The 72,089-nt window shown below is 33.8% G+C and overlaps 1 protein-coding gene across 1 annotated transcript; it reads left to right on the top strand.

Moving 5' to 3' along the window:
• The first annotated feature begins 24,610 nt into the window (after positions 1-24,610).
• On the top strand, positions 24,611-27,181 carry LOC132803350 (7-deoxyloganetin glucosyltransferase-like). The gene is made up of 2 exons (XM_060816072.1): positions 24,611-25,333; positions 26,098-27,181. Exons 1-2 carry the CDS (start codon positions 24,814-24,816, stop codon positions 26,991-26,993), a joined length of 1,416 nt encoding a protein of 471 aa, XP_060672055.1. The 5' UTR covers positions 24,611-24,813; the 3' UTR covers positions 26,994-27,181.
• Positions 27,182-72,089: the final 44,908 nt, after the last annotated feature.

Consider the following 72,089-nt stretch of genomic DNA (forward strand, 5'->3'; position numbering starts at 1 on the left):
TAAATAACAGCAACTCAGTGCATAAATAATAACTACACGTCCAATACAGTATACAGAGCATTATACAATAAATGTGGAATTAATACCATGACAGATAAGAAGCAATACAAGATAGGGAGGAAAAAGGGAAGAAATACTTCTTGAACTTTCGGCAACGAACTGAGACGTTGGGCTCGCCCGGACAATCAACGTCTCCAACCTGGACCTAGGGGAACGGAATTTAAAAACGTGAGATGCTAATCATCTCAGTGAGTGACCCTATCTACTGAACACCTTTAATATTAATAATATACCAAATAAAGAATTTTAATTAATACCAACAACTAAATAGATAAATAAATAATAAACAATTGAAGTAATATTTTCTCTCAAACCCTCACTAATCACTCCGTTGGAAATGTTCCCCTTTTAAAACATTTTCGCAAAACCCGATACTCGTACTTCCCAAAAACCAAGGGATCAAATAATTTAATAAACAACAAATAAATACCGCAAATATAAATAAAATGTAATAAATTATAATAAATAATTTTTGTACTCTTTTGGGTTTGAAATTTCTATCCGAAAAATTTGTACTTGACGCACCACACCATATATCAGTGATGCCCTCCGATACCCAGCGTCCTGAGCACCGACTGGCGGGGAGATTAAAGAGAGAAACTTGCAAACGGCACTTCGGCGTCCCGACAGTACCGCTGCTGAAACCGTCAGGGGTGGCTGTGGCCAATATCAAACTTGCCTACCCACGGTCCAATGGCAACCACGGGAGACATAATACTTGCGCGCTAACCATATACACATACACCAGAACACCAATACTGTATGAATGCGTCTGAAATAATTATTAAATCAACCGTACCGTTTTTCCAAATTTACCGTGGGAGATATACCAAATTTTCACAAATACCATCCCACATATTTTCATTTAACAACCCGGTACGAAAACATCGATAACCAATAAACAATAATTTTTCACGAAATACGAAGTTCAACAAACAAAATACCGTGGGCATAATTATAAAATTAAACCACCAATTTAAACAAATATTTTCATAAAATATTTAAACCAATTATGCCCGAAAAATAATACTTAAAACCACGTACGATTATTACTGAAATATACTTTGCTCATGCATAATAAATAAATTAAATCACAATAAAATTCATAATTAAATCGCACCACATGAGCATAATTCAAATACCAATTAAACATCAATTAAATATAATTAATTGCCCAAAATATTTTTAAAGGTGGGTCACTCACCTGGAGCACGCAATTAACCTAAGATCCTCTATGGGATCAATTCCACGACTCACCCGTGCTCCTAGAACACAATTCACACACAGTCAAATAAATTAATATTTTATTCGGATAAATAATACTCGGTACCCGGGGGGTTAAACACAAACGTTAACCAAAATTGTCGAATAATATACCAAATCGAAGCTTGTGGAACGAGGATCGCATTACCGGTCTCCATCGACCCCAATTCCGCCAGAGGTGGCCGGAATTTGGCCGGAAAGCTTCGACCGGTCTTGATTCCTTGGCATCTCACAAACCGCTTCGAATTTTGGAAATTGGAGGCCATATTTGAACTCAGAGGACCCAAAATAGGGGGAGAGGGGTGGAAATTTGGACTGGGCTGGCCGGAAAGGGCGAGAATCGCCGGCCACCACGACTTTACCGGCCTGATCTGGGCGCGTCGCCGGCCGGCCGGTTGCCAAATTTGGCTGGTGAGCTCGCCAGCATGTGGTCTTGGACGGTGGCCGGCACGTGTGGGCAATGGGTGGCCGGAAAAGATAAACACAGGAGATAGAGAGACGGCCGGTGGGAGAAAATGAAGGAGAAGGAAGAAGAAGGAGGAAGAAGAAGAGAAACGGCCCCGTGGCCTTTTTTCCCATGTGGGGAGAAGAAACGAAAAAGAAAAAAGGAAAATAAAATAAAATAAAAATAATTAAATAATATTAAAAATAATATTATTATATAAAATAACAATAATAAAATAATAGGGTATTAAGCATGGTTGACATGTGGCATCTCCACATGGTGACACATGGTCACATTTATTAAGTCACACGTGGCACATCGTTACACGTTTAAAAAAAATAATATTAAAATAATACAGTATTTGAAAAACTCTACAGGTCCATAACTTTCAAACCACATGTCCAAATCGGACGTGCCGCTAGTCTACGATCTCGTATCGACGAGCACTTTACAACCATGCATGAGTCAAAGCTCAACTTTACATGAATAAAATGTCAACTCCGACACCCCTTGGACAGTTTGGACCTCAACTTGTTTTGCTCATAACTTTCAAACCGTAGCTCCGTTTCAACGTGTTACTAGTCTACGAACTCGTGCCAACATGTACTTCGCAAAGGTACCTTAATCAATCTAGAATTCCAACCGGAACAAAAAGTCAACTTTTGATTCCTTGGTCAACGATCAAAGTGAAAGTCAACGGTCAAACGGTCAAAGTCAACGATCAACGGTCAAAGTTGAAAAATTTCCATTGTACTTTGGGACGGGGTGTTACAAAAAGGATTTTTGTTTTCAGCTTTTATTTATTTAATTGGGATAAGATAATAAGGAGTATATATATATTATTTTCTTTTAATTATCTTTTCCTAATATTAATTAATTTAGATTTTCTAAAAGCCTTAAACAGTATTTAAGATTTATGATAGTGTTTTCTTTTTTTTTTTAATCACGACACAACCTAGAGAGGAAGAGAGAGAGACTTCATAGAAAAGGAAAGAAAGAAAATAACTATAGTTGCTCTAGGGTTTCCAAATGAAAGTTAGAGAAGCTTTAAGACTTTTGAAGGACCAAGGTAAAATCTTCTCTTAGTTTGATTCTAGATATTTTAATCTGGTATAGAAACTAAGTTAAATTTTGTTTTTAGTTTCTTTTAGTTGGGAATCAAGACTTGGATGGATTTTTTATTAGTGAGCGAAATCAAGGTAATTTTCTGTGCTATAGAGGATATTAGAATATGTTATTATGTTTATTTTTATGTGATGTATCGATTTAGATATTTAATAATCTGTATGTGCTATCAACGATATTTTTGTTGGTTTGATTCTTTTCAAAATATGGTTTTAAAGTTTAAGTTGAACAAACAGTTTTCCATCTCACCTGAGTAGAGCCCATTACAACCACTTTTTTATTGTTAATAGAAATGTTTATCAAAACTAAATGTAACTTAGAAACTAGACTCATCAATAAACATTTTCTAATTTGAACCACTCCCAAAAGTTTTTTCTATAATTAGTTATAAATTTTCTAAAATGATATTTTTGTGTTGTCAACAAATCTATACCAAGTCTGTAAACTTGAGTTTCGATTTAATTAACTTGTTACTTGACCTCTAGGTATATTATATTTCAAAATTAAACTTAAAATCCTTTCTTTTGAGTTAAGAACCACTGAATTTGGATTTTTATAGAATTATTTATGATTTTTTAAACTTGACTGACTTTTAGGAAAATCAGAAAACACTACTTTTACTTGAGTAACTAATATGCATATACATTTATTTTTTATCTGAAATTTAACTGCATAATCTGGACATTCCAAGGAAAATTTATAAATTTATTTTATGTATTTTGGACTTATATTCAATTTTTGATGAATTTTACAATCTCGGTGAATCTGCTGGAAAATTTATAATGGTGTTAGTAGCCCAATTTTGATTATTATTTTTATTGGGTCAAATAAACTCCTAAGTTCCTAAAATTTTACATGTTACCTCTCTGATATCTCTATTAATTTGTCATATCATTTATTATTTGCGAGTAATTGATGTTTAATTTCCCATGTTCTATGTTAAAACATTTTTTGCAGATTCTGTTTTGTGCTTCTAAAATATAATTGAGTATGTTTTTGTGCTTATATAGGTCTGAATATTTTTGTATAGAACCTCAACTATATTTATTTTAATTTTGTGAAGTTCCATTCAACAATGTTAAGTTTTACCTAATGATTTTATTTATAAATGTGGATATGAAAGTTATGTAATTAATTGTGACATTCCAGACCACCAGCATGCGATATTGTCCTCTTTGGGTCTGGAAAATCCTCTTACAACCTAGTCCTCAAGGTTTTAAAAGGCCTCACAAAGGAAAGGTATCCACAAGCTTATAAGCCCTGCTTCATTCCCCTTTCCAACCGATGTGGGACTTCACAATCCTTCCCTTTTGGGGCCCAACATTCTCGCTGGCACACCGATCCGGGTCCGGCTCTGTTACCATCTGTGGCAGCCTAGACCAGCCGCATGCGATATTGTCATCTTTGGGCCTGGGAAATCCTCTTACAACCCAGCCCTTGAGGTTTTAAAAAGCCTCGCAAGGGAAAGGTATCCATATGCTTATAAGCCATAATAGTGAGATGTATTACTAACATTGAATTTAGCACAAGGCATAAAATTCAAGTATCATATCTAAATTGGTTATGAACAGTTGTGGTGCTCTACATCTAAGTATATAAGTCACTCTCACTATGTTATGATTAAGTTAAGTTAAGTTAAGTGGGTGTTTACACCTTATGAAAATCCAACTTTGATTTTCATGCGGTCTATGTTAAGACATTCTATTAAGTATTATTGACATTATTTTGTTAGACGAAATATATGTTATAAGCTATGTGGATATTATCTATATTGTCATGTTTCAAGCATAAGGTATTGATTTACGTTGTAAATCAAAATGCAAGCCTACTATAACTTACGTTTAATGACTTATGCACTATAAGATATGGATTATGATATATGTACGAGTGTGCATTGTGTATAGGTTTTTGCATATTTCTTCTTTATAATGTAGAAAATTATGGAGTTTACTTGTAAACTTACCCTTTATATGTTAGATCTTTTAGGTGATAATAATAAGTAAGCTTTATTGGTTCGTGTGGTGGATCATCAAACCATCTTGGTGACACTTGGGAACTTATAAATAATAAATTTTATGTTAGGAAATAAGTTGCTTAAGGATGAACTCCAATTAGTTTATCTAGGTTTTTAAATGGATTTACTATTTTATAAGTATTGTTTTAAATTTGTTTAAGTTATTTGTTGGAATTTACTTATAGTATATTTTTAAATATTAGTTTCTATTCAAAATATGGGTTTTTGAATAATATTTATTTCTAATTAATGAAGTTTTTAAAATTTCCATTTTTCTTTTATGTTACTAATTGATGGCCATTTTAATTATATTCAACTTGAAGGACATGATTAGAATGTATTACAATCATCACCTTCAGTATTATCCTATCATCAACTATCAAGACCCGTCAAAAATTTTTCACCGGAACCCTAGACAAGTCCTGATCCCAAAGAAATACCACTGAACTTTCTAGAGGAAAATCTGGCAGCATTTTCCCTGAGGGTTAGACTTACCACAAAATTTTCTGCACAGAAAACACGCTTCTAAATACACCACATTATTCCTCCCACCTTACTATAATTTATTTATATAAGTTTGCAGCATTTCAAAAAAAATAAATAAATAAATAACAGGGAATCAGTGTAATATTATAAATAAATGTCCAAAGCAGTACACAGAGCATTCTAAAGGTACAAATAAGTATGAAATTTAATACAACAAAAGATAAAAGAAATAATACAAAGTAGAGAGGAAAAGAAAGAAAAGCTTTTTGGACTTTCAACAATGAATCAAGACGTCAAGCTCACCTCCGGACGATCAATGTCTACTAACCTGGGCCTAAAGGAACGGAATTTAACAACATGAGATGCTAATCATCTCAGTGAGCGACCCTATCTACTTTAATAAGAATAGTTATAAAATATTGTAATAAATTTGGCTAATTAATAATATTAGGAAATAACATTTTCCCTCAAAATCCTTACGATTCACTCAGTTGAAAATGTTCCCCCTTTAAAATATTTTGCAAAACCTCATAATTTGTATAACCCAAAAACCAATAAAGTAATTAACCAATAAAACAATTAGAATACAGATAATTTTAGAATCTAAAATTTAACACTTCGAGATTAATATAATAACAATTAATTGAATTTATAATAATTATCATAAGATAAAATACAATCACAAATAAATTAACCAACCCAATATTTAATTCAACATATAATTATGACATTTATTAATCAAGCCATGGGAAAAATCAAGGAATATTAATAAATAATATGCAACAAATCAATTCAGTAATAAAGGGATTTAACGTAAAACAAAATTGATTTCAATAATTAATTTATAAAAATTAGGCTCAATAATTTAATAAAATAATGAGAGACACCGTAGAAAATCTTTTTGATAAATCTTAAATTTATGTAAGCTTTAAAAACATGGTAAAATATATTTTTGGACACAATTTAAATAAATAATAAAATCAATATAAATAAAATTCATGTTAAAACTTCAATTTAAATGAAAAATAAAAACATGAGTAAAATACATTTAATTTCAATATCACTTTGAAAAAAAAAACATTTAATTTTTGATAATCGATCGGGAAAATATCTTGACGCACACAATATATACCAGTGATGCCCGACGGTGCCTAGCGTCTCAAACCATCGCCTGACGGGGAGGTTATAGAGAGAAACCTGCATCCAGGCTGCCCTGGCGTGTCAGCAGCGCCGATGCAATAAACCTCAATCCCGGCCATGGAAGGGGGCGGCTATGGCCAATATCAAACTTGCCTACCCTCGGTTCGATGGCAACCACGGGAGAGTATAAACCTGCGCGCTCATCACATGCCACCACTGCACTAATTACATCCACAACTACAGAACACTGATAATGCATAGTGTGCCTTGAAAACCATATATATATATATATATATCATTTTCAAATACCAAAATCTTATCATTACCACTGGATTTAATATTTTTTTCCACATCCATAAATTTACGTTAAAATCCATTATAATTTCATTGATGCAAATATTTCAAAATTCAAGTGGGCATAAAAATCAATCCATAATATTAATTCCAACGGTGTGTGTATATATATATATATATATGTATCCAAAATGTTTCAATACCATAAATTAATTTCCAAAATTCGCCTCAATGTATAATAAATTTATTTATTTAATTTTTCTTCAAATCCGTGAAATCAATCCGCTCAAAAATAATATTTAAGCCCAATGAAATTTATATATTCTTAGAACCATGCAAACAAATTTACTATGCATCAAATTCCCAAAATTTTCTCAACTATAGTTTAATAACAATTAATTTCAAATTTCCTCAAAAATCAAATATAGTTAAATTCCATAATTTATCAATATATAATAAATTTAATATAAATAATTTCATTCAAGTCCATACAATCAATCCATACCAAAAATAGTATTAAATCACATAAATTCATATATTATTAAAATCACACAATTATGCCCAATAGATCTAATAATAAACATAACAAAAATGAAAAGAAATTAAAACCACAATTTCTTTAAACTCCCAAATATATTATTGGCACCAAAACATATATTAAAAATATCATAAATTGGCAATATAATTTAGATAGAAATTCCCTTAATAAATTAAATCCCAAATTCATAAAATTCTTAAAACCAAAATATTTCTTAATGCCCAAATATTTCTTAATTCAATCAATTTTGGCATCAAATTTCCATATAGAAATTTATTAAATATGTAAGACATGAAATATAATTTTCAAATATTCAATTATTACAAAAAATTATATAATTTAACACCTGAAAATATATTTAAAAGTGGATCACTCACCTCGAGCATGCAATTCAATCAGGATCCTCCATAGGATCGATTCCACAACTCACACGTGCTCCTCCATTGAGCTCAAAGCTGCTCGGATTGGCCAGAAAATGAACGGGAAGTTCTGACCAAACACTCCCCTCGATGTATCTCATAAACGACTTGGAATTTGGACAAATGGAGGTCATTTTTGGAAGCAGGGGATCGAAAATTAGGAGGAATGACCAGAAAATGGGATAACCAGAGGGCCGCAGGTCACCAACCTTGGATGGCAGATCCCCGCACTTCCACCGGAAAATGGCCAGAAATTTTGCTACCAGTGTCGCCTAGCCGTGAGATCTCAAGTCCACCGACACGTCGTCTTCCAGCCACCGAAACATGGCTAAATGGCCGGTCAAAGGAGAGAGGGGGAGAGAGTCAAAGGAGAGAGAGAGAGAGAGAGAAGTAACTGTGTGTGTGTGTCTTTTTTTTTTTTTTCCCTTGTCGGGCTCGGGGAAGAAGAAGAAGGAGAAGAAAAAAAAGCAAATAAAAGAAAAAAGAAAAAGTGTTTCCCCATGTGGGGGAGAAAAAAAAAGAAAAAGAAAAAGAAAATAAATATATATATAAAATAATATTAAAATAATAAAATTTTTTATTTATGGCTTACATGGAGCATTTTATTATCGTGACACATGGCATCCACTGTTCATAAATTTAAAAATAATATTAAAACAATACGGTACTCGAAAAATTTTACAGGCCTATAACTTGCAAACCACATGTCCAAATCGGGCATGCCACTAGTCGATGAACTCGTATCGATAAGTACTTCATAATCATGCATGAGTCAAAACTCAATTTTTACAAGAACAAAAAGTCAACTCCAACACTCTTGACAATTTGGACCTCAACTTGTTGTGCTTATAACTTTTAACTCCGATTTCAACGTGCTACAAGTCTACAAACTCGTGTCAATGTGTACTTTGTAGTGCTGCCTCAGTCAATCTAGAATTCCATCCGAGTCAAAAAGTCAACATTTGACCCGTCTTGGTCAACGATGGTCAAACCAGGTCAACTTCGGTTAACTTGAAAAAATTCTGATGTACTTCAAGACGGGATGTTACATCAACTCCAACGTCGTCCAATCCATCATCGTTAAACCTAACATCATCCAAGTCATCATCATTAAACCCCGCATCTTCCAATCCAACCCTATCATCGATAAGATTATCTAATTCTAGATCTATAGTTACAGGGTCCATGGGGATAGTTATTCAATCCTTTGCATAAATATATAATAAATTGCAAACATTAGACCCTGTAATAAAGTCTAATACATCATCATTCTTCCTTAACCCATGCCAAGCATTGTTCCAGGAGATAAGAACTGCAAAGCTTTACATGAAGTGTATCTTATTTTTACCACTGCATCAAATTCAATATGCTTAGTCTATATGTATCAAAGTTGTCAAAGCAAGCAATCTTCCCACCAACATATTCCCAAAATGGATTACTCACAAATTGACAATTATAATACATTTATGTTGTAATGCAAGGCATTTTTTTCTTAAATAATAATAATAATAATAATAATAAGCACATTCAACAAAGAATATATATATATATATATATATATATATATATATATATATATATTTCTTGAGCAAGCATATTGAAATCAAATTATTTACTAAGTCCAACACATGACAAGATAAATTGTACAAAAACACATTATGAAAGTATAATGTCTTGACAAACCCGTCATTAGGTTAAGGTTAATAGATTGTGTTTCATTAGTTGGCTTAATGTACACATATTATCAACAAATACTTGTTAATAATAGAGGTAATAGCATTTAAATAACCCAAAATTGAATTCCAGTGGGAATTCTTTTAGTGCATATTATCAACATCTTGCTTCAATTGGTGACAAATAGTTCCACATTAAGACATTTTAATAACAAAACTTGAAACATACAAATAAAAACAAGAGTAAGCAATAAAATAACAAATATTTAGTAACATACTTTGGTACCATGACCGTGCTTGGTCTAACTTGTTAAAACAAATTATTTTTCAAATTCTAAACTTGACATTTTGTTTTTTATTAATTGAAATCCTACACATGACACATACTACTAAACATTAAAAATTTTTAATGTTATATCCCAATTTATATCTAATTTATGCGTTTTTCTTTGTAACGCTTCATATACGCTTCGTAATTTTTTTTTTCTTTCGGTAATTGCCCATTTACACTTTGCTGTCGCATTTCTACTTTTCTATAGACCCCATTGAAATGCTTTATTAAACACTTTAACCTCGTCCTAAATTTATATCTCACTACCCAGACCCCATTAAGATCAAATATACAAACCCAACATAATTAAAATATTTGTCTCATACAATACAATCAATTGCAATTAAAAAAAAACTAATCAACAAATTACTATATAAGAGAGCAATCAGCTTCAAACAATCAACTTTAAAATATAAACACTCAATAATCAAGCAGCCAACTTAGTCACACTAATCAAAACGGATATTAGAATAAAATCAATAATAGGGACCACAAACAATATAACAAAACATTAAGAAAATGACCCCATAATCCAAAAACTTAATAACAACTCCACATGGAATCAATAATTTTTTTTTTTTCAGAATCCTAATGTATCAACATAAGAGAAAACAATAAGCCATTTTACGGACATTCCCAGGTTGAAATTTGTACCTTTAGGGTTTTAAAGTTGACCAAAACCAAATTGACATTCGATTCTTATTTTTCACCTCTTTTTCCTCTAGATTCTTGCCAAAACTAGCTTAGAAGTAACTTCACATAACTCTTTTTTTCCTTCTGTGAGAACCCACATCGGTTGGAAAGGGGAACAAAACATGCCTTATAAGAGTGTAGATATCTTTCCCTCGTGACGCATTTTAAACCCGTCCGGACGAGGACCAAAACGGACAATATCACATGCGGGTGGACTAGGCTGTTACAGTTGGTATCAGAGCCATCATCCGGATCAGTGTGCCAGCGAGGACGCTGGACCCCAGGGGGATGGATTGTGAGATCCCACATCGGTTGGAAAGGGGAACAAAGCATGCCTTATAAGAGTATGGATACCTTTCCCTTGTAATACGTTTTAAACCCGTGCGAGCAGAGCCTAAAGCGGACAATATCACATACGGGTGGACTAGGCTGTTACACCTTCAAATTGAGAAAATTCTTTCTCAAATTTTTTCAGAATCCCCTTTTCCAAAAATGTTGTTTCTTCTTTAGATGTGAGTCCCCATAATCGCCTTTGAAATTTCATTTGCAACATCGTGAAAATCCTTCATTTTAAATGCTAAGTGGATAAATCCTTTGAGTTCAATTCCATTTGTTGATCAATGGTTGTTTGATAAGGATGAACACCACTTTTAGAGCACTACTTCTAAAGCTTTGGTTTTAACTATCAAAAATTGCTTCTTCTTCTTCTTTTTTCCTTTTTTTTTTTTTAATTTTCCCTTTTTCACCTTATTTTAAACTTTCATATTTTAACCCAAAAATGGATGACATAATATTAAACATTATTTTAAATTAAGATAAAACTAATTATCCTATTAGTATCATCATTTGGCATAATTAATTAGAAAAGTGGGTCACATGACTTGCACATGCATGGCCACTACCGGCTCCATAAGGCTTGGTTAGGGATTGAATCAAATTACAATAAATTGGAAACTTGAAGGCCTAATTTGCATAAATCAAAAGTTGAATGCCCAAATTGCACAACTCAAAAATTTAGAATATCAAAGTACAATTTACCCTATATACCATATTTAATATATATAATACACAAATATAAATAATATTTACCATTTTGAATAATAATTTTTTCTATATATTTAATGTTTATCAAGTTTTATGATAAGTGAGGGTGACTTAATTGCTATGCCTCTCACATCCACATCTACGGGTTGGAAATTATTAAAAAAATGATTTTAACATTTTCAAAATATTTTTCAATATATAGTTTTAATTTATAAAATATTTTTAAATATATTATCTTATATATCTTTAAATTCTAAATGTATAAAATTTAATTTGCTATTTTTATTTTACAAAATTGATTTATAAAAAGTTGTTTACAAAATGCTACCAAACAGGCTCTTATATTTTGCTGATATTATTTGTGCAACCAAATGCTCATAAATAATATGGTTTTTATTTAATAGCAAACAAACAATAAAACAACAACAACAACAACAACAATAACAACAACAACAAGAGACGAGTGCGATAGCTCAGATGGTATGAGCACCACCACCTATGCTTACTACACTGGGTTTGAATCTACAGGGGGCAACAGGTGCCTGAGGCATATATAAAAATAAAAAAATAAAAACAACAACAACAACCCAAAAAAAAAAGTCATTACGTCAACAATACGACATAATTTTGGGTGGATTCCTGTTTCGTATAAACTTGATTGCCCCAAGTCACTCTCACCATTGTTTTCTCTCTTTTAATCCTGTCTCCTCTTTCAATAATTTGAATGTTGTTACTGGGGGTCTCTGAAACCTGATCAGTTGATTCTTTCTTTATCTTCTCTTGTATTTGTTTATTTGTAAAATAGTTTTTACTTTTCGTTTGGGTATTTCATTCTGTAACACTTGTGCTTGTTGGATTTGGTTTTTCAATTTCATTGAAAGAGTTGTTTGTGCTCTACAAATTTCTTAAAACCCATTTCGTATTTTTCTACTAGAACACAGTTCATCTTTCCATTTCTTTTTCCTTTTTCATGTTATCCTTTTTCTTTTTTCTTTTGTTTTCCCATATTCCTCACCCATTACAACCAATAACACTTTTTACCCCTCTACAAAATGCAATGTGAAACTATATGTCTAAACCAAAATATAAAATCCCTGTATTAGTTTAAAATGACCAATAATGTTGTGTCTATATATATGTGTATGTAGACTTCATTATGAAAATCTCGTCCAGTTTCAAGAAGAATGGGGGATTTTGCAAAATGTTTTGGGAGTTGAGTAGTGCTTTACTGCTTTTCATATATTTTCCTTTCACTAGCTTTGCATTACTTTCAGTTAGTCATAATGATCTTCTATTTTTCTTAGGATATGTTTTGAATTGAATTTCTATCAAATTTCAAGGGGGTTTCTTTCTGGTCATTTTATAATAACAAGTTTAATTGATACACTTAGTGTTACATGGTAGGGTGCTATATATGTACACATTCTAATAAAGATGTGAACAATCATCTCAGGATTTTATAACCATGGCAACTGAAAAAGTAAAGGGAGACTGTGGAGAAATGGTAGACAAAGAGTGCCATACCATGTTGGAAGACCGAATATCACAATTACCTGATCCGCTAATACATCATATTTTTTCATCCCTTCCCACCATTTATCTATTCTGAATGAGTCTTCTTTCCAAGCGTTGGAGACATACATGGGTTTCGACTCCCTTTTTATATTTTGACGATTTCCAGAGTTAACTTACAAGAAGAATGTGAGGAATCGAGATATGGTCTTAAAGTTTATGACCAATTATTTGCGACATCGCAAGGAGAGTATGAAGATTCCGAATATGTTCATATTGAGTTTTAGGTGTTGCCTAGATTATAATTTTGCAAGCAGCAGCAGTGCTAGACAAATAGATGATTGTTTAAAGTTTGTTGTTAAAGGTAATGTGAAGGAGTTAGATCTTGATGTCAAATAGTATTGTTTACCTCAGTTTGTTCATAATGCAAGTTCGCTAACGGTCCTGAAGTTGAGTTCATTGAAGTTGGTTGCCCCTTCTCTTTCAACCTTTCCCTCTTTGAAAGTTCTCATTTTGATTTGTGGTGCTTATGATGTTAAATCACTTCAAAATATTATTTCTGGATGCCCTATTATTGAGGAATTGCATTTATCATTTAGAATTGAACCTATAAGTTTTATGTCAGTAGAACACTTAAAAATATGTCCTTATCTATGGAATATCTTAATGATAAGTGGCTGGATGGCCTAATTTGTGGACTTCCTCTCCTTGAGAGATTAGCTTTTGAATCCCATTCAATGACAATTATCAGCATCCGTAGTCAAAGCCTGAATTTGTTTCTATTGATCTGTCATCCAATATTGTTGAGGAGGTTGCACTTACAATTACGACACCAAATTTAGTTTTCTTCCACCTGAGAAGTTATGCTTGGAATATCATTTGTTCCGTTGAAGCTCCTAATCTGTTGGAAGCCAAGTTGAGTCTTGAAGATCATGGCCGCAATATGCATAAAGCTCCACATATGGAACTTTTACATCTTCTTTCAAATATGAATTTCTTGAAGAAAATGATGCTGAATATTTGGGTTGAAGAGGTAATGTCTAATATGGTTGTTTTGTTCATTGAGTTTATTCTTTTAATTTTCAAGGTAGTAATCAATGATTCCAGTTACCCACTCATATTTTCGTCTATTGTTGTTGTTGACTTGTGTAGGTTCTCATCTTTCTGGGAGAAAAAAGTGTCCTCCTCCCTTGCCTAATCTAGAGCATCTCAAAGTGTGCATTTTTTCCATACGGTCATACAGAACCGCGAAATTGTGGGATTCTTTGCTTTGGTGTGCGCCTTCTCTGAAGACTCTTTAAATAGTATGAAACAAAGAATGGTTCTAATAAGTTATTAGGACATTGTAATGGGAAAGATAATGAGATGGTAGGGATACAACCAACAAATGGTTCTCATTTTTGTTCTCTCTTCTTTTCTTATTTCATAATACCAACTCCTGTGCTTGCTGGATTTCTCTATTACTGTCAGGTATACACTTAAAAGAAAAGAACAACAAATTTCGCAATGGTGCCTCGGTCAACCTAGAATTCTTACCAAGTCAGAAAGTCAATTTGATTCTTCTCGATCAATGACAATCAACTTGAGAAATTTTCGATGTACTTCGAGACGGGGTGTACACATAAATTAATGTTACGCTTAATTTGGACCTATGGTTAAAAAAATATGAATATGTAAAGTTGCACATATTTTGGTGAGATTGAATTTACAGGATAGTTTTACTAAAAGTGTGCGAAGGGATTTTGAAAAGTATCCTAAGGGGTGTCATATGTTACCAATCTATATGTGCCATATTGTCAGGACCCGTCCAGAATTCCTTCCCCGGAACCCTAGACAAGCCCTGATCCCAAGGAAACCCTACTGGACCCTCCAATGGAAAATCCGGCAGAACCTCCCCTAAGGGATTTACTTACCACAAAATTCCCTGCACTGAAAACGCACTTCTAAAAACATCCCCTTATTCCTCCCACAAACTACAAATTGGTTCCACAAATTTCAGCACTCCAAAATAAAAATACAATAATCCAGTGCAATTTAAATACATAAGTGTCCCATACAGTATACAGAGCTTTATGACATACTACAACGTATAGAATACAGGAAGAGTGAAAGAAATATTACAACTGCAGTAAAAGAATAACAAGGTACTGCACGAACTAATACAGCGAGGAAGATCAAGTCCGCTCCGAGTGAACACCGACAACCTGGTACCTAGAGGAACGGAATTTAAGAGTGTGAGATGCTAATCATCTCAGTGAGCGACCCTACTACTATACAATAATACCACGGTAATAGGTATATAAATAATAATTATTTGAAAATAATATTTTCTCTCAAAACCCTTACAATTCTCTCAGTTGGAAAAGTTCCCCTTTTAAAACATTTTCACAAAATCCTTTATTCATATTCCCCAAAAACCAAGACATCAAATAATTAAATACCGGAAACAGTAATAATTAATTTTAATTCCAATACAGTTTTAAAACATTTTATTTTTAAAACACAGTTCCAAAAATCAGTTGATGCACCCACTATATACCAGTGGCGCCAACAGTACCCAACGTCCCGAGGTACCGCCAGACAGGAGGTTATAGAAAGAAACCGGCATACGGCCGCGTGGCGTCCCACTGCGCCGCTGCTAACCTGGTGTCCCGGCCAAAGGGGGGTGGCCACCCTCTCCGATGGCATCCACAGGACACCCTCATAATATCACCTGCGCGCTACTCACACCCACCTGCGCGCTAATCATATCCGTGTGCACAATATCCATATCACATATACCATATCACATAATCAGAACACCAGTACGTGCACGGTGCATCCAAAAATCATAAAATCCATAAATTTAATTTATAAAACAAATTTCACATTTTTCATAAGCATAGCGGGCATAATCCATCTGCTTGAACCGGGAAATTCTCCACAATTTCTTTATAATCAATACCATAAATTCCATGATTTTCAAATCCACCAACTCCCAAATCCATCAATTCAAATATCCACATTTTTTCCAAGCATAAATAATTTCTCGAAATATCATAATCAAATCTCATAATATTCCATGGGCATATTTTATAAAAATTGAAATCACCAACATAACCAAATATTTTCTTTGAAATATTTGAAAATCAAATCATGCCCAATTTAATATTAAAACCACAAGAATTTCAAAATTCGCAAAACCATAAAATAATTTCACATGGCATAAATTTGTAAAATGCACATTTTCTTAAATCCAATAAATTCATAAATAATTCCACAATAAATTCAATAAATATTTGGCACATAGAAATTAAATTCCAAATATTTAAATCACACACATATTATTTTCACAAATTAAATTCCCCAAAATTAATTTGAAGGTGGGTCACTCACATGGAGCACGCAATTAACCCATGATCCACCACGGGATCAATTCTACGACTCACCGGTGCTCCTAGAACAAAATTCACAGACAGTCAAATAAATTAATATTTTATTCATATAAATAATACCCGGTACCGGGGGGTCAAACACAAACTTTAACCAAAATAGGCGAATGATATACCGAATCGAAGCTCGTGGAACAAGGATCACAAATCCGGTCTCCATCGACCCCAATTCCGCCGGAGGTGGCCGGAATTTGGTCGGGAAGTTTTGGCCGGTTTTAATCCCCTCGTATCTTGCAAACCGCTTCGAATTTTTGAGATTGGAGGCCATTTTTGAACTCAGAGGACCCAAAATAGGGGGAGAGGAGGCTTAATTGGGACTGGGCTGGCCGGAAAACACAAGAAAAGAGGAGAGAGAAATTCCGGCGGCCGGCGGCTTCTCCGGCCCGATCGGCGCGCGTCCTGAGGCGGCTGGCCGTGAAAATTGGCTGCCGAGCTCGCCTCCTCCTTCCGCACGTCACTGGCCGGCGCGTGTACTGTATGGGTGGCCGAAATTTGAAAAAATACTGTGAGAGAGAGGACGGTCGGGAGAGAAAGAAAAGCTGTGTGTGTGTGTTTTGATGCTCGGGGAAGAAGAAGGAAAAAAGGAAAAAAGAAAAGAAAAAGAAAAAAGAAAGAAATGGTGTTTTCCCACGTGGGGAAAAGAAAAGAAAAAGAAAAAGAAAAAGGAAAAGAAAAAGAAAAATAAATAAAATAAAAATGATTAAATAATATTAATAATAATATTATTATTTAAAATAATAATAAAACAATTTGATTTTTACACATGGTTGACATGTGACATTTCACCATGGTGACACATGGTCACCTTCATTAAGTCACACGTGGCACATCGTTATGCGTGTAAAAAAAATAATATTAAAATAATAAAGTATTTGAAAAACTTTACAGGTCCATAACTTTCAAACCACATGTCCAAATCGGACGTGCCGCTAGTCTACGGACTCGTATCGACGAGCACTTCACAACCATGCATGAGTCAACGCTCAACCTTACATGAATAAAAAGTCAACTCCGACACCCCTTGGACAATTTGGACCGCAACTTGTTTTGCTCAAAACTTTCAAACCGTAGCTCCGTTTTCAACGTGCTACCAGTCTACGAACTCGTGCCAACGTGTACTTCGTAATGGTACCTCAGTCAACCTAGAATTCCAACCGGGTCAAAAAGTCAACTTTTGACCCCTTCGGTCAACGGTCAACGGTCAACCTCGGTCAACATGCAAAAATTCCGACATGGTTCGGGACGGGGTGTTACACATATGGTATTTCTTTTTTTTTTTTTCTTTTTTTCATTTTCCTCTCTCTTTCTCTCTCTCTAAACTCTAGCCAATTTGGCCGTTGTTCCGGCCAACTTGCACCGGCCCTGAGGAAGGCCCCCTTCACGATGATATTGATGGTTAAAATGCACGGCCAGCCACCACTGGATGCACCTTAAAATGATTTTACCATAGTATATTTTCTTAAAATTATATTTTTGGGTTTTATAAATATCTTTTTATTTGTTAAAAACATTTAATTATGACTTTAAATGTAATTATGAGAGTTTATATTTTCGTAATTATAAACTTTTGTGTGACCATTTAGTCTGTAAATGCACCATACAGTACTGATATTCTATACCATTATGTGTATTGATTAGCTTGCAGGTATTATTTAATCTTCCTTTATGAGCTGTGGTAAGCAAGGATGGGTAAGTAATATAAGGTGGTGGCATTAGCTAGCCTTCTCATAGCCAAAGGATAATAGATTTAGCCATTCCTATGGACATTAAAGTCAACGAAGGTAGACGAGGATTTTGATTGTGATGACATTAGCCACCCCCTTGGTCATATAATGTCAGATTATTTAGCACTAGCACTATTGGGACACTAATAGGGCTGCGCGCAAGTTCTCTTGTCCCCCATCTATCAAATGATATTTGGGATGCCAAGCATTACTTCGTAGCACTAGTATATCATATGGTACATCAAATGTATTTTCGATGTATATATATATTATGTTATATGTTAGGTGTACCATAACATACAGGGTCAGTAATCAGGTTAAACTCATAAATGGTAGTATCATATTTCTGTTGCTTACGAGATCAGCAGGTTGGATGGTCCTCATTGGTAACCACCCCTAGCCATATTGGTAGTAGTATATCTATGATCGGCAAACATCATAGGACTGTGCCTTGGTATGTCATATGGTACATCAGGTGTCTTAGCCTTCAGGCAGGTATTGTAGCTTTCTGATAGGTATTGTAACATTTGGGCATTTATATTAGCTTTCAAGTAGGTATATTAACCTTCAGACAGATTTATTAGCTTTAGGCAAGTATTGTAGCCTTTGAACATGTCTATTAACCTTCGAATAGGTATTACAGCCTTTGGATAGGATTACTAGCCTTCGGATACGTATATTAGCTTTTGGACAAGTATCGTAGCCTTCAAATAGGTATTCAGGTAGGTATCATAGCTCTCAAGTAGGTGTCATAGCCTTCGAGCATTTATCGTAACCTTTAGACAAGTGTAATAATTTCATATAGGTATCATAGCCTTCGGGTAAGTACATTAACTTTCGAGTAGGTATTGTAGTCTTTAGGTAAGTACTTTAACCTTTCGGTAGGTATAGCCTTCGAACAAGTGTATTAGCCATTAGGCAGGTATCATAGTCTTTGGACAGATATCGTAGCCTTCAAGCAAGTGTATTAGCCTTCGGACATGTGTATTAGTCTTTGGGCAGGTGTTATTGCCTTCAGGGAGATACTTAAGCTTTCAGACAAGTATTGTAGCATTCAGGTAGGTACTTTAGCCTTCAGATAAGTATTGTAGCTTTTGGGTGGATGTATTAGTATTCGAGCAAGTATTATAGCCTTCTGACAGGTGTATTAGCCTTCGGATAGGTATTCAGCTTTCGGACAGGAGTATCAGCCTTTAGGCATATGCTTTAGCTTTCAGAAAAGTATCATAGCCTTCAGATAGGTATTACAGCTTTCAGGCAAGAGTACTAACCTTCAAGTGAATACTTCAGTCTTTGGACAAATATAGTAGCCTTTGAGCAGGTATGTTAGCCTTTGAGTATATGCATGTTATTCAAAACCTTCAAGGGACTATATACATATTTATATTTATGTAGAAAAAAAAAATATATATATATATATATATATAGTTACGTTAGTTTTGGATAGTAGAGATGTTATCAAAGTTACCATTGAAATCTCAACTGTTTAATTTAAAATATTGTTTCTTTATGTGCATTACAAAAGTAATTTATTTTATTAAAAGTTGTCTTAAAATTTATCAATTATTAGCGGCACGTATAAATTGTATTTGTATATTTTCTGTATGTAAAAAATTAGACTGTATCATTTAGGGTATAGAATCCAGTTTTTTGTTTTTAATCTATTATTATTATTATTATTATTTTATTTTTGTATTTAGTATATTTATGAGGTGTTGTAAAAATGTGAAATTATAATAAAGTGGGAGGTGTGGATGACTATGAGCTGTAGAAGTACATATTTCCAATGCTAAATAAAAATTTGGGGAGAGACGAGGCCATCCCGGTACTTACGATTTATCATTTATTATTCATATTTATATTCCTATGCCACTGTTATCCAAGTCCCGTAAAATTATGAAAACTTATAGCAAGGTAGAAAGAAATAATGCAAATGTACACTTTTGGAATGAGTTTTCTGTGCATGAAATATTCGAAAGAGTCTAGCTTAAAGAGGAAATGTTGTCGGATTTTCTATATAATTTACGATGGGGTTTCTCTTAGTTGATATCATCCTAGGTTATGATAAATAATCTTGGGAGAGTCCTAACACGTTTAATATGTATAATAAATGTAGGAGTAAAATAATGATTCCATATAATTAACTATTACTATATTTGATAAATTTTAAATTTCAAATGAAATATTTGTTCTCTCATTTTAAGAAATATATTTTTATTTTAAAAAGTTTAGAATTATTGTTCCTTTTTGGATAAATAAATATTGTTATCATATTTAAAACATATTCAAATATTATCCTAAACTAAAAATATATAAATAATTATAAAATTTGACTTTTAATTCATTTTCATCAAATTTGATATTTTGGAAAGACAAATTTTATAAAAACTAAACATTACACCTAATTCAATATAATAATCAAATATATGAATAGAAATATCTATTATTTTTCTCCTTTTTGATTCTTATAAATAAGTATTCTTATTTTATCAAGAAATGGCCATTATATATGCCAAATGTGATCTCAATCTTGTCCACAAGAGGAGGTACTTAATTATCCATCAACTGGCGGGTTTTTTAAACACATAATGATTAAAATTTAACCACTGAAAACTTGTCTTCAGGAGCAACCCACAAACTGTCGACTTTCTTGCAAGGAATGAGTGATTGGAATGAAATTAAACAGAGAAGTAGTGATGAAGAGAGAGGGAGAGGAGGCTGAGAAGCTTGTAAGAGAGTTAATGGAGGGAAAGAAGCTTGTAAGAGAGTTGATGGAGGGAAAGAAGGGTAAGAAAATGAAAAAGAATGTGATGGAGTGGAAGAGACTGCCCAAAAGGCTACTGAACCTAATGGTTCTTCATCCATCAACTTGGATAATTTGGTTAGCCACTTGATTTCTTGAATTGGGTTGGAACCGGAGACAGAAGAATATCAGAGTATTGGTTTTTTCAGTATACATGTACACGCGGGCGATTATTTTAGTTAATTTCTTTTATTTATTTATTTTTTGGATTTGTTTTTTCAATTTTTCTTTCTTTTTTTTTTTTTTTTGGCTTTTGCTCCTAAACATGTTGAAGATGGGTAAGAAATATGAAGATATGCTCTCATATTGCACACTTTCCCTTATAGTACTAACAGTTATATATGGTTATAGGAACTACTAATTATTTTTCTCCGGTACAAAATGTGTCAAAATTAATACCAATACCAAATTATATTTTACTACATATGTCACTATTATGTTGAATCTTAAACATAAATGAATAAATGATATTAAATAAAGAATAAGGCTAGAAGTACGTATCAAGAAATCTATTAAAATATTTATCAAATTGTCATTAAGTGGTTAGCTTATATTTAATTAAATTTATCCGTTTATTTTGGTAGATTTTATGGCACCTATAGTATTACTCCTTAGTAAAAGCTAATTACATCTAATTTGGCCGCATCACTTGATAGTAAGTTAGTATCTATAACATTATGGTATTTAAAATATATAAAGTACTGGTTAAATTACACAAGACCTCATAAATTATTTGACACTTATAAATGACCCTTGATATTATAAAATATTATTTTTAATTTTTTATCAAGAAAATATTATTTTTAATAATTTAAAAAAAAACTATTATTCTTAATATATTTTTTGAAGAAAATGTTATTTTTAATATTTAAATAATAAAATAATTTGTACCAAATTATTTGGAAAATGGTATCTGGTTAAGTTAGAAGGTTACTTTTGTCAAATTAAAATATATTTTAGTATTTAATTAGTTTAAAAGGGACAATGTGATATATAGTTGAGGGTCTATTTGTTATTTTAATAGTTTAAAGAAGTTATTTGTAAATAATGTTTAAAATTTCGACATCGATGGAAATATTGAGAATTCAATATATGGAAATATTTATGAAAATATGAGAAATTATCAAATATCGATAAAACTCATAACAAATGATAAAAATTGATGGAATTTTTTTTTAAATTTATTGAAATTTTACGATTAGTTTATTTAATTAATTAATTATCAAATTGCATATTAAAATTGCAAAAATATTGAATGAATATTATAGTTCTTAAGAGTCAATCAATTTATAATAAGCGATAATAGTTAAAAATATACTATTATTAATAAAAAAATATATAAAAAAAATACATATTTAATAAAATTATTTAATAATTAAAATATATAGAACAATTATTACAATTATATTATATTTTATAAATGTAATTTTAATATTATAAATACCTAGATGGTTGAGAATTGCTTGTATTTTCTTTATTTTCATTTTAAAATATAAAATGTAAAAAGTAATTAAAATGTATATTCTTGATAATTTTGTATGTAATTGCTAATATACCATTGATATCGAAATTTTAAACATTGGTTGAAGAAAATATATTTTCTGCATATCTTTCAATTTTATCTATGCTTTGAATTTTATTTACTTTATAATATTTATATAAATATTAAATTTATTATCATAAAAAAAAATAATATTACATAGATAAATTTGTAACTTGTGATACTTATTTCCTCTAAAAGTATAATATAATTTTGGACATTATTTGTTAAATATGAATTTTTTTATTTTTATTTACCTAAATGTTGGAAGACAATTAAAAGGTTAAGAAAAAACTATCAATAATATTAATTTGATAAAAAGTTTTACTAAACATCAATAATAATTATAAAATATTTTTATAAAAATTTAACAAAAAATTTCATAGATATTTTCAAAATTTCCATGAAAATTTAATGAAAATTTTAGAAATTTTCATAAAAATTATGAATTTTTTTATTCAAATTGTAAAGAATTTAACGTGAATATTATGATAAAAATTATGGAGAAATATTAGAAATTTCAACACATATTATAGAAATTACACCCCTTTCCACTTGGATGTTAAATTTCTTTTTGATGTGTTTAAAAAATAAAAACTTCATGAAAATTTTGCAAAAAAGTTCAATATTTAAACTATGTTTATAAGTATCAAACAATTCAAAAAAGAAAAGAAGTATCAAATAGTTTAAGAGAGGTTTTTGTAATTTACCCTTAAATAATTTTGCAGCACCCAAATCAACTTTTATTTATTTATTTTTTTGAAATAAAGCACCCAATCAACTTGAAAATTTATTTCACACTTTCATGATATTTATTAAAATTTATTTACCAAATGACTTGATAAAAAGATGTGTAAATATATTATTGTTTCAAAAATTAATATTGCTATGTTTTGTTGTAAATGATTTTGATATTTCTTGAATTATTAATATTGGTTTTCTGTGTATATAGCTGCTTTTTAAAGTCTAGTCTCCGTAATATGCCAACCCACTCTTGGACCGCATGTATATCTAGTGTCCTTTACACTGCCATAATTTTTTCCAATAATAGTTTATCAAATTTTGTAGATATATAATATCGTTTTAATTGTATATAGGATTTTATATATATATATATATATATAGTTGTACATATATTAAATTATTTATCATCATTGATATATTTATATAATTTAAATATAAAAAATAAATTTTTAAATAAATTAATAATTTTAAAAAATAAATTAACTAAATATTATTATATTATTTAATAAATAAATTTAATAAAAATTTTGATAAATCTGATCTAATTGCTCTTCTTTTTAATTTGCAAAAATTTTAATTTGAATTTACTTATTATGCTTCTGTCAATTTTTAATGATATTTAGAATCGTCAGATTAATTCGTATTCAAATTTGTAGCCATCGCTAGCATCACTTTCTCATTGATTGTGTCTCGTCTTTTTCTTCAACGTTATGGCCACTCCTTGATTTCTGTCATTTCAATGTCATCCTTCATTTTTTGTCAATTCTGTGCGCAATCAATTACATGACTGCAACGTTGAAGAAACGTTTACCTACAATACTGAGTAAGTACAATAATTGTATATAGCAATTAATGTGTGCACCTAAATCCATTCTTAGTTATCATCATCCGTACTAAATCTGAATTCAAATTTTTTAAAATTTTCTGTACGTTCAAATTACCTGATAAAAAATAATAATAATAATCATAATAAAAATTCAATCGCCAGAAAATTTATTATTTATTATTATTAAAGGTTTTAGTTATAAAAGAATTAGAAAAATATATTCTCAACTTTTGTTTTTTTTTGGGATACTTTTAAACTTAAATAAATAAGTTAAAAAAAGAAAACATATTTCTATAACAAACTCGGTAGTTTGTGACAATTTGTGTTAAATTAATTTACATTTTTTAACATTCGAGTATCATGGCCACTTTTTGTTTTTTTTGGGGGAAGGAAAAAAAATTCAAGTTTGAATCTTTAACTCCAATATAAATATATATATATATATATATATGTTCCAAATCGATCTTCTATAATCAAGATATATATGACAAATATTATTAATTAGCTATACATTCTTAAAAAGCATAAATAAAGCTTTAAGATAATAAGAGTATCCATATCCTTTTAGCTTATGTGAATATGCTTATGTGGTGCATGGAAGAGTAAAGATAGACCCCCAAAGGAAGTATATAGCACATGGAAAAGACTACCTTCTCTAAACCTTTTTGAGTAGAAAGTAGAAACTATACAGAAAAACCATAAACACAAATGAGTTCTAGGACAGAAGTTGATAAACCCCATGTCCTATGTATTCCATGCCCAGCTCAAAGCCATATAAAAGCAATGCTTAAATTAGCAAAGCTTCTCCATTCTAGAGGTTTTCACATCACTTTTGTCAACACTGAGTACAACCACCAGCGCTTTCTTAAATCTCTTGGCCCTGACTGCCTCAACGGCTTGCCTGACTTCCGATTCGAAACCATTCCGGACGGCCTCCCTCCATCAGATGCTGATGCCACCCAAGATGTTGTTGCTATTTGTAAAGCCCTCAAAGAGAACATGTTGGCTCCGTTCCATGACCTTCTGAAAAGACTCAATGATAAGGAAACCTCCAACAACCCCCCGGTGACAAACATTGTTGCGGACGGTATCGCGTTGTTCGCTATTACGGCTGGAAAGGAACTAGGAATTCCTGTGGTGCTTCTTTTTCCTATCTCTGCTTGTTCATTCATGGGCTTAAATCAATATCCTATTGTAGTGGAGAAGTTAGGCCATCCACCCAAAAAAGGTGAAAACGCACAAACCAACATATTATGAATTAATAATTTTGTCCTAAAAGAAAGAAAAATTAAAAAAAAATAATAATATGAGTATCATTTTTGTTTGAGTGGTGAACCATTACAAGTTTTGCAGTTTCCGTCTTAAATTATAGCAAGTATTGCATTGCTTTTAAACTAATATATTTTGATATTTATTCGCTATTTGGCATAATTTTTGCTTCTGCTTTTTCTTCTTTTTCAAAAATATTTTATGAGAAAACCATCCTTTTCTTTGGTTAGAAATACTTAGGAAGTCCAAAGCACTTATTGAAAATTGACCAAATACTTTCAGAAGTAGTTTTTGAGGACTATCAAAAATCATAACAAATACAACCTTATTCAGTCCAATTATGCACCTTCTATGTCTGAATTTGATGAAATTAACCATACACAACTCATATAATTCAATTAGAAAATTGTTTTAGTAGTTTTATTTTATATTTGATCAGTGGTTATGCCTACGTTTTCAAATTTAGTGGATAAAATTGAATGAGTTGACTAATGTGAAAAAAATAAAGAAAGAAAGTTTAGGGGTAACATGGCAGTTTCTGTTGTTTTTGTTAATTCCTTTTTTTTAATTATTATTATTTTTTTTTTCCAATTTTAGGTCAAAGTGTAAAATATGTATAATTCAAGGGAGAAAAATATCACTAGCGCTTTGTTTGATAATTAAACTGTAAAGACTCTCAAACTTTTTTTTTTCTCCCCCTATTTCTATGAATGGATTTTTTAGACACAGTTATAGACTGGATTCCGGGAATGAAAGATATAAGCGTCATAGATCTACCAAGCTTTTATTGGGCGACAAGTCCAGGGGATGAGAATTTCCTTTATAATGTTTGCTTGGAATCAACTATTAGAGCTCATGAAGCTACAGCAGTTATATTCCATACCTTCTATGCATTGGAGAAAGATGTTTTGGATGCTCTATCAACCATGCTTCCACGCGTGTTTGTGATTGGCCCTCTCCAACTTCTTCTAAATGGCATAAAAGAAGACCCTTTGAAGCTTAAATACAGCCTCTGGAAGGAAGAAACTGAGTGCCTCCAATGGCTTGATAACAAGGCACCAAACTCCGTTTTGTATGTGAATTTCGGGAGCACAACGTTGTTGTCGCCACAACAACTTATGGAGTTTGCTTTTGGAATTGCAAATAGCAACCACCCTTTTTTGTGGATAATTAGGCCAGACTTGGTTATTGGTGAGTCAGCCATTTTACCACTTGAATTTTTGACTGAAACTAAAGAAAGAAGCCTAATTGCTAGTTGGTGTCCACAAGAGGAAGTTCTTAATCACCCTTCAATTGGAGGGTTCTTAACACATAGCGGTTGGAATTCAACCATTGAGAGTTTGTCTTCCGGTGTTCCAATGCTGTGTTGGCCAGTCTACGGGGACCAACCAACGAACTGTCAATATACTTGCAAGGAATGGGGGATCGGATTGAAGATTGATAATGAAGTGAAGAGAGAAGAAGTAGAAAAGCTTGTTAGAGAGTTAATGGAAGGAGAAAAAGCTAAGAACATGAAAAGGAATGCCATGGAATGGAAAAGACAGGCTGAAGAAGCCAATGCTTCCAATGGTTCTTCATCCAAAGACTTTAATAGTTTGGTGAGGCACTTGCTTTCATGAAAATGCTACCTAGCCATCTCCAAAAGAAAATATTAATATTATTCTTGACATGTTAGTTTCCATGATGATTATTCTGTTATATAAATCGAATTTGTTATTAATCATGTATTTTTTTTTTTTTGTTGGCTGAATTTGTTATTGATCATGTACCATTATATATAGATATATATATATATATATATATATATATATATGAATTCTCATGGCCCAACCATTTTGATGAATAACACTTAGAATGTCTGTTAGCAGCGATTAATTGCTTTGAAGATTCAGATTTAAATATATATTTAGGATTTAAATGTCTTGATAGGAAAATGACTAATAATCATTTCTAAGTTATTAATAACTTTATTTGTCCTTCATTAGTTACATGTCAAAGATTGACAAACTATCTTTTTGAATTGTATTTTTTTTTTTTTTTGAGTAGTGTTAATGCAACATCTCACCTCCAGTGATAGCCCTGTCATTTTTTTATTAATATTATCTTTAACTTAGCTACCACGTTGGGTATAGGGTATGGAATTTTTTGTTGATTATTGAATAGTGTTAATGTAATATTTACTTCCACTAATAGATCTGTCACTCTCTGTCAATATTGTCCTCAATAGGAATTTTTTGGTTAGAGGTTTTCAAGAGGTCACTCATCCTAAAATTGCTCTCATCTAAGCACATTTAACTTGGAAGTTCTATCGAACCCTTAAACCAATTCCTTTGAAAAAGCCTAGATATAATGAAAATGACTATTATGACATTTGATCCACCGACTATGTGAGATTGGATACCAAGTAGCTTACCAATGTCCCGTATCCACCCACACTGGTCATTATAATCCACCCCCCTTGAGCCCAATATCCTTACTAGCACACTTTCGGTCAGGTACAGACTCTTGTATATCATTTGTAAAATCCTGGTTCAATGGCAGATGTGTCACTCTCTACCGATATTATCCCAAATTTAGCCATCGCATTTGTGATAAGATTTTTTATTTAGAGCTTCACAAAAGGTTATCTATTCTTAAACTATTCTCGCCTGAATACCTTCACTTTGAAGTTCTTTCGAATCCTAAAGCCAACTACTCTAAAAAGACATTGGAATTATGAGCAACTATTATTACATTTGAACCATCCACTGATTTATACTCAAGCGATGTCGAATTGGATACCAAATAGATTGCCAGTGCCCCACAACTACTCACAGTGGTTGTCACAATCCACCCCTTTTAGGTATAAACGTCCTCGACGAATACAGGTTCTTATACCATTTTTAACATCGCACCTTCACTGCGGACCTATCATTCTTTATCGATATTGTCTTCAATCTAGCAACCACACTTAGCATGGGATGTTTTGTTCAGAGCTTCTTAGGAGGTCATCCATACTAAGATTTCTCTCGCCTGAGCATACTTAACTTCAGAGTTATTTCGAAACCTATCACATCAATACTGTAAGAGTGATTATTATTATATTTGAATCATCCCCTAATACACACCTAAATAATATGGGATTGAACACTAGATGGTCTGTTGGTGCCCTGCATCATCCACACTAGCTATCATAGTTAAACACATGTAAGATATTATTAGTCAGTATATCCATATAACTAAATATAGATAAGTGAGTGCTTAAATAAATAACTGAATATAAAATAAACTAATCACATCATTAGGTAAATAGATTTGATGAATATTTTAATAACTTTTACATTATTGTAGAAACTATATGTTCAAATTAAGATGTTATCTAAACAATCTAAGGCTTTGATTGGAGTTACTATAGATTATGAAAAAATCAACAAAAACTCTACTGAAGTAAGAATCAATTTTTTGACAAAAAGATTAGTAATTGGTAAATTATGATTTCAAGATTGCTAAAAGGACAAAACTAGACTTTGAGTATCTAGTAAAAAACCTACTTAACTGCTTTAGTCAATATATATTGACTAAAAATAGTTATAAATGATTTTTTCTTTTTTTTTTGGTTTTTGACAACGAGGTGTTCCAATACCCAATTAGGTAGGGGTCTAATCCTTGTTCAAGGATTCGAGTATTAATAGGCATTTTCTTTTCCAACAAGAGCTACTCCAAGATATGAATGATTAGTTCCTTTTGTATATTTATTATTACTGTATGTATATGGATAAAAAGAAATTTTATTATTAGTTGAAGGATATATTAGTAATTTTAATTTTAAAATTCTGATTATGCTAGAAGAAAAATATACGAAATTATCCCTATATGCTTCTAAAATTCTAGCTTTTGAAGCAGTAGATTATCGGGAATCTGTGACTTTTGCAACACCCGAAGGTAGCCGCACAAGCCTAAGAGAGAATGTAGGAGATGCTGGTTCCTTCATTATTTTAGGTAAAGTTCCTGCAGCTCGAGCGACTTTTTCACCTTGACCTGGATGGCATTCAATATCATGTTTAAAGAATGGAAAATCTATAGGTTTATCAAACAATATATTTAACAAAAAATTCTTCCATAATTTGAAAATGAGGATTTAAAAGCAATCAAAAATATACACTAAAAGTGAAAAATATTTAAAATTTAATTTTTTTAAAATAAAATGTTAACACTTTCATTTAGTAATATTGTTAGTTGCAAGTTTTAACAAACTAAATTAAAAAAAGAAAAATTAATTAAGATAATGAAATTTTAATAAAAAATTTATTGATATAAAGACAAATTAACAATATTGAAAAGGGCCATTTTAGTATTAAAGAAGCAATAAAGTAAATAAGTAAACAAACAAAAGGAAAATTTGAAAGAGAAAGAAATAGAGAGCGGCAACTAGGCCATACCTAGGTCGGTGCTCGTGATTGCAATATTGAAGAAGCTTAACTACATTAAGCACCAAAAATAAAATTTTTTTTTTTTTTTTTTGGTTAAAGCACCAAAAATAATTATGTGTAGTCAAAATGTGTGAACCTAAATGTAATCTTTGTTATCGATCACCCTAGAAGTATAAAGGCCGGATTTGGATCTTCTGTTTTTATCGATGTGCACTATTAATATGATGAGACATTATTTGAAAAATATTAGCAAAAAAGTATAAAATGAGATAGTATTTTATCACTAATCAAATATAAATTGGGACTGAAAATAAAAGATAAAAGATCTTTATCAACGTCAAAAAAAAAAAAAAAAAAACAAAAGTTTGCAACCTTTTATCAATGATAAAAGCTGTCCCTCTATTATTACCAAAGCGAAGAAAAAAAACAAAAAATGCTGTCCCTCTCTTTATGCATCGATGTAGCCAAAAGCTGTCCCTGTATTATTACCAAAAGCCAAAAGCTGTCCCCTTATTTTTCAACGATAGCCCACAGTCGAAGTGCCTTTTGAGATAAGGAAAACGAAATTTTGACGTAAACTTGATGGTGCATATAGCGATCAATTAAGGGAACCATGTAGCACAACTAAAAGTCTCTACCTTCTCCAAACCATTCTGTAGAAACACATATAAACCGTATACACTAATGGATTCCAGGACAGTACGTGAAAAATCCCATGTCCTATGTATTTCAATCCTAATTCAAAGCCATGTAAAAGCAAAGCTTCTTCATTTGCATTTGTCAACATTGACTACAGCCACATCACATGTGTGGATTCGAATAAGAGATCATTATTTTAAAAAACAATGATTTTGCCGCTGAAATTTTTTCACATGGACATGAAAATAAAGCTTAAGACATCTAATTGTTTTGTGTTACTGACCATCTAATATAAACACTACATTTAAAATTTGCTCTTGGTAAAAATATAAAAAAATAAAACCAGTGACTTTTTTTTTTTTTTAATTAACAACCAAATTTTGGCTCGTACTTACGGTTTCTAAATTGAAATATTTTTACAAAATCTATTTATTGACAGGTCAGAGTAAATTTCCGACCCATAATGACGTTGGTCTATTTAGTAATCCGTGGCATCCATATTGTATGGTTGTAGTTTTAAACATTCCTCTATTTTAAAGTACAAATTATTGTAACCCGATTTTTATAAACTACAAGTAAACCACAAAATCAATTTTTGAACATTACATTCTTTACTAGAACCACAAATTCCCATCAATATTTTATTTTTTATATTAAAAATATTTATACTGATTAAGCAACTTGGTTTATTGAGATTTGAGATGTCACGTGAGCATTATTAGTATCTAGTATCTACTAATAAACCTTTGATCACTCAACAAATTAACTTAAATATAATAAAAATAACAATTAACTTAAATTATTTGCATGGATTGTAGCACTCTAATCCGAAAAATGCTCCAAATTTGAATTTTTGACCAAGTTTTATAACAGTTGGCAGGGTTGACCAAGTGGATTTCATAATTGACTTTTTGCTACAAGAGAAATTTTTCTTTAACCGGGGCACCATGGCTATAACATCCCGTTCCGAAATACATCGGAAATTTTTTTACGTTGGCCAAGTTTGATTGCCATAGACCATGTGAGTCAAATATTGACTTTTGCCCCAGATAGAATTTTGCGTTGACCGAGATATCATTGCGAAATATGTGTCCATCCAAGTTCGTAGACTAGTAGCACATCAGAAACAGATCTACAGTTTGAAAGTTGTGAGCAAAACAAGTTGCGGTCCGAACTGTCAAAGGGTGCTAAGTTTGACTTTTTGTTTTTTAGAATTTTTCTTTGACTCATATATGGTTATAAAGTGCTCATCGATACAAATTCGTAAACTAGTAATATGCCTAATTTGGACATTTGGTTATAAAATTACAGACGTGCAAAGTTTTTCCAAAACAGCGTTTAAGGTGCATTAATCTGAGTGTGTGCATAGTGCCCAATGACACCATGCCACGTGTCACTTTTTGGGCCAACCCATGAGTGCACAGTGGCACCCATGGGCATTTGATTAGGCGAAAAAGGAGAGAAGGAAGGGAGAGAAGAAGAAAGAAGAGAGAGAAAGAGGAAAGAGAAAAAGGAGAGAGAGGGAGGAACAGGCCAACCGCGTATCACCCTTTTCTGATCACCCCCTTGCTACACGCACCGGACCACCACCACCCACTCTTTATTTTCGGCCAGCCACCCAAAACCCACAGCCAGATCGCCAACACCGCACCCAAATCGAGGCTTTTTCGGGTGATGACCTGTTTTCCTTCGATGATCAATTTCTCCCAAACCACCCACCCATTTTTGACACTGCTGGTCCCATTGGCTTACCCATTCTTCGATCTACCTCCCCATAAAAAATCAGAGCCATTGGCCACCAGACGTGCCATCGGCGGTGAGCTTTTCTGGTGGGCACGGTGGCTCACCGAAAAACTTGATTCCAATGAGTTCTTGGTGACCCCACCTACCTTTTCTCACTATTTCAACCTCCCTAAATCCAAATCCAAGGTCCTTTTTCCCCAATTCTTGACAGATAATGAAATTCGAGGACATTAAGTCTGAAACATTTTAGGCAAGATTCCGACCACCACAGATCCGATCTCCAGAAGGTGAGACTCAATCCGTGATCCTTGCTTCGTAAGCTTTGTTTCGGTATATTACTTGTGACTTTTGGATACCAATTGTATTAGCTCACTCGGGTATCTGTGTGTAGAATATCCGAATAAAATATTAATTTATTTGATCTTATGTACTGTTGATATTTTAGAAGCACATGTAAGTCGTGGGGTCGATCCCATTGAGAATCTTGATTGATTTGTGAGCTTGAGGTGAGTGATCCATGTTCAAATTTATTTTCGGTTGTTAAATTATATACATTTTATATTATTTAAATATTTGGAAATTATAATTTATGTGTTGAACATCTAATAAATCTCTATTTGGAATTTTAATGCCAAATTTAGGTTGAAATAAAATATATGCACATAAAACTCATATTTTGATTTTTGAGAAATTATGAATTTAATTGTTATTAAATTATTGTTGAGTAAATGCTAAAATTATGATGCACAATAAAGGTGTTTTCATGATTTTATAGGTTTGAAGAAAATTATTTATTTTAAATTTATTATGCATCGATGAATTGTGGAATTTAACAATGCATGAATTTTACGTGATTTTAATGATATGTTTGGTTTAACTTGATTTGAGGATTTGAGAAAAATATTGTTTTAAATTATTATGTTTCAAAAATATATTTAAGCATTTAAATATTAAGGGTTTGATTTTATGCCATTGAAAATTTTGTGTATTTATGTTGATGGATTTAAATTGATGGATTTTAAGTGATGGGTTTATAATGATGATTTAAAAGAAAGGTCGAACTTTGCGGGTTTAAATTGATGAAATAAACCCGATAGTATTTACACAAATATTGATTTTATAATTTTTAGATGCACCATGCAGTATTGATGTTCTATATTATATATGTGGATATGATTAGCGTGCATGTATATAGAGTTGTCTCGTGGGATATTGTGGAGTTAAGAGTTGGCAGGTATAATGCGTGGTGAGCATCAGTATAACAGCCCAAACCACCCGCGTCCGATATTGTCCTCTTTAGGCCTGGGGAATTCTCTTACAATCCAGCCCTCAAGGTTTTATCAAAACGCATCGTACGGGAAAGGTATCACACCCACTTATATTGCATGCTTCGTTCCCCTTTCCAACCGATGTGGGACTTCACAATCCTCCCCTCTTGAGGCCCCGCATCCTTGTTGGCACACCGATCCGAGTACTAGCTCTGATACCAATTGTAACAGCCCAGACCACTCACGTTCGATATTGTCCTCTTTGGACCTGAGGAATCCTCTTACAACCCATCCCTCAAGGTTTTGTCAAAACGGGTCGTACGGAAAAGATATCCACACCCACTTATATGGCATGCTTCGTTTCCCTTTCCAACTAATGTGAAATTTCACAATCAGCCGCCCTCCATAGCCTGGATGACTGTTGATAGCAGTGGCGCGGTGGGATGCCATGTAATCTCATATGCTGGTTTCTCTCTTTAACCTCCTCGTTAGATAGTGTTTGGGATGTTGGATACCATCAAACATCACTGGTGTTAGGACCCATCCAAGACCCTTCAACGGAACCTTGGATAAGCCCTGATCCCGGGAAAACACCATTGAACCTTCCAATGGAAAATCCGACAGCATTTCCCCTAAGGGAAAGTGTCAGGACCCATCCAGAATTCCTTCCCCGGAACCCTAGACAAGCCCTGATCCCAGGGAAACCCTACCGGACCCTCCAATGGAAAATCCGACAGAACCTCCCCTAAGGGATTTACTTACCACAAATCACCTGCACTGAAAACACACTTCTATAAACATCCCCTTATTCCTCCCACAAACTACAAATTGATTCCACAAATTTCAGCACTTCAAATAACAACAGCAGCAACCCAGTGCAATAAATAACAACTACACGTCCAATACAGTATACAGAGCATTATACAGATACAACAAATGTGGAATTTATACAAAGACAGATAAGAAGTAATACAGGATGGAGAGGAAAAAGGGAAGAAAAACTTCTTGAACCTTCGGCAACGAACTGAGACGTTGGGCTCGCCCCGGACAATCAACGTCTCCAACCTGGACCTAGGGGAACGGAATTTAAGAGTGTGAGATGCTAATCATCTCAGTAAGTGACCCTATCTACTATACAATATAATACCACGGTAATAAGTAGATAAATAGTAATAAATTGGAAATAATAATTTCTCTCAAAATCCTTACGATTCTCTCGGTTGGAAAAGTTCCCTTTTTAAAACCTTTTCACAAAATCCTTTGTTTGTATTCCCCGAAAACCAAGACATCAATTAAATATCAGAAACGGTAATAATTATAATTTTAATTCCAATACAGCTTTAAAACATTTTATTTTTAAAACACAGTTCCGAAAATCAGTTGATGCAACCACTATATACCAGTGGCGCCAACAGTACCCAGCGTCCCGAGGTACCGCCAGATAGGAGGTTATAGAAAGAAACTGGCATACGGTCGCGTGGCGTTCCACTGCGCCGCTGCTAACCTGGTGTCCCGGCCATGGGGGGTGGCCTACCCTCATCCGATGGCAACCACAGGACAACCTCATAATATCAACCGCGCGCTACTCACACCCACCTGCGCGCTAATCACAACCGTGTGCATACTAACCATATCACATAAAATCAGAACACCAGTACGTGCACGGTGCATCTAAAAATCATAAAATTCACAAATTTAAATTATATCACAGATTTCACATTTTTGCATAAACATAGCGGGCATAGTCCATCCGCTTGAACCCGAAAATTCTCCGTAATTTCTTTATAATCAATACCATAAATTCCATGATTTTCAAATCCACCAACTCCCCAAATCCACCAATTCAAATATTCACATTTTCCCAATAGCATAAATAATTTCTCGAAATATAATAATCAAATCTCATAATATTCCATGGGCATATTTTATAAAATTGAAATCACCAACATAACTAAATATTTTCTTTGAAATATTTGAAAATCAAATCATGCCCAATTTAATATTAAAACCACAAGAATTTCAAAATTCTCAAATCCATAAAATAATTTCACATGGCATAAATTTGTAAAATGCACCTTTTCTTAAATCCAATAAATTCACAAATAATTCCACAATAAATCAAATAAATATTTAGCACATAGAAATTAAATTCCAAATATTTAAATCACACATAATATATTCACCAATTAAATTTCCAAAACTAAATTGAAGGTGGGTCACTCACCTGGAGTACGCAATTAACCCATGATCCACCACGGGATCAATTCTACGACTCACCGGTGCTCCTAGAACAAAATTCACAGACAGTCAAATAAATTAATATTTTAATCGGGTAAATAATACCCGGTACCCGGGGGGTCAAACACAAACGTTAACCAAAATAGGCGAATGATATACCGAATCGAAGCTCGTGGGACGAGGATCACAAATCCGGTCTCCATCGACCCCAATTCCGCCGGAGGTGGCCGGAATTTGGTCAGGAAGCTTCGGCCGGTTTTGATCTTGAGGGATCTTTCAAACAGCGGGGATTTTGGGCAATCTAACCCCGGAAATGGACTCAGAGGGGTCGAAAATGGTGGGATAGAGGTATGGGACGGGCTGGGTTGGTCGGAAACGGCGAGAATCGCCGGAAAAACATAACCGGCCGCCGCCGGCTTCACCGGCCCGATCTGGGCGCGTCCGGCGGCGACAGGCCGGGAAATTTGGTGGCTGAGGTCGCGGCGGGCTGGGCTTCCTTGGTGGCCGGCGCGTGAGGACTGTTGAAGTGTGGCAATTTTGCCACTTGATGGTGCATGTCACCGGCTAGCATGCACACCTTGGTATCAAATCCTTTCCTTTTATGAGTTTATATTTTTTGTATGTTTTTAATTGATTCAAGGTATATATTGATAATGTTTTGTGCCTAAGTTATGTATGCAAAATTATAGGCAAAATTATGCACAAAAGAGTAGGAATGTTATGCTTGAAGTGCCTATGGTGCTGGATTCATAATTTCCAGCAACATAGTTCCACTATTTATCTTATATCTCAGGTTGCAAATGGATCTTTGGGCTGAACTTTTGAGGGATGTCTACAGACATATATAGAAGACGATGGTTTAAATTTCAGGTCAAAATGACATGGGAAAGTCCATTTTCTATTCCAAACAGATTGCTGTATCTGATGGGCCCAGTATGCAGAGTATGGGCCAATTTTGGAGCTGTTTGGCCCATGATCTGGTGCCAGAACTTTCCTAGCTCTTGGAACAATATTTATTGATGACCAAGGATGCTTCAAACCAAGTTTCATAAGCAGATACAAAGGGGAACTAAGTAGGTGAAGCTAGTTTGGTTGTTTACCCAAACTAGTTAAACAATAGGAACTTAGTTCAAACCATGTGCCACTTTTTACTATATTTGGAATAGACATGTTGCAGCTGGTTTTTGACTCTTTTGTGTATGAAAAGTTAGGTGTTGACCATTTTACTTTTTAAATTTCAAATACTTTACTCATTTTGTAAGCTCACATGCTTGGCATGTGTGAACTAGTTGTAATTTCAAGCTTATATTGTAAAATGAATGAAATGGCTAAACATCTAAGCCTTATTTTCAAAAGCCAACGTGTTCCTCTTCTTCTTATCTCTTCTTCAACACCTTAGAACACTTTAGGAACCCTAAAAACCAGAAAACACCATAACCAAAACCTAAAAACACAACTCACACACAACCATTCCCAAGAGCATCACCAAAAGCTTGCTTGTTGCTAACACTTCAAGCTAGCTTGCTCTTGGTCATAACCTTCTCACCCCAACAAAGTGGTATCAGAGCAAGGCATATTTTTTGTGAGATTTGTGAGGTTTTTGGGCTGGTTCGTTCCTTGAGAGTGAAGAGATACTTGAAATCACAAATATATTTTCATATTCCTTCATACTTGAAAGCAACATTCACATGGCTTCTTCAAGTTTTTCAACTCCTTCTCCTCCTATCTTCAATGGGGAGAACTACAACATTTGGAGTATCAAGATGCAAGCCTACTTGAAGGCTTATGGTGTTTGGGAGGTCACCATAAATCCCCAAGAACCCGAGCCTTTGAGACAAGGGGCAACGGTCAACCAAATCAAGCACCATGAGGAGGAATTGGCTAAAGGTTTCAAGGCTCTCACCGCCATTCATTCTTGTATTAGTGATACCATTTTCATAAGGATAATGGCATGTGAGAGTGCCAAAGAAGCTTGGGACAAACTTCAAGATGAGTTCCAAGGGAGTGCAAGGACAAGGCAAATGCAAATCCTTAACCTAAGGAGGGAGTTTGAGACTATCAAAATGAAAGACAAAGAAACGGTTAAGGAGTTCACCACAAGGCTTCTTAATGTGGTGAATCAAATTAGGGTGCTAGGTGAAAGACTAAGTGACCAAAGGATTGTGGAGAAGGTGTTGGTCTCCTTGCCCGAGAGGTTTGAAGCTAAGATATCTTCATTGGAGGAGTCAAGGAACCTAAATGAAATTTCCTTGACCGAGTTGGTGAATGCCTTGCAAGCTACGGAGCAAAGGAGGAGGATTAGACATGAAGAATCAATGGAGGCTGCATTTGTGTCTAATCAACATCAAAAGACACATAATCAAAAGAAGAACAAGCTTAGGGTCATAAAGGAGAAAGGTGAAACTAGCAAACCCGAGAGGAAGTCCTATGAACCTTGTCACCATTGCAAGAAGAAAGGTCATCATCCAAGAAGGTGTTGGTGGAGGCCGGATGCATTTTGCCATAAATGTCAACAAAAGGGTCATGTGGAGAGAGTATGCAAGGCAAACAAGAAAGATAAGCAACAAGCAAATGTTGCTAAAGATAATGCAAGTGATAGTGAATCCGAAGAGTTGTTTGTTGCTACTTGTTTTAGTAGCATCAAAAATGATGAAGGATGGATCATTGATAGTGGAGCAACACACCATATGTCTCACAAGCATGAGTGGTTCACAAACTTGGATAGGAGCAGCCACAACAAAGTCAAAATTGGAAATGGAGCCTTGATGGAAGTGAAAGGCAAAGGAGATGTGGTGATACACACCACCAAAGGTATCAAAACTATCCATGATGTTCTCTATGTACCTTCTTTATGTGAGAACTTACTTAGTGTAGGTCAAATGCTTGAGAACAAATATGCATTACACTTCTCAAACATGACATGCACTATAGTTGATCCACATGGAAATGAATTAATGTGTGTTGGAATGAAGAACAAGAATTTTAGGTTGAATATGGATGAAAATGGTGCATCGGTTGCATTGAACACCAAAGTTGAGAACACCTCTCAACTTTGGCATAAAAGACTAGGCCATGCTAGCTTTAAGTCACTAGTAGGCACACATGAACTTGTTAGAGACATGCCATTGGTGGAGAAGCAAGAACATGTGTGTGAAGTGTGTCAAAAAGGAAAGCATACTAGGCTAGCATTTCAATCTTGTTCTTGGAGATCAAAGGAGAAGTTAGGACTTATACATTCGGATATTTGTGGTCCTATGAGTGTTCCATCCTTAAATGGCAGCAATTATTTCATAACTTTCATTGATGATTACTCAAGAATGTGTTGGGTGTATTTCCTTGAAAGAAAATCATAAGCTTTGGAGAAGTTCGTAGAATTTATGAAGTTAGTGCAAAATCAATCCGGTCGCACTATAAAGGTGTTAAGGATGGACAATGGTGGGGAATACACAAGTGAGGCTTTCAAACAACTTTGTAAGGATCATGGTATAGTTCATCAATTCACTACACCATACACACCACAACAAAATGGTGTATGTGAAAGGAAGAACCGTACCATCATGGAGATGGCTAGATGTTTGTTGTTTGAAAGTGGCTTGCCAAAGAAGTTTTGGGCCGAAGGAGTTAATACATCCATCTACATCCAAAATAGGCTTTACTCCAAGTCTTTGAGGAGTAAAACCCCATTTGAGCTTTGGTTTGGATATAAGCCTTCTCTTGATCATCTAATGGTATTTGGAAGCATTTGTTACATCCTAGTACCACAAGAGAAGAGAGGAAAGCTTGATGAAAGGTCACAAGTTGGTGTTTTGGTTGGCTATAGTGATGTGACCAAGGGATATAGAGTGTATAACTTGGAAACCAAGAAACTTGTGATAAGTAGAGATGTAAAAGTTGATGAGGAAGCTAAATGGGTTTGTAGTAAGGAGGAGTTGGCTAGTATGGATGAAGACAATCGGCTTGAAGCTCATGATAATGATGAGGAACAAGGAAATGATGAAGGTGCTGCCCATGATGATGAATATGATGAGAATGAGCTAGAAATCTCCATAGGGGCTGATTTGGAGATTGGTGATGGTGTGAGAGGCACAAGACCTCTTAATGAGATTTATGAAAGGTGTAATGTGGCATTGAGTGATCCAATCAATGTCCATGAGGCTATGGCAAGAAAAGAGTGGAGACAAGCCATGCAAGATGAAATCGATGTGATAAACAAGAATGACACTTGGAGCTTGGTAACAAAACCGAAGGGAAAGAATGCTATTGGGGTGAAGTGGATCTTTAGGACCAAGTACAATCCGGATGGGTCCATAAATAAGAACAAGGCAAGGCTTGTTGTCAAAGGATATGCACAACAAGCCGGTGTGGATTATGGAGAGACTTTTGCACCGGTTGCAAGGATGGAAACCATAAGACTTCTTCTTGCAATTTCGTCACAAAAGTCTTGGAAAGTATATCACCTTGATGTGAAGTCAACCTTCTTGAATGGAATATTGAAGGAGGAGGTCTATGTTATGCAACCCGAAGGTTTTGTGAAGAAAGGAAGTGAAGAGAAGATATACAAGCTACACAAGGCCTTGTATGGCCTTAAACAAGCTCCTAGGGCATGGTATGCCAAGATAGATGGTTTTTTGACAAAGCATGGATTTAGGAGGAGTCCTAATGAGCCTACATTGTATATTAGGACTCATGGTTGCATGGTGTTGGTGTCTCTTTATGTTGATGACCTCCTAGTGACCGGTGGTAATGAGAAAGAAGTGAGCAATTTCAAAAGTGAGCTAGATGAAATATTTTCTTGGAATTGAAGTTGTCCAATCATCCAATGGCATATTCATATCTCAAGAAAGCTATGTGAAGGAGTTGCTCAAGAAGTTTGACTGGAGGATTGTAATAGCATTGCCACACCTATGAATGAAGGCACCAAGTTGGTGAAGGATGATGATTCTCCAAAGGTAAATCCTTCCATCTATAGAAGTTTAATTGGTAGCCTTTTATATGTATGCTCTACTAGACCGGATATCATGTTTAGTGTGGCTGTTTTGTCAAGATTTATGCATAGTCCATCACAAAATCATCTTAGTTGTGCAAAAAGAATCCTAAGGTATTTGAAAGGTACTAGTGATTTTGGTATATGGTACAAGGATGGCATGAATGAAGCTTTGCTTGGTTATAGTGATAGTGATTGGGCTGGTTCTTTGGATGATAGCAAGAGCACATCGGGCTACATTTACACTCTTGGAAATGGTCCTTTCTCATGGAATTCCAAGAAGCAACAAACCGTTGCACAAAGCACTGCGGAAGCCGAGTATATTGCTTGCTCAAGTTGTGCTAATCAAGGTGTTTGGCTTAGGAAATTATTGGAGGACTTGAGCTTGAAGCAAGAGGAAGCCACGGTAATATTGTGTGACAATACTTCAGCAATAGCAATTGCACAAAATCCAGTCCAACATGGGAGGACCAAGCATATACCGGTCAAGTATCATTCCTTAAGGGAATTTGAAGCACGTGGTGAAGTGAAGTTGGAGTATGTGACTTCCGAGGAGAACTTGGTGGATATCTTCACCAAGCCATTGGGAAAGAAGAGATTTGAGATATTGAGAGGACATCTCAATGTCTCATACAAAATTGACAAGGAGGAGTGTTGAAGTGTGGCAATTTTGCCACTTGATGGTGCATGTCACCGGCTAGCATGCACACCTTGGTATCAAATCCTTTCCTTTTATGAGTTTATATTTTTTGTATGTTTTTAATTGATTCAAGGTATATTTTGATAATGTTTTGTTCCTAAGTTATGTATGCAAAATTATAGGCAAAATTATGCACAAAAGAGTAGGAATGTTATGCTTGAAGTGCCTATGGTGCTGGATTCATAATTTCCAGCAACATAGTTCCACTATTTATCTTATATCTCAGGTTGCAAATGGAGTTTTGGGCTGAACTTTTGAGGGATGTCTACAGACATATATAGAAGACTATGGTTTAAATTTCAGGTCAAAATGACATGGGAAAGTCCATTTTCTATTCCAAACAGATTGCTGTATCTGATGGGCCCAGTATGCAGAGTATGGGCCAGTTTTGGAGCTGTTTGGCCCATGATCCGGTTCCAGAACTTTCCTAGCTCTTGGAACAATATTTATTGATGACCAAGGATGCTTCAAACCAAGTTTCATAAGCAGATACAAAGGGGAACTAAGTAGGTGAAGCTAGTTTGGTTGTTTACCCAAACTAGTTAAACAATAGGAACTTAGTTCAAACCATGTGCCACTTTTTACTATATTTGGAATAGACATGTTGCAGCTGGTTTTTGACTCTTTTGTGTATGAAAAGTTAGGTGTTGACCATTTTACTTTTTAAATTTCAAATACTTTACTCATTTTGTAAGCTCACATGCTTGGCATGTGTGAACTAGTTGTAATTTCAAGCTTATATTGTAAAATGAATGAAATGGCTAAACATCTAAGCCTTATTTTCAAAAGCCAACGTGTTCCTCTTCTTCTTATCTCTTCTTCAACACCTTAGAACACTTTAGGAACCCTAAAAACCAGAAAACACCATAACCAAAACCTAAAAACACAACTCACACACAACCATTCCCAAGAGCATCACCAAAAGCTTGCTTGTTGCTAACACTTCAAGCTAGCTTGCTCTTGGTCATAACCTTCTCACCCCAACAAAGTGGTATCAGAGCAAGGCATATTTTTTGTGAGATTTGTGAGGTTTTTGGGCTGGTTCGTTCCTTGAGAGTGAAGAGATACTTGAAATCACAAATATATTTTCATATTCCTTCATACTTGAAAGCAACATTCACATGGCTTCTTCAAGTTTTTCAACTCCTTCTCCTCCTATCTTCAATGGGGAGAACTACAACATTTGGAGTATCAAGATGCAAGCCTACTTGAAGGCTTATGGTGTTTGGGAGGTCACCATAAATCCCCAAGAACCCGAGCCTTTGAGACAAGGGGCAACGGTCAACCAAATCAAGCACCATGAGGAGGAATTGGCTAAAGGTTTCAAGGCTCTCACCGCCATTCATTCTTGTATTAGTGATACCATTTTCATAAGGATAATGGCATGTGAGAGTGCCAAAGAAGCTTGGGACAAACTTCAAGATGAGTTCCAAGGGAGTGCAAGGACAAGGCAAATGCAAATCCTTAACCTAAGGAGGGAGTTTGAGACTATCAAAATGAAAGACAAAGAAACGGTTAAGGAGTTCACCACAAGGCTTCTTAATGTGGTGAATCAAATTAGGGTGCTAGGTGAAAGACTAAGTGACCAAAGGATTGTGGAGAAGGTGTTGGTCTCCTTGCCCGAGAGGTTTGAAGCTAAGATATCTTCATTGGAGGAGTCAAGGAACCTAAATGAAATTTCCTTGACCGAGTTGGTGAATGCCTTGCAAGCTACGGAGCAAAGGAGGAGGATTAGACATGAAGAATCAATGGAGGCTGCATTTGTGTCTAATCAACATCAAAAGACACATAATCAAAAGAAGAACAAGCTTAGGGTCATAAAGGAGAAAGGTGAAACTAGCAAACCCGAGAGGAAGTCCTATGAACCTTGTCACCATTGCAAGAAGAAAGGTCATCATCCAAGAAGGTGTTGGTGGAGGCCGGATGCATTTTGCCATAAATGTCAACAAAAGGGTCATGTGGAGAGAGTATGCAAGGCAAACAAGAAAGATAAGCAACAAGCAAATGTTGCTAAAGATAATGCAAGTGATAGTGAATCCGAAGAGTTGTTTGTTGCTACTTGTTTTAGTAGCATCAAAAATGATGAAGGATGGATCATTGATAGTGGAGCAACACACCATATGTCTCACAAGCATGAGTGGTTCACAAACTTGGATAGGAGCAGCCACAACAAAGTCAAAATTGGAAATGGAGCCTTGATGGAAGTGAAAGGCAAAGGAGATGTGGTGATACACACCACCAAAGGTATCAAAACTATCCATGATGTTCTCTATGTACCTTCTTTATGTGAGAACTTACTTAGTGTAGGTCAAATGCTTGAGAACAAATATGCATTACACTTCTCAAACATGACATGCACTATAGTTGATCCACATGGAAATGAATTAATGTGTGTTGGAATGAAGAACAAGAATTTTAGGTTGAATATGGATGAAAATGGTGCATCGGTTGCATTGAACACCAAAGTTGAGAACACCTCTCAACTTTGGCATAAAAGACTAGGCCATGCTAGCTTTAAGTCACTAGTAGGCACACATGAACTTGTTAGAGACATGCCATTGGTGGAGAAGCAAGAACATGTGTGTGAAGTGTGTCAAAAAGGAAAGCATACTAGGCTAGCATTTCAATCTTGTTCTTGGAGATCAAAGGAGAAGTTAGGACTTATACATTCGGATATTTGTGGTCCTATGAGTGTTCCATCCTTAAATGGCAGCAATTATTTCATAACTTTCATTGATGATTACTCAAGAATGTGTTGGGTGTATTTCCTTGAAAGAAAATCATAAGCTTTGGAGAAGTTCGTAGAATTTATGAAGTTAGTGCAAAATCAATCCGGTCGCACTATAAAGGTGTTAAGGATGGACAATGGTGGGGAATACACAAGTGAGGCTTTCAAACAACTTTGTAAGGATCATGGTATAGTTCATCAATTCACTACACCATACACACCACAACAAAATGGTGTATGTGAAAGGAAGAACCGTACCATCATGGAGATGGCTAGATGTTTGTTGTTTGAAAGTGGCTTGCCAAAGAAGTTTTGGGCCGAAGGAGTTAATACATCCATCTACATCCAAAATAGGCTTTACTCCAAGTCTTTGAGGAGTAAAACCCCATTTGAGCTTTGGTTTGGATATAAGCCTTCTCTTGATCATCTAATGGTATTTGGAAGCATTTGTTACATCCTAGTACCACAAGAGAAGAGAGGAAAGCTTGATGAAAGGTCACAAGTTGGTGTTTTGGTTGGCTATAGTGATGTGACCAAGGGATATAGAGTGTATAACTTGGAAACCAAGAAACTTGTGATAAGTAGAGATGTAAAAGTTGATGAGGAAGCTAAATGGGTTTGTAGTAAGGAGGAGTTGGCTAGTATGGATGAAGACAATCGGCTTGAAGCTCATGATAATGGTGAGGAACAAGGAAATGATGAAGGTGCTGCCCATGATGATGAATATGATGAGAATGAGCTAGAAATCTCCATAGGGGCTGATTTGGAGATTGGTGATGGTGTGAGAGGCACAAGACCTCTTAATGAGATTTATGAAAGGTGTAATGTGGCATTGAGTGATCCAATCAATGTCCATGAGGCTATGGCAAGAAAAGAGTGGAGACAAGCCATGCAAGATGAAATCGATGTGATAAACAAGAATGACACTTGGAGCTTGGTAACAAAACCGAAGGGAAAGAATGCTATTGGGGTGAAGTGGATCTTTAGGACCAAGTACAATCCGGATGGGTCCATAAATAAGAACAAGGCAAGGCTTGTTGTCAAAGGATATGCACAACAAGCCGGTGTGGATTATGGAGAGACTTTTGCACCGGTTGCAAGGATGGAAACCATAAGACTTCTTCTTGCAATTTCGTCACAAAAGTCTTGGAAAGTATATCACCTTGATGTGAAGTCAACCTTCTTGAATGGAATATTGAAGGAGGAGGTCTATGTTATGCAACCCGAAGGTTTTGTGAAGAAAGGAAGTGAAGAGAAGATATACAAGCTACACAAGGCCTTGTATGGCCTTAAACAAGCTCCTAGGGCATGGTATGCCAAGATAGATGGTTTTTTGACAAAGCATGGATTTAGGAGGAGTCCTAATGAGCCTACATTGTATATTAGGACTCATGGTTGCATGGTGTTGGTGTCTCTTTATGTTGATGACCTCCTAGTGACCGGTGGTAATGAGAAAGAAGTGAGCAATTTCAAAAGTGAGCTAGATGAAATATTTTCTTGGAATTGAAGTTGTCCAATCATCCAATGGCATATTCATATCTCAAGAAAGCTATGTGAAGGAGTTGCTCAAGAAGTTTGACTGGAGGATTGTAATAGCATTGCCACACCTATGAATGAAGGCACCAAGTTGGTGAAGGATGATGATTCTCCAAAGGTAAATCCTTCCATCTATAGAAGTTTAATTGGTAGCCTTTTATATGTATGCTCTACTAGACCGGATATCATGTTTAGTGTGGCTGTTTTGTCAAGATTTATGCATAGTCCATCACAAAATCATCTTAGTTGTGCAAAAAGAATCCTAAGGTATTTGAAAGGTACTAGTGATTTTGGTATATGGTACAAGGATGGCATGAATGAAGCTTTGCTTGGTTATAGTGATAGTGATTGGGCTGGTTCTTTGGATGATAGCAAGAGCACATCGGGCTACATTTACACTCTTGGAAATGGTCCTTTCTCATGGAATTCCAAGAAGCAACAAACCGTTGCACAAAGCACTGCGGAAGCCGAGTATATTGCTTGCTCAAGTTGTGCTAATCAAGGTGTTTGGCTTAGGAAATTATTGGAGGACTTGAGCTTGAAGCAAGAGGAAGCCACGGTAATATTGTGTGACAATACTTCAGCAATAGCAATTGCACAAAATCCAGTCCAACATGGGAGGACCAAGCATATACCGGTCAAGTATCATTCCTTAAGGGAATTTGAAGCACGTGGTGAAGTGAAGTTGGAGTATGTGACTTCCGAGGAGAACTTGGTGGATATCTTCACCAAGCCATTGGGAAAGAAGAGATTTGAGATATTGAGAGGACATCTCAATGTCTCATACAAAATTGACAAGGAGGAGTGTTGAAGTGTGGCAATTTTGCCACTTGATGGTGCATGTCACCGGCTAGCATGCACACCTTGGTATCAAATCCTTTCCTTTTATGAGTTTATATTTTTTGTATGTTTTTAATTGATTCAAGGTATATTTTGATAATGTTTTGTTCCTAAGTTATGTATGCAAAATTATAGGCAAAATTATGCACAAAAGAGTAGGAATGTTATGCTTGAAGTGCCTATGGTGCTGGATTCATAATTTCCAGCAACATAGTTCCACTATTTATCTTATATCTCAGGTTGCAAATGGAGTTTTGGGCTGAACTTTTGAGGGATGTCTACAGACATATATAGAAGACTATGGTTTAAATTTCAGGTCAAAATGACATGGGAAAGTCCATTTTCTGTTCCAAACAGATTGCTGTATCTGATGGGCCCAGTATGCAGAGTATGGGCCAGTTTTGGAGCTGTTTGGCCCATGATCCGGTTCCAGAACTTTCCTAGCTCTTGGAACAATATTTATTGATGACCAAGGATGCTTCAAACCAAGTTTCATAAGCAGATACAAAGGGGAACTAAGTAGGTGAAGCTAGTTTGGTTGTTTACCCAAACTAGTTAAACAATAGGAACTTAGTTCAAACCATGTGCCACTTTTTACTATATTTGGAATAGACATGTTGCAGCTGGTTTTTGACTCTTTTGTGTATGAAAAGTTAGGTGTTGACCATTTTACTTTTTAAATTTCAAATACTTTACTCATTTTGTAAGCTCACATGCTTGGCATGTGTGAACTAGTTGTAATTTCAAGCTTATATTGTAAAATGAATGAAATGGCTAAACATCTAAGCCTTATTTTCAAAAGCCAACGTGTTCCTCTTCTTCTTATCTCTTCTTCAACACCTTAGAACACTTTAGGAACCCTAAAAACCAGAAAACACCATAACCAAAACCTAAAAACACAACTCACACACAACCATTCCCAAGAGCATCACCAAAAGCTTGCTTGTTGCTAACACTTCAAGCTAGCTTGCTCTTGGTCATAACATTCTCACCCCAACAAGGACTATGGGTGGCCGAAAAAAGTGCAGCAAGGAGAGAGAGAGGGACGGCCGGTGGGAGAAAAAAAACTGTGCGTGTTTTGTTTTGATGGGCTCGGGGAAAAAGAAGGAAAAAAAAGGAAAAAAGAAAAGAAAAAGAAAAAAAGAAAAAAGAATGGTGTTTTCCCACGTGGAAAAAAAAGAAAAAGAAAAAGAAAAAGAAAATAAAATAAAATAAAATATATAAAAATTATTAAATAATAATATTATTATTTAAAATAATAATAAAAATAATTTGATTTTAAACATGGTTGACATGTGGCATTTCACCATGGTGATACATGGTCACCTTCATTAAGTCACACGTGGCATCTCGTTACGCGTTTAAAAATAATATTAAAATAATACGGTGTTTGAAAAACTCTACAGGTCCATAACTTTCAAACCACATGTCCAAATCGGACGTGCCGCTAGTCTACAGACTCGTATCGACGAGCACTTCACAACCATGCATGAATCAAAGCTCAACCTTGCATAAACAAAAAGTCAACTCCGGCACCCCTTGGACAATTTGGACCTCAACTTGTTTTGCTCATAACTTTCAAACCGTAGCTCCGTTGTCGACGTGCTACTAGTCTACGAACTCGTGCCAACGTGTACTTCGTAACGGTACCTCAGTCAACCTAGAATTCCAACCGGAACAAAAAGTCAACCTTTGACCCCTTCGGTCAACGGTCACAGTCAACCTCGGTCAACGTGCGAAAAATTCCGACATGGTTCGGGACGAGGTGTTACAGAAAGACTTACCACAAAATTTACCTGCACAAAATTACACTCCTATATGGTACCACCTTATCCCTCCCACCAATAATTTCCACAGTTGCGGCACTTTGATAACAATTTATATAAAACACATACGTATATATATGCAATAGGAATAATCAACTAAATAAAAAATCAATTATACCTTTAATCATTCACGTCCGCCCACACCACCCATTGATTGCCGTACATTTCAAATATTATGTTACAAAATATACCGATGCATAATATAAGAAGAAAAGTAAAACAATCATCACATTAACAACAACAATAATAATAGCAATTGTTTTCATGATAAAAATAGTACTAATATCATCTGTCATATTTATTCGAAGGTAATCACTTGTCCAAGAACTATCACATAATCATAGCTATCCCAAGGACTATCTCACCTGCCCAAAGGCTACCACTTGTCCAAAGACTATTATACTTGCCCAATGGATATCTTTCTTGCCCGTAGGCTGTGATACTTGTCCGGATATATCATATGCTAATAATAATAAGAGAAATAATAAAAATAATAAAAATAATAATAAATAATGGCAATAATAATAAAAATAATAGTAATAATCATAATGATGATGATAATATTAGTAATAATGAAAATAATTGTAAACATAATTCTGATAAATAATAATTGTAATATTAATAACGAGAATAATATTAATAATAGTAATGACAATAAAAACAATTAAGTATAATGCTAGAAAATCAGGTTATGAATAGATAGAATAATACGAGATCAAATAATAATTTAAAATTCAAAAAAATATTATCAAATATACACTCCTATCAGGGGTACAAACGATACTCTCCAACATGTTGCGCAATCAATGATTCCAGCTGTCGCTGGCACCCTGCTACCAATATAGTCCAGGGTGGTTGCCTAGATTGGCCGTCTAATCCCTTGGACTTGTAGACAACATAGTGACGAGGCTAGCTCTTCATGGACCACATCGGATCACTGTCCCCGTACGGTGTGATACATACAAATATAATATATATATATATATATATATATATATATATATATATATATATATATATATGTATATATACAAAAGATACTTGATGCACATACTATATACCAGTGGTGTCCTGCGATGCCCAGTGTCCCAAAGCACCGTCTGACAGGGAGGTTAAAAAGAGAAACCGACATACGGTCCTGTGGCGTCCCACCTTGCCGCTACTTAAACCGTCATCCCGGCCATGGAGGGGGGTAGCTATGGACAATATCAAACTTGTCTGCCTTCGGTCCGATAGTAACTCACAGGAGACATTACAACCTGCCTGCTAATCACATCCACATCCACCTGCACGCTAATCACATCCACAACTACAGAACATCGGTACGTGTATGGTGCATCTAAAATCAATAAAAAAATTTATAATATCATATTTTTATAGTAATATAATATAATGTTATAAAATTTGAATTTATAACAATGTACATTCAAATTTATGCATTTTTATCAAATCCATAAAACTCCATGAATAAATAAATTATTGAACTCATAAATATAGTTTTGATCACAATAATTCAATATAATCAATTCTTCAAACCTTCAAGTTAATTCATACCAAAAATCAATAGAACCACATATAATTAAGTATATAAAAAAAAAACATACATTCTATTAGATACCATAACCTCATTGTAACTTCACAGTAAAATTAACAATAATTTAATAGCACTTCCAAAATTAACAGCTTTCCAATTTCAGAAATATTAATCCAACCCATATTTATGCAATTCAACACAATTTAACATCGTCAATATAAATAACAATTATTTAAATATTAAATAGTACATCTTTCAGACTATCATATTAAAATAATAATATTTTATCGAAAAATGGTATCTTTCAAAATACTCAATCATAATTCACAAATAAAGTACCAAATCGAAGATTATGACGAGGACATCAAGAATATACCTTCAATTTGCCCCACCACCGCCAGAGATGGTAGGAATCCCATCAGGGAGTCATGACCAGTTTTGAACTCCACAATATCCCACAAACGAGCGAGATTTGAGCCAATTTGAGCTTGGAAACGGATTCAAGGGGTTCAAATTGGTGAGAAGGGACTGGTTGCACGGCCGATAGCCACCGTAAAACCAGCCAATGGGGAGGAAGCCGACCCCCTGCGTTATGTGCCGATCCCAGCGCATTAGCCACTCCACCGGCCGGAGATTTAGTGGCTAACGTCATGCCATTGTGGGTCGCCGGTCTATCCAGTGCGTGTGGCCTGCTATTGTCCGTACTGTGGCCAATCGGCCAAAGATGAGGGAGGAGGAAGGCAGACCCGTCGGGGGGGAAAGGAAGGAAGAGAAGGAAGAAGAAGAAAAGAAAAGAAAAGAGGAAAAAAGAATAGGTGTTTTTCCCACGTGGGGAAAGAAAGAAAAGAAGGAAAACAAAGGAAAAAGGAAGAAAATTAATAAAATAATATAAAATAGAATAATAATAAAATAATGATGTACTAGAAAACTTTGCTGGTCCACAACCTTTTAACTAAATGTCCAAATTGGGCGTACTATCAGTCTATGAACTCGTATTGACGAGCACTTCACAACCATACATGAGTTAAAGCTCAATTGTGAAAGAATAAAAATCAACTTCGACATCCTCGGACAGTTCGGATCTCAACTTGTTTTGCTCATAACTTTTAAACTGTAGCTCCGTTTTTTACGTGCTACTAGTCTACGAACTCGGGTTGACACGTACTTTAAAATGATGCCCCGATCAATGCAAAATTCCATCCGATACAAAAAGTCAAAATTTACCCCTCCTCGATCAACGACGGTTAACCTCGATCAACGTGCAAAAATTCTGGTGCATTTCGGGACGGGGTGTTACACTGGTATATAGTTTGGTGCATCAAGTGGTTTTCTCAATACGATTTCCAAAATAAAAATATTTTAAAAGAGTATTTAAAATTAAAATGTTGTTTTAAAAGAGTATTTTAAATTAAAATATATTTAATTATATTTTTATCATATATTTAGATTAATGTTTTAAAAATGCATTTACCATGCTTTTATTATTTAAACGGGTTTGATGAATTAAAATGGATTTTATTCATATTTTTACCATTCATTTCAAATTAATGTGTTAAGATTTTATTTATCTTTAAAATGTATTCAATTGTGTTTTTATCATTATTTTAATAATGCTTTAAGTTGTATTTTATCACATTTTATGATTTATTTTAATTGATGTGTACAATGCGTTTTATCATGATTTTAATATTTATTTTAAATTGGTGTTTTAGAATTTCATCTTACCATGTTGGTATTATTTATTTAAATTTGAGATTTTAACATTAATTTTATTGTATTCTATTATCTATTTTAAATTGAGGTTTTGAATTAATTAAAATAATTCTTCGATTACTTCATTGATTTAATTAATAAACTTTATAATTTATATAGTAAGCTTAATTTTGTTTTATGCCAAATTTCTCTAGTACAGGTTTAATTATGATTTTATTTTACCTTATGACATTTTATCCTAAATTTTATAATTTGTTCTTAAAGTATTTCCAACATAAATTTAAGTTCTAAATTATTTGTATTTTATGTGTACTTTAATTATTTAATAGTTCCTTAATTTTTTTGGGGTATACACATATTGGGTTTTGTAAAAATGCTCCAAAAGGGGAACATTTTCAACTGAGTGAACTATGAGGGTTTTGAGAGAAAATATTACTTTCAACTATTTATTATTTATTTACTTATTTATTAGAAATTAATCAAGTTTATTTTATTGTTATATTATTATTATTATTGTATAGTAGATTGGGTCACTCACTAAGATGATTAGTATCTGTATCTCATGTTTTTATATTCATTCCCCTAGATCCAAGTTAGTAGATGTTGATCGTCCAAGGCCAGTTCGACATTTTAGCTTGTTGCTGAATTCCAAGGAGTTCTCCTTTCTTTTCCTTCCATCTTGTATTATTTATTTCCATCCTTTATTGTATTAGATTTTATATTCAGATGTATCTTTATAATGCTTTGTATACTACATTGGATATTTATTTTTATAATGTTGCACTGATTCCCTGTTTATCATTTTGAAGTGCTGTAAACTTGTGGAGTAAATTGTAATAAGGTGAGAGGAATAAGAGGATATTGTTAGAAGTGTGTTTTTCGTGTAGGAAATTTTGTGGTAAGTTCTACCCTTAGAGTAGATGCTTTCGGATTTTCCATTGGAGGGTCCGGTAGGGTTTTCCCAGGGATTAGGGATTGTCTAGGGTTTTAATGAGGGATCTTGGACAGATCCTGACAATAGCAAAGTATGCATTGATCCAATTCGCAAATTAGTAGCACATTAAAATTGGAGTTGAGATTAGGAAGTTATGAATAGAACAATGTATGCTTCGAACTAATCGAGTAAGGCCATGGTTGACCTTTTATCCATATAAATTGTAGCTTTGACTTCTACACCATCATATGGTGCTCCTCGACACGAATCCGTATACTAGTAGCACGTTTAATTTGAATCTAGGATTGAAAAGTTATGGATCTATAAAATTGTACTTATTTTTTTGGGACTGATTCTACTAGATAATTTTTATCAAAAAGCATCTAAAGGGATTTTGAAAAATATCCCTAATGGGCACCAAGTGTCACCAATTTACAGGTGCCATGCAGCATGTTCCTTTTCTTTTTTCTTCTTTTTCCTCTCTCTCTTTCTCTATTCTTCCCCCATGGAAAATGTTCTCTCTCTCTCTCTCTCTCTCTCTCTCGGTTTGGCTGAAATTGATCATTTTTTTTATCACCCAATGTTGACATGCATAGGCTGCCATCAGAGCCTAGTCATTGGCGAGCTTAGCTGCTAAATTTCATGGTCGACCTGCTGGCGATGCGCCCACATTGGGCATTTGAATCTAACAATGATAGCTTTTCAAATTCTGAAAATTTTGTTGTTTCCCGATTGTCCAGCACGACTCATATCTTTATCCCTATATTTTGAACCCCTTAATTCCAAATATGCTCTCTATTCTTCTTAATTCCAAGCTGTTTGAGAGTTATTTAATTTAATTTTTAGCCGAAACTTTCCAACCACTATCAGCGAGTTGTTGGGTTCATTTAAGCTAAGTATTCTAAATCCTTTTCTGCAATATTTTATTTGGTATATAGTTTGTCAATTATGATCGAGTATTAAAATTTTACTATTTTTTAGCTAATTTTAGAAATGATTATAAAAATTGGTCTATATGGTATGTTTCTCCTGGAAAATTTATTGCACATAGGTTCCTAGTGACTAATAGGGGTTAATGAAGTACTGAATTTCGTAAAATTGAGCATAACTAGGATAGAAACCAAATTTTTGAGCAACATATCATTCGGGATTACTGTATAGCTAGAGACTCTTGAAATCAAACTTTGGAAATCTTAAGTAGTTAAAGTGAATTTTAAAACTGTTAGTGCATTTCAATAACTTTAGATAGTATATTTGATATCTAAACAATATTCATGATGTTTGTTAAGCACCTGGTGGAACTTGTGGCAGACCATGTTTTAGGACAAAGATGAGCAAACATTAGTATTGTTAGTGATATATTTGTCCTTTCTAAATTATTTTTTGGGATAAAATATCTACATATATTTTATTATTAAATTTTGGATGTAATATGTTATTAAGAATTAGTAAGAATAGGGTATTTTATGGATTTCAAAAAGGTATTATTAATACGGTTCATTTTTTTAATGCTTTGGCACCTAAGTTTTGATTATAAAGATGTGTATATGTGTGTATGTGCAAGGTATATAAATGTGAGTGGTATGCCATTTCCAAAAGTATATTTGAGTTGGAGAAACCATTATCATACATTTTAGTGTTGATAAAGTGAATATATTATTATAATATGTTCATACATCCATATATATATATATGTGTGTGTGTGTGTGTGTGTACATTAATAAATACAAGCATATGATTTTGTAAGGCTATTTGTTAATATTTATTTACTTACTTGCTTATTTATATATTTATTTATTTATCTATGCTGATTTAAGAAAATTAAGAGTTAGTAAAAATATTTAACATTAAGATGATGTTAACATGGTATATTTTCTTAAAATTATATTTTAGGTTTCAAAATTTTTATTTATTTATTTATTTATTTTTATTATTAATATTTTTGATTTTTGACTCTCAGGTGACGCTTAAATGGTTAGAGTTACACTTGATTTTTTGTGGCATTTGTAAGATTATTCATTATGTTTTAATCATATTATTTTTCTTCTTTTATTTGTTTATTTATTTATTCATTTATTTATTTATTCACTTATTTATTTAAAACATTGATTTACATTTTTTCAAACGTAATTATGAGGAATCGAAGTTGTTCATAATTATATGTTTATATATGACTAGTTGGTCTATAGATGCACCATATAATACCCGTGTTCTCGACATATACGTGATCGATTTTAGCATATTGGTTATATGTAGTTGTCTTTTGTGTGCTATGGCAAGCGAAGGTAGGCAAGTATTTTGCAATGATAGCATTAGTCATCCTGCCATAACCAAAGGATGATAAGTTATATTTAGCCATCCTATAGGCACTAAAGTGAGTGAGGATAGGCAGGCATTTTTAAAGTGATGATATTAGCCACTCCCTTAAATGTAGGGTGGCAGATTATTCAGCAACAGTACCTTTAGGATGCTAAAGGAGCCGCACGCAGGTTCTTTCCTCGCTCTTTCTTCTATCAAGTGATGTTTGGAATGCTAAACATCACTTGGCAGCACTACTATATCATATGATTAGGTGTCCTTTCAATATATATATTTATATATATTATGTTATGTGTTCGTTGTGACATATCATATCGGAGTAGCAACCCGATTAGGCTCATGAATGGGTTAGTATTGTATTTATGTTGCCTATGAGATTAGCAAGTTGGATGGATATTATAAGCAACAACCCCTAGCTATACCAGTAGTAGTATATCTATAATCGGCCAATGTCATGGACTTGTGCCTAGGTATATGATATGGTACATCAGGTGTATTAGCTTTTGAACAAGTATTTCAACCTTCCGACATGTGTATTAGTCTTTGAATAAGTATTACAATCTTCAACTAGTTATTTAAGTATTTATGCATGCATGTTAACCCGGGACCGTATACACATTCATATTAGGGTGTATATGTATATATATACAAAGAAAATATGTATTTACATTGGTTATGGGCTATGGTAATGCTATTGGAATTGTTGCATATACGCTATAGTTGTATCCTTTATTGCTACGTATGTCATGGGCTATGGTTCGTATTATTATTATTATTATCTTTTTATTTACATTTAAGTTTTGGTATATTGATAAAGTACTGTAAAATTATATAACGGTAGCAAGTGAGAAGTGTGGGCGACTATGAATATTATAGAAGTATGTATTTCCTATATTGATTTAAAACTCAGGGAGAGTTGAGGCCATCTCAAGTTAAGGTACGGAGCTTTAAGATGAGTTTGATACTTTAAGTGGCACTTATATTTCGTTATTTATTATTTATATTTCATATTTATATTTCATATTTATATTTCTATACTGGTATTATTGAATTCTTGTAAATTTGTTAAAACTTGTAGTAAAGGGAGAATAAGATAGATGTACACTTTAAAGTAAGTTTTTTTGTGCAAAAAATATTTGAAAGAGTCTAATTTACAAAGGAGATGCTGTTAGATTTTCTGTAGAAATTCCGATGGGAGTTCCCCTAATCATGGCTGTCTTAGAGTTTCGATAGATAACTTCGAAAAGATCCTAATAGAGTACGCTAATATACATTAGAGCTAGTCAGAATGTAACACCCCGTCCCGAACCATGTCGGAATTTTTGCACGTTGACCGAGGGGTCAAAAGTTGACTTTTTGACCCGGTTGGAATTCTTGGTTGACTGAGGTACTGTTACGGAGTACACGTTGGCACGAGTTCGTAGACTGGTAGCACGTTGAAAACAGAGCTACGGTTTGAAAGTTATGAGCAAAACAAGTTGAGGTCCAAATTGTCCAAGGGGTGCCGGAGTTGACTTTTTGTTCATGCAAGGTTGAGCTTTGACTCATGCATGGTTGTGAAGTGCTCGTCGATACGAGTCCGTAGACTAGCGGCACGTTCGATTTGGACATGTGGTTTGAAAGTTATGGACCTGTAGAGTTTTTCAAACACTGTATTATTTTAATATTATTTTTAAACGCGTAATGATGTGCCACGTGTGACTTACTGAAGGTGACCATGTGTCACCATGGTGAAATGCCACATGTCAACCATGTTTAAAATCAAATTATTTTTATTATTATTTTAAATAATAATATTATTATTAATATTATTTAATTAATTTTCTTTTATTTCTTTTTCTTTTTTTCTTTTTCTTTTCTTTTCCCCACGTGGGAAAAACACCTCCTTCTCTTCTCTTTTTCTTTTTTTTTCTTTTTTTCTTTTTTTTTCCCTTCTTCTTCCCCGAGCCATCAAAACACCAACAGTTATTTTTCTCTCTCTCTCTCTCCTTTGACTCTCTCCCTCTCTCTCTTTGACCGGCGTTTGGCCGGATTTCAGTTGTCGGAATGCCACACGTGTCGGCCACCGGGGAAGCCCACCTCGCCACAATATCGACCCCCAAATTTCCCGGTATGTCGCCGCTGGACGCGCCCAGATCGGGCCGGTGAAGCCGGCGGCGGCCGGTTATATTTTTCCGGTGATTCTCGCCGTTTCCGACCAACCCAGCCCTACCCATACCTCTCTTCCACCATTTTCGACCCCTCTGAGTCCATTTCCGGGGTTAGATTGCCCAAAATCCCCACCGTTTGAAAGATCCCTCAAGTTTAAATCCGGCCAAAGCTTTCCGGCCAAATTCCGGCCACCTCCGGCGAAATTGGGGTCGATGGAGACCGGTAATGCGCTCCTCGTTCCACGAGCTTCGATTCGGTATATTATTCACCTATTTTGGTTAACGTTTGCGTTTAAGCCCCCCGAGTACGGGGTATTATATACCCGATTAAAATATTAATTTATTTGACTGTGTGTGAATTGTATTCTAGGAGCACCGGTGAGTCGTGGAATTGATCCCATGGTGGATCATGGTTTGATTGCGTGCTCCAGGTGAGTGACCCACCTTCAAAAATTATTTTGGGCAATTAATTATGTTTAATTGGTATTTAAATTATGCTCGTGTGGTGTGATTTAATTATGGTTTTATTGTGGTTTAATTTATTTATTATGCATGAGCAAAGTATGTTTCGGTATTAATTGTACGTGGTTTTAAGTAATATTTTTTGGGCATAATGCGGTTAAATATTTTACGAAAATATTTGTTTAAATTCTATAAATTATGCCCGCGGTAATTTTTCTTTTTTTTTTATGGTTGCATCTTGTACTTCGAGAAAATTGTGGTTTGTTGGTTATCAATGTTTCGTACCGGTTTATTAAATAAAAATATGTGGGATGGTAAGTGTGAGAATCTAATGTATTTCCCCACGGTAATTTTTGGAAAACGGTACGGTTGGTTAATAATGTTTATTTTTAGACGCACTCATACAGTATTGGTGTTCTGGTGTATGGACACGTGGTAGCGCGCAGGTATTATGTGGTTTAGCGCGCAGTTATTATTTCTCTAGTTGTTGCCCATTGGACCGTGGGCAGGCAAGTTTGTTATTGCGCACAGCCGCCCCCCTCCTTGGCCGGGAGATGATTTCAGCAGCAGTACTGTCGGGACGCCGAAGTGCCGTTTGCAGGTTTCTCTCTTTAACCCCCCCGCCAGTCGGTGCTCGGGACGCTGGATATCAGAGGACATCACCGGTATATGGTGTGGTGCGTTAGGTGTAAATTGCAAATAATGTTTTAAACCCCAAAGGTGTTCAAAATTATTTACTATAATTTATTATATTTTAATTATATATTGGGGTATGTATTTATTTATTTATTGTTTATCAAATGGTTTAATCCCTTGGTTTTCGGGAAGTACGTACATCGGGTTTTGTGAAAAGGTTTTAAAAAGGGAACATTTCAAACGGAGCAATTGGTGAGAGTTTTGAGGGAAATTATTATTTCCAACAGTTGTTATTATTTATTTATTAATTGTTGGTATTTATTCAATTCCCTTAATTGTTATTATTATTATTATTTTATTATCATTAAAAGTGTTTAGTAGTTAGGGTCACTCACTGAGATGATTAGCATCTCACACTCTTAAATTCCGTTCCCCTAGGTCCAGGTTGGAGACGTTGATTGTCCGGGGCGAGCCCAACGTCTCAGTTCGTTGCCGAAGGTTCAAGAAGTTTTTCTTCCCTTTTTCCTCTTGAACTTGTATTGCTTCTTTATCTGTCATTGTATAAATTCCACATTTATTTGTATAATGTTCTGTATACTGTATTGGACGTGTAGTTGTTTTTATGCACTGGGTTGCTGCTGTTCTTTGAAGTGCTGTAAATTTGTGGAAACAAATTGTAGTAATGTGGGAGGAATAAGGGGATGAATTTTTGAAGTGTGTTTTCAGTGCAGGTAATTTTTGGTAAGTCCTACCCTTAGGGGAGGTGCTGCCGGATTTTCCGTTGGAAGGTTCGGTGGTATTTCCCTGGGATCAGGGCTTGTCTAGGGTTCCGGGGAAGGAATTCTGGACGGGTCCTAACACAGAAAGTTCGAAAGTTTAAATTTCCCATTCTTATATATATATATATATAATCAGATTCCTATTCGACTTGATGATTTTACCATCAAAACTTTCAATCTTTGGATTCCATAGTGTTGAGATTTAAAAACATGTTTATAGTTCCTTAGGTTTTTATGGAGTTCACTTTGCCCAAATAAGATTTTAGCATGTTTTTTAAACTTATTTAACTAAGAATTGTAATTTGAATACTAACATTTAATGTGATCTAAAAGTTAACAAAGGAAGATATGATGCTAAAAAGCATCAGGTTGACTTTGTACCATCCCGTTCCGAAGTACACTGGAATTTCTTTCACGTTGATCGAGAGGGGTCAAATTTTGACTTTTTGTTTCGGGTGTAATTTTGCATTGACCAAGGTACCATTGCCAAGTATGTGTCATCTCGAGTTCGTAAACTAGTAGTATGCTTAATTTTGTTCGTGCAAAATTGAGCTTTGACTTATACATGGTTAAGAAGTAATCATCAATACGAGTTCATAGACTAGCGGCATGCCTAATTTGAACATTTCGCTGAAAAATTATGGACCTGTAAAGTTTTTCTAACACTGTAATATTTTATATTATTTTATGCTTGTGTAAAATGTGTGCATAGTACATGCCAAGTGTCAAAATCTCAGCCACTCCCATGAGTGCATAGTGTCATCCACAAGATGGTTTCTTATTGGCCAGACCGCGTGTGGGACAAGGAGAAGAGAGAGAGAAAGATAGGAGGAGAGAGAGGGAGAGACCACCACCACCGACCACAGCCGATTTTCCATTTTCTAGCCACCGTTGCCATACACGCACCACCCCACCACCTCTGCCTCCTCATTTCCGGCCAACCGGCCAAATCCCACAACCAGCCGACCGCCGATGTGCTCGGATCAGGGCTTTTTTCGATGACGGTGCCGATTGCTTCAAACCCATATTTCTCCCTATCTAAGCATCCGTTTGCCTCACTGCCGATCCCATCCATTCACCCATCCTCCTATCTACATTTCCTCCAAAAATCATGGCCAGTGGCCGCCGGCAGTGACTGTTTCCGGTGACCATAGCGGCTCATCGAGAAACCGATTTCCAACGAGTTTCCAGTCACATCGTCCATCTTCTCCCACTAGTTCCAACCTCCTGAACCCAAATCCAATGTCCATTTTCCCAAATTCTTAATGGATTATGAGAATCGAGGGCCTAAAATCTGAGAGATTTTCAACGAGATTTCGACCACCACGGGTCTGACCTCCGAAAAGTAAGACCAGATCCATAATCCTCGCTTCAGAATCTTCGATTCAATATATCATTCGTAAATTTTGGTTGTCATTTGTGTTCGCTCTCTCGGATATCCGTTTGTGAGTTACCCGATTAAAATATTAATTTAATTAATTTTATGTAATGTTGATATTTTAGGTGCACATGTGGGTAGTGGAGTTGATCCAGTGAAGGATCTTGATTCATACGCGTGCTCGAGTTAAGTGACTCACCTTCAAACTTAATTTTTGGGTGTTAAATTATATTTATTTTGTGATAATTAAATGTTTGGATTTAATATTTTATGTGTTAAATATTTAGCAAAATTATATTTGAAATTTAAATGGCACAATGTGAATAAATTGAAATGTATATGTGCATCAAAGAATATTTTAATTTTGATAAATTATGGAGATTTTATTTTTATGAAATTCAATTTTAAAGAAATTGTGAATTTAATTTTATTTGAATTGTTGTTGAATTTAATTGTGAATTTATTTATGCTTAATAAAAATGTATTTATCTATTGATGAATTGTGGAATTTAATTATATTTTGAATTTTGAGGAATTGAAGGAATATTTATTTTAGATTATTGTTAATTTCATTGATGGATTTATTATGTGTTTAAAAATGTATATTTATGAGAATTTTGATTATTGTGGATTTTATGAGGTTTAAATGACATATTTGATTCAAATTGGTTTTTGAAGATTTGAGGAAGAAATATTGATTTAAATTATTATGTTTCAAAAATATTTATACCATTTGGAAAATTTGTATATTTAAATTGATGGAATTGAGAGTTGATGGATTTGAAATTTATGGAATTTATGCGATGGATTTATGTTGATGATTTTAAAAAGAGACATGTGGAAAATTACAGGTTTAAATGGATAAAATAAACTCAGTAATGTTTTACATAAATACTGATTTTATGATTTACTAGTTTTTAGATACACCACACACATACTGGTGTTCTGTATATATGGATATGATTAGTGTACATATGGATATGATTAGCGAGCAGGTGGGTATGAGTAGCGCTAAGGTGATTTATGGGTTTTTCCTGTGGTTGCCATCGGATCAAGGGTCGACAAGTTGATATCAGCCGTAGCCACCCCCCTCCATGATCAGGACACCTATTAGCAGCGGTGCGGTGGGACACCACGTGATCGTATGCTGATTTTTCTCTTTAACCTCCTGTCTGGCGGTGCTCGAGACGCTGGGTACCGTTGGCGCTATTGGTATATAGTGGGTGCATCAAATGATTTTCACGACATGATTTTCAAATATGAAATATTTTAAAATCTTATTTTAAATAAAATGTATTTAACAGTATTTTAGTATTTATTTATTTAAATTTAAAAGTTTACACAATTTTTATGAAAATGTTTTTACGAATTTATTATTCAAATTGTTTTAGTATTTTGAAATCAATTCTAATATATTATATTTTCTTTCATTTTATTTTATTTTTTCCATTTATTTTAAATGGGCGTTTTATTTTGATTTAATTATTCCTTTACTTAATTTATTCAATTAATTGATTTATTCTAATTATTTGATTATTTCCTAAATTGTTTTAATATGAGTTCATTGATATTTTTTGTATTATTTGTTTATGATAGGTTATTATTCTTTTAGTAATTGTTATAAAATTTTATTTTCTTTTCTATTATTATTTCCATTATAACTTTGGATTCTTAATTGTTATGTTTTATTTGTAAATTATTTGACAAATTATTTTCTGAATCTTGGGGCATAAAATATCGGATTTTGTGAAAACGTTTTAAAAAGGGAACATTTCAAGCTGAGTGACTGTGAGAATTTTGAGAGAAACATTATTTTCAATTATTATTATTATTAAATTACGTAATTATTATTAATTAATCAAGTTTATATTATTGTTATATTATTATTATTTATTTCCCTGAGTAGTAGATTGGATCAGTAACTGAGATAATTAGCATCTCATATTTTCAAATTTCGTTCCCTTAGGCTTAGGTGGTAGACATTGTTCGATCAGGGTGAGCTCGATAGTTTGATCGTTTTTGAAAGACCAAGAAGTCTCCTTTTCTTCATTCCTTATTATGTAATATTTCTTTCTACTCTGTTTGTAATAACTATCATACTTAAAATTTTATTAAAGCTCTGTGTACTACGTTGGATGTATTACTTAGTTAGTTATGCACTGATTCCCTGTTATTCATTTGAAGTGCTACAAATTTGTGAAATTAAATTGTAGTAAAGTGGGAGGAATAAGGTGGTGTCCATAGAAGTATGTTTTTCAGTGCAAGGAATTTGTGGTAAGTCCAACCTTTAGGGGAGATTCTGCAGGATTTTCCATTGGAGGGTCCAATAGGGTTTCCTTGGGATCAAGACTTGTCTAGGATTCCGATGAGAGATCTTAGACGGATCCTGACAGACTTAATGTGAGACGGATTCTATATATATATATATATATATTCTTAAAACATGTGATCTCTTAAGATAAAAACAGACATATTTTTCTATTGGGTTTCAATAGAACAAAGGGGTTGTTTTGATGCTTAAAACATGGGTGATCTTGTTTGTTTTTAATCCTCTATTCTCAATGAGTAAATTATGATACGCCTTTTGCTATTCCATAAATGTAGGTTGTCAATTTGATGACTAAACCAAATTAAATACTTTTGTCTTTGTTGGTTTTCTCTTATCTAATTTTTGGTATGATTGTTGGTATCTTTTTCGATGTGTTTGTTGATACATGTTGCTGGTTGCTTTAAAGTTGTGCTGATTATAGTTATATAGAAACTATAAATATTATTCCTTTATATTGAATATGACGACTAATGTGGGCGAACAGGGGGCACTGGCAAGCTATCTGGTATCCAATCTTATATCGTCCAAATGTAGTTCAATGATGATTCAAATATAATAATAGTAACTCTCATAATGTTGAGGCGTTTTTAAAGCAATTGGCTTCATGGTTCAAGAACTCCAAAATTAAGCCTTCTAAGGTGAGAGCAATCCTAAGATGGGTAACTTCATGAAAAGCTCTGAACAAAAACCATTACATATCTTCTCTTCCCAAATGATGCCTCTATGTTCTTTAATTCTTCTGATAATGGAAAGCCAATGCATATGGACTCGTGTGCTGCCCTTCCAATAGCCAATTCCATATCTAAATTTGAAATGGTTTTATCCAATGTCATACTGTATTGCATTATGAGTTTTAAAAACTTCACCATAAATGTCCTTAGAAAAAAGGAAAAAAAGAAAAAAAAAGCAGGCGCAACAAAGAAGGAGACTTCAAATATATATTTATGTAGTATATACTCTTATAATAATAAAAAAAAATATTTTTGGATACAACCAATTAAAAGTAAAAAATCTTATATTCTTAAATAGTAGTTACATTTAATACTTATTGATATTTTGAAAAGGTTATAAATAATAAAGAAAAAAAAACATATTTTTTAATGATTTTAGAGGAAATTTAAATGAATACTGTAATGACACGTGGTAATTTTTTTTATACTAACTATTATACTTTCAATTACTAATAATTTATAACTAAATATATTTAACTTATTTTGTAAATAAAATAAAATCAAAAAATTTGTTTTGAATGTAAATCTTATTTTATCATGTTTGACAATTATAGTCTGAAAATAATATTTCAAATTTTTTCTACTAATAAAATAAAATTTATTATTTATACAATTTTTTAATGTCCAAATAAGGAAATATTTTTATTATTTTACATATAATCACATTTGTATATTAATATCATATGGAGACTTTAATGCATGTTATATATATAATACATGTTATATATGTACATATATTTTAATTTATTATTTTATAAATATAATATTATATTTTTGTCATAACTATACATTTTAACATTTTTGTCCCAATTAATATAATATTATAAATATGATATTATATTTTTATATTCAAATTAAAATATTATATTTTATGATATTATATTTTTATATTCAAATAAAAAGATATCTTTGTTAATTTCTATATAATCATATTTGCATATGTAAAAATGATTAAAATATATTTAATTATGGAAACTATATATGCAAATACATTTTATATATTTGACTTATTTGGTAAATAAGATAAAATCAAATATTTTATTTATTTTAAAATTGTTATCATATGTAATTTTATCAATATTTTGATAGTTATGGATAGTTATATAAAAAATTAATTATATATATTTTTTGTTATATTCATAAAAGGTAAAATAATAAATAAATAATAAATAATAAATAAAATAAAATAAAAAATGTGTTTTGGAGGGAATTTAAAAGAATAATATGCAGATACATAGCGCATACTATTTTTCTTTTATATATTATATACCCACCCTTTTAAGGTTTTTTGTTTTATCCTTTTATTTTTTAATATTTCCAAACTATCATTTTTAAACGATGAGCAAGTCACCATCCTCCAACTACAATGATCCACAGAACTACCATCCCAATTCTCCAGAACACTATAAGACTGTTTTTAATGGCCATCAAAGCTACCACTGTTCAGATTTCCAGAAGAAAAACACATGGTAATTGCTAAAATCTTTGTGAACCATTTATGTCCTACTGAGCAAAAACTAGCAAGTAGCAACAAAAGCGAAACAAAGGGCAAAGATAGTTTAGAAGATTATCTTGATTCAAACTATATAAATAAATTGTTCAGATATTCTTTCGAATGAACAAAACATTATCCATAAGAGAAGAATCTGCTACACTCCAGAAACTTAAAACTTCTCCGACTAGTATTTTCACCATTCCAAAAAAACTAATAATAATAGTTTTTAAAAATCCATTCTGTAATTCTAATAAAAAAATCATTTTCCTTCTTTTCAAGTCTAATTGGAGAAAACTAAAAAGAAAACAGCAGGATCCCAAAAGAAACTGACCTTCATGGTTTATGCCATTTGGAGAAAGAGTTGCGTAAGAGGCTTCAACTAATAATTGAAATTGACCCGAGTGGAGGTTGAATGAGTATGGCTCTCTGTATAGCTCTCAAAAGAAACTGACCTTCATAATTGAAACTGCGCTTTAGTGGTACTCTGAAGGAAGGGAAAAATAAGAGGATATGGATGTTATTTTCAATTTTCATTAAGGTTATAAAAGGTATGAAAGGGTAAAACAAGATTAAAAAAAAAAAAAAGATGGGTAAATTTTGTTAGATGGGTTTTTTTGAAAAATAGCCACCGTACAACTTAAAACTTGAAAAATAGCAAAAAAAATTTTTTTTTTTTAAAACTAACTACTATTTTACACATTCAGACTAAAGTACCCTTATTTATGTTTTTTTTTTTTTTTTTTTTGTTCTTTTCTCTATCAAAATGCTTTCTGTCTTTTTTTTTTCCCTTTGTTTTTTGGTTTTTATTTTCTCTACTTTTCCTTTTGAAAACGCAGCTAGGGCTTTTCGAAAAAGACCATCTTAGTCGCCATTTTCACCGAAATCCTCCTCCCATTCGCCGACATCGTCCTCGCCCATCGTTGTCTCGGCAAGAGTAGTTCAATTGAGAGCCACCCAAAGCGAGAGAGAGAGAGAGAGAGAGAGAGAGAGAGAGAGAGAGAGAGAGACTCTATCTTTGTCAAATGGTTTATAGGTTCGTTAATGGCATGACCGTCAAGATTTAGGGAGGAAATTGTTGGGAAATGGTTTCACCGAAGTCTCTCTCTGACTTCCTAGCTTTTCCTCTTCTTTCAAGCTGTTTGGCATCTTTTTCTTGGCTTGGAGCAAAATAATAATAATAATGAAGATTGCAAGAAAGTCTAAGGAACTGTTAGGAAATTATCAATAACCCACTTGTTTCGGCGAGTTGTGTTCTGGGTCGAGCTTCTTTCATCAGCTTAAGAGATTAAATGCTGCTCTTTGGGTATTTTCGGTTGTATTGGTAGCTATTTAAATCGTTTCAGCGCTTCTCGAGACAGCAAATCGTACAAGTTTTATTTATTTTTATTTTTTTTCATTATGTTCTATATGCTTTTCCTACTTTTTTGGTTCATATGAATCATTATTTTTTGTGTTTTTATTGTCTTTGATTGAAACATGAGTTTCCTCACAGCTCTATATGAAGTTTGTATTCTTTAGAGTCAATATAGTAATTCTTTGATATATTTGTCTAAAATTTTGTTGGGATTGAATGGAAACAACTTGATATTTGCTATATAATTGTTGGAGAAGAAAACTTTGTCTTCAGGTTGAACTCAACATGGTTTCTCATTTTGAAATTGCTGCAAGAAATGATTTTTGGAATAAGGTTTTTATGTAGATTGATTTATGTTGGAATTGCTGGATTGTGGAATTTGAATCTTTTTTAGATTGAATTTGGATAGAAAATTCAGAGAAAGAAATTTGAATTTCAATTAAGTTGTAAAAACTTTAGAGACTATGTTAGTGAAATTACAAAATAAGTTGGAGCTATTAATCTAAAGACTATGTTAGTGAAATTACAAAATAAGTTGGAGCTTATTAATCTTAGAAAATAAAGTTGAAATTTTAGATTCACAAATGTAAGAATAAGTAGAGCTTTTTATGATAAATTTACATAAAGCTTTAAGATCAAATGGACAAGATTTTTCTTTAGGTCTCTGTCCAAGTTCTTGAAATGGGAAACTTCCCAAACCCATAAGAGAAGCAGTCCCCCACCAGGCCATAGTCCTAACCCAACTTGCAATGAAAACTAGTGATCCCCACGTTTTTCTCGACTTGTCAAAGATGATATGCACTTATCTTGCCTTTTTCTTCTAGTTATTATTATTGTTTGGTTGCACTCCAAAAACATAACCACTCTCATGATGGAGTCTCTACTCCAATGCTCCTATTAGCTAAGGATAGATATGTAATGATAAACAATGAAAGGAATAAGTTGCTTTTCGATGTTGTCTCTTTGGTGGTAAAAGTGGAGCCGATTATTCTCATTACACTGAAAAAGTGACCATAAAATTTCCTTTTCACATATGCATTTTTTCAACTGGAAATATGTATGAATTGTGTATTACATTTATTTTTCTACCCCTGTTGATCTTATATAGAGGTTGTTGTAATTTGTCTTTAGGTGCTGGAATTTCCCTTTCATCTTTAGTAGTTGTCAAGGGAAAGATTTGTTGGGATCCTTACTAATATTGATTTTCTATATTTTTCAGCATTGGAGGAGCAAGTGATGGAATGAGCAGAAAATTGAAGCACAAAAGTTGCCATCATTAGAGTTACAAGTGTATGCTGAGAAAATTACACAAACACATAGATAGAGAAAGAGAGAGAGAGAGATATATATATATATATATATATATATATATATATATATATATAAATAGATAGAGAAGCATTCGTGGCGGTTTGTCCCCCATTAATGTAAGTTGCTTCTCTGAACAAAACAGAAAAATGTTGTAAACTAATTTCGCTTTAATGTAACGAACTAATCTGAGAACCTTTATTTGTGCTATATTGAATGGTTTTTCAAAATTGTTGATAATTTCCATGATGGATTATTTTAGAGATGATAAGTCATCTCTTTATAAATTGCTCAATTTTGAACCTTTGTCATTATGAACTATGCTTCTAATATTGTGTTATTTGGTGTGATGGAAATGTTTGTTTGCATTTAGTGAGAGGTTTGAATGTGAAATCAAAATATATGTGTTACAACTATAGATTATCCTTAGGAAACAATGTCACATGCCCATGGTTGGTTTGTTTCCTAATGTATAATATACACTAATATATAGAAGATATTGTAGCTTTTAAATCCACATATGCGCTGGTTCGAAAAGATTCTTTAGCCATTTTCATTATATTGTTGCACAAATCCCGTTAGATGTATGTCATTTAGGTTTTGGAAAATTTTCCACCTGGAGGAAAATATTTCCTTTTTTTTTCCTTCCTGGAGGAAATTTTTTCCTCGAGGCGGAAAATTTTTTTACTACAAGCAAAATTTTTTTTCCTCCTGGCAGAAAATTTTTCCTCCAGGCATAAAACTTTTTCCTCCAGGCTTTCCTCGCGTCGGAAAAAATGTTTCCTCCATATATTATGCTTTGTTGTATTTGATTTGCAGATAAATGGATTCAGATTACCAACGAAGGTTTTGGGACTTGGAGATATCGAGGGCAAAGGTTAATTGTAGATCGAACTTCTGGAAAGCTGTGTTGGATATTAAGTTCAAGCTGACTCCAGCCCAAATAAAAAAGTTTGAGGATAGCTGTTTTGGCCACTTTTTGAAGGCCAATGAGATACAATTTAGTGGCCACATCGTCAACAGCATGCTATATAGTCAATGTGTTTGCGATGACAAGGATTCTATGGTATTCAATTTTGGAGGGCGTGGTGCTAGATTTACGCGGAGAGACTTCACCATAATTACAGGTCTACGGTTTGGTTTCCACCTGGAGGAAAATATTTCCTTTTTTTTTCCTTCCTGGAGGAAATTTTTTCCTCGAGGCGGAAAATTTTTTTACTACAAGCAAAATTTTTTTTCCTCCTGGCAGAAAATTTTTCCTCCAGGCATAAAACTTTTTCCTCCAGGCTTTCCTCGCGTCGGAAAAAATGTTTCCTCCATATATTATGCTTTGTTGTATTTGATTTGCAGATAAATGGATTCAGATTACCAACGAAGGTTTTGGGACTTGGAGATATCGAGGGCAAAGGTTAATTGTAGATCGAACTTCTGGAAAGCTGTGTTGGATATTAAGTTCAAGCTGACTCCAGCCCAAATAAAAAAGTTTGAGGATAGCTGTTTTGGCCACTTTTTGAAGGCCAATGAGATACAATTTAGTGGCCACATCGTCAACAGCATGCTATATAGTCAATGTGTTTGCGATGACAAGGATTCTATGGTATTCAATTTTGGAGGGCGTGGTGCTAGATTTACGCGGAGAGACTTCACCATAATTACAGGTCTACGGTTTGGTTACAAACCCAATAGGCGAGTTAACATCTCTACTCGTATTAGTGACATGTATTTCAGCAGAAAACGAAAGGTCACTAACTCAGAGATAACTGAAGCTTTCATGACCGCACAGTGTCAAGACAATGATGAAGTCGATGATGATAGATTGAAGTTGGCTTTATTATATTTCCTAGAGACGGTTCTTCTAGGCAAAGAAAGCATGGCCATCGCACCTCATAATCACTTGGAGATGGTGGACAATTTAGAGTACTTCAATAACTATCCATGGGGTACTTTATCATATACTACCACCATTAGATCGTTGAAGAATGCTTTTGAGCATAGAGAGTCCATGGCTTTAAACAAGTCAACGAGTTATAGTCTTTGTGGGTTTCCTTTGGCTTTCATGGTAAGTTTGTTACACTATTATTTAAAGTTTGTTACACTTGTATTTATGGTGTGTATTTCTTTACTTATTCATTATTAATTAATTGTTTGACAGATTTGGGATTTTGAGACAATTCCTTCGTTAGGTTAAGCATTCGGAAAGAAGTTGCTGGACATGGCATTCCCTCAAATTCTTAATTGGCATATTTCACAAGTGCCAAGATTTGAGAAAGCCACTGAAATCTTCGATCATCGTGATGTAAGTATATGAGTTCTTCCACTTATATGTACAAATATATATATATATATATATATATACATTCCAACATAGTAATATTATTTATAGACTTTTGCAGTATTTGTAGGAATATTAGTATACTTAATAATCACTTGATGATAATCCCTTTTGTCTTTTGCAGTATCCCATTCATGACTTAATGAATGTAACTGAATTTGAGCATGCATATATCGGCAAAATTGCATGGGATGTACGTCATGACAGTACTCCATACAATGTTGTACCTGCTGTCCGAGACAAGCCACCACAGGCAAGTCATGATGAAAAAGATGAAGGTCTTCCATTTACAAGAAGTGGAAGAAGTAAGAAATGAAAAGAGGTGTCTGTGGAAATTATGGGTAAAGGAGGGAGGCGGCGAATGGGAGATAAGCCGACAGACCAGCCTTCATCATCGACTGCAGGAGTTGCTGCTCATGTTCATGTTAAACCATCGACTCCATCCCAACCTCCAACGACTCCATCCCATGATGAGGTTTGAATAAATTTTATGAATGTTTATCTTTTTTATTATTGCAAGTACTAATCATTATTGTTTCTTTTAGATACCTTTGAGAGAGAGATTAACTATCCTTGAAGGCGAAGTGGTTAATGTATGACAAGACCCACGAAGTGGTTATTGCATCTTCTACTTTGAAGTTCGACCCATACAAACCAGTACCCACGCGACTTGTAAAAAATTTTGACCAATTTATGAAGTTCGGTTGGGTAGCAATGGTTGCTATGGACATTTTGACTGCGGGTAAAGACTTTTTCCAGTTGCTTATAACCAGTGAGAAGTGGCTGAATCATGATGTAAGTATTTTTCGATCAAGATTTTTATTTTATAATTTGATAAATTCCATAGATAGTTGTTCAACTGCATGGATGTAATTTAAAATTAACTCGTCTTTCAATGCAGCATATGGAAGTCCTGCCTTACTTATTTCGTGTACATGCCAATCGATTTCCTAATGTTTTTTATCCTAGTTTTGAGGTGATAGATGGAGGATTTTGGGTAAGTAAAGGCCAGGTATCATATATGTGGCTATTGTGATTTTGGGTAACTAATAATTTATTTTGTTGTAGGTATACATTGAGCAGTGTTATGGTAAGTTCCTCGCCAATCCATCTAATTTCCAATTCTCATATGCAATGCAAGAATATGTATTGGGGATTCGACTGAAGGAGTCGAAGCCATGGAAATGCGTAAATCATGTAAAATATACATGTCCAAATTGTGTAATGTTAACTATTCATTTATTCATGTGCCTTCCTTTATTTGTTGTGCTAAATGAAATCCTGTAATGTATTGACAGTTGTTGATTTCACTAAACAAGCGCAACATACATTGGCTGGTAGGGCACGTGGACTTGAAAAAGCATCGTACGACTGTATATGACTCAAATAAGGCTGGCAACCGAAACAGGGGAAAAATATATTTCCATAAATTATGCATTATGTTACCATATTTACTACGGTCTGCATCCTTTTATGAGCAGCGGCCGGATCTTGTAGACTCCGTTGATGAGTTTACATGTGAATTGGCACAAAATTCCCCTCAGCAAAGTAACGGGTAAAACCCCTTAATACGTACATGTTTGTTGAATAAATATTAACTATTGAATATGGTTCTAATAATACTAATATATGTTATAATAATTGTTTTTTTGTAGTGGTGACTGTGGCATGTTTACACTCAAGACCATCGAGTTTTTACATGCTAGATTACCAGTGACATTCACACAAGATGACATGGAGTTCTTTAGGAAGAAGTATGCATATGAGGCTTACAACAAAGAAAAGCATATGAGCTGGGCGGTGATGCATTTTTCTTTCCTTTTGTCATGTTTATAGATGCATATTCTTTATTATATTAGACTTTTAATTGTAAAGATAATGGTGGCTTATAATGTTCATTTAATAAAGATAACGATGTGGTATTGATGTAAGGATAAGTAATTGACCTTATAGGAAATGTGCCATGTATATTTTATTAGAATTCCGTTATGCACAAACGTCTTACGAGCTCAATTGCAAATTTTAAAAAAATTTCCGCTTGTCAGAAAATATTTCCTCTAAGCGGAAAAATTTTCCTGTCGGAAATCCCATATGGAGATCAATTGAAGACTCTGGATAAATTTCCGCTAGGCGGAAAATTTTTCCTCCAAGCGGAAATCGTTGAATAATTTTTACTCCTATCAGAAACTAATTCCCTCCACTTGGAAAATCAATTTCTAATAGATTATTTAAGTTAATAGTGTGGTAAGAAAATTGAGAGTGGAGACACATATTATATAAGATGAAGATGAAATTAACAAAAAATGTATTGACATTTAAAATCAATAACCATTTTAAATAAAAGAAAAAA

The sequence above is a fragment of the Ziziphus jujuba genome, chromosome 3, assembly GCF_031755915.1.
Source record: "Ziziphus jujuba cultivar Dongzao chromosome 3, ASM3175591v1".
Lineage (NCBI taxonomy): Eukaryota > Viridiplantae > Streptophyta > Magnoliopsida > Rosales > Rhamnaceae > Ziziphus > Ziziphus jujuba.

Excerpts from the sequence above, each read along its gene's own strand:
- LOC132803350 (XM_060816072.1), top strand. The coding sequence starts at position 24,814 with ATGAGTTCTAGGACAGAAGTTGATAAACCCCATGTCCTATGTATTCCA. Across the intron at positions 25,334-26,097 it reads AGGCCATCCACCCAAAAAAG|ACACAGTTATAGACTGGATT; the intron begins GTGAAAACGCAC and ends TGGATTTTTTAG.